The 72089-nt window shown below is 30.6% G+C and overlaps 2 protein-coding genes, 1 long non-coding RNA gene and 1 other non-coding gene across 4 annotated transcripts; 2 read left to right on the top strand and 2 right to left on the bottom strand.

Annotated features, from left to right (window-relative positions):
* Positions 1–26100: 26100 nt before the first annotated feature.
* LOC127144079 (uncharacterized) lies at positions 26101–27099 on the bottom strand. Its single transcript, XR_007815704.1, has 2 exons — positions 27033–27099; positions 26101–26769 (listed from the first exon to the last, which is right to left on the bottom strand). It is a non-coding gene; the product is annotated as an uncharacterized LOC127144079 (long non-coding RNA).
* Positions 27100–36826: 9727 nt separating this feature from the next.
* On the top strand, positions 36827–36898 carry TRNAQ-CUG (transfer RNA glutamine (anticodon CUG)). Its single transcript has one exon. It is a non-coding gene; the product is annotated as a tRNA-Gln (tRNA).
* A 2147-nt stretch (positions 36899–39045) lies between these two features.
* On the bottom strand, positions 39046–44338 carry LOC103499670 (probable LRR receptor-like serine/threonine-protein kinase At2g16250). The gene is made up of 4 exons (XM_008462712.3): positions 41646–44338; positions 40811–40939; positions 40494–40516; positions 39046–39945 (listed from the first exon to the last, which is right to left on the bottom strand). Exons 1-4 carry the CDS (start codon positions 43580–43582, stop codon positions 39338–39340), a joined length of 2697 nt encoding a protein of 898 aa, XP_008460934.1. The 5' UTR covers positions 43583–44338; the 3' UTR covers positions 39046–39337.
* An 18914-nt stretch (positions 44339–63252) lies between these two features.
* On the top strand, positions 63253–64499 carry LOC103499671 (small RNA binding protein 1). Its single transcript, XM_008462713.3, has 2 exons — positions 63253–63559; positions 63864–64499. The coding sequence occupies exons 1-2, from the start codon at positions 63446–63448 to the stop codon at positions 64263–64265; spliced, it is 516 nt and encodes a 171-aa protein (XP_008460935.1). The 5' UTR covers positions 63253–63445; the 3' UTR covers positions 64266–64499.
* Positions 64500–72089: the final 7590 nt, after the last annotated feature.

Raw genomic sequence — 72089 nt, 5'->3', positions numbered from 1 at the left:
CCACTGTTCTTTTCTTCCACATTTTTAAGAACAACAACATCAGACCTGTCATTCTCACTCATTTTATTATCAATACAAGGTTTAGTAGGATTTTCCATATCTTGATCTCGAGAAGGTTCAGAGTCTTTAACTGGAGCCGGCGGTTGACTAGTAGGGGACCTAACTTCCTTTCTGAGATTTTTTCGATAATACATTTTCCAGGAAACTTGGTTTATGGATAGAATATGAGATATGGATCGAAGTTAGACACAATACTAGGAGTAGGTTCGTTAAACTCTAAGGTACAGTGACAAAAGCAATTTTGTATGCGTAAAGAATCATGCAATGTAGGTAAGGTCGTTATTAAACACAAGTACGATAGAAAATTAAAATTGTTGAAAAAAAGTGCTTACTTAGATTCGCTTTGACAAAAAAAAATTATTTGTAGTTTACCCTTACTATTATCGTAGATAGATGCAAGTACGGGTGTTGAACCTAAGAGGGTGAGACTAAGTAAAATTTCTTGGATAAAAGCTTCAAAGAGACGAGATTTATAACAAAAAGAAAAGAAAATCACTAAAAACAATTTGGGGGAAATCAATAAGGACCAAGATATAAGAAAAACTTTAAATTGCAAGTTAATTCACAAGAAAAAGAAATTAAAGATTGAAACTCAATAAGAAAAGTGGGGAATTGGCTTAGGCTATTAATATATTCTTATCATTGAATCAAAGATGATTAAGAATTGAATCATGCTTAATTAAGAGGGGTTCTTGATTCAAGATTCTTCACAAGATGAACTTGCTTGATCTTGAAAGAATTTTGATCAAGACAAGAAAAGAGATGATTTCCATAGGGAATTAGTTTAATTCTTGCAATATTAACGCCCTTAACTTGTTCTTTAAAGAAAAGTAAAATTTCCTTCAAAATTTTGGCAAATCAAGAATTAATTGGGAATTAATTGTGCAAAAAAAAATGCAATTAATTTCAAAGAAAAATGCCAAGAACAAGGAAAAGTCATCAAACATCATTCAATTTCAAGAATTGGTGAGAAACAATCAAGAATCAAGTAAATTTTTGTGTAAAGAAAAGTAATCCAATACATTAAACCCTAAATAATCTTTAATAATATCTAAACGATCATGTTGTTGAAACCAAAGGATCCTGTAGTGTAACGTAAACGATTGTTTATGTAAGTATGGATGATCGGACCACAAACTTTTAAAGATGAAATGTTTTTCTTTTTTGCTAAAACTTGCTAAATTTTATTGTAGGTTGTTGCTTCAAGAATTATTTGGTGAAACTTACTATGAGGCTTCATGAAGTATTAATACTCGAAAAGACGTAATTATTAAGGGCCAAAACATAATTTAATGTTTTAGAGGCTTATAGTTAGTAATTTTATTTATCGGTGTAAATTGAGAGTAGTTTGTGGAGAGACGTGAATAGTCATACTGCTTGTATAATATTATTGTAAATTATGACTTATTGTTGAAGAATGAAATTATTATTGATTTGCATGTTTATTTTGTTGATGAATCCGTCTTTCTTTGAATGAATGTAAACCAAGAAATGAGAAACGAGAAGTGTAAAAAGTGTCAAGTATGAATGGAAAGCAAGAAAGCAAGAATGAATGTAAAGCAAGAAATGAGAAGTCGAAGAGAGGTTTCTATCTCTTTTTTTTTTAAAAAAAAACACGAATACTAAGAAGTTGTTCTTCTGCGAGTGAAAAATTAATTTATTAAAGTGATCTCAAAGCATGTTCTTAAGCTATTATTTATGTATGATTTCAACTAAATGTTTAATTGATATATTTATTCAAGCATGTTTAGTTACTGAAAAATGTTCAAGGCTTATTTAAGAAATGTTCAAGGAAGATGACTAGACAATGAAAGAAATTCAAAACTTGAGAAAAATATTGTTTGATAGCAAGAGATGTTGGAGAAATAAGAGAGAAAAAAGTGAAAATCAAGAGAAATTAACAAAAACCACGAAACTTTAAAGCCTAAGATGCATAAATCAAAGTGAATGTGTTAGAAACAATGGAATACGCAACGAGAATCACTTGGATGCAAATCATGGTAACACAAGGAGAAAAACCGCACCTAAAAACAAAGCCTTTATAATTGAATGCCAACAACACATGCAACGGTAAATATTTGAACATGATACAAAAAAGATGATTGATGGGTCAAAGAACTTCATTCCAATCATATACATTCAAGACATTCCAACAAGAGTTTTGAACTTTTAGCTTTCATAGCTAATAGATTCTTTAAATTTAAAAGTGTTGTAGATCACAACAGAGGCAATTAATGTTTTTCCTTCAATGTGCTTATTTAGGATCATATAAAATATTACAAACTTGTTCCTAAATTAAAGAGACGTTTAAAAGTTTAGAGACCATGTATAAAAACACACATACAAGAATTTACATTGTTAAATTTGATTTTTCTTTATCTTCTTCCTCTCTTTATCTAACTTCTCTTCTTCTTCTCTCTATTTTTTTCTTTCTTTTCTTCTTCTCTCTCTTTTTTTTTTTAACTTTTAACTTTTCGTCCTTTTTTTATTATTTTTTCTCTTTTTATAGAAACTAAGGTTGTCGTATTTCTTTTTGCTTCCAAACGCGTCTTCAAAAAGTAATGATTTCTTTCTTTCTCTTTTTATTATTCTTTTTTTTGCAAACGTTTGTAGAGGTGACTCCGCCGTCAGCGATCCAACTTCTATTGGGAGACGATCGGACATTTGCTTTCAGATCCGCCACTCTAGCAAGACAAACGGCTTGCGAAGGAGGAGCCGACATACGATGGTTGTTTGATGGAGGAAACGTGAAGATGCGTGGCGGAGGTGAGCGACGGCGACAACGGCGGAAGGGGGTGGTTAGGGTTTTTAGGGTTTTTAGGGTTTGTGAAAATAGGGTTTTGTGAGAGAATGATGAATAGTTCCACACATCAAAATGCCCTATTTAATAATAATTACTTCTTTTATTTTTCTTTTTCCTTTTTCTCTTCCCTAAAAATCTTCACTCCCTCTATTCATTTAAAACCCACCAAATCTTCTCTTTAAACTCAAATTTCCCTCTCCCTCCAAACCAATCACCTTTATCTTTCAAAAAATAAATATTCTTGCTTAATTATATTATCCACATAATATAATTATTTTAACTTCAAAATCATTTAATTATACAATCGAATATATAATTAATCAAATTTTCTCAAATACAAACAATTAAATAATATCTAATAAGTTCCAATTTCTACCAATAAAATATTTCAACTATTAAATAACACCCAAAAATCAAAAGTTAACTTAAGATAATTACAACTAAATTACCTTAAATTTGGGGCGTTACACGAACCTTCTCGACTACAACATACTAGAGATGAAAATCTTCTCGATTGCAACATATTTGAGATGGTGATCTTCTTGACTGCAACATATTTGAGATGATGATCTTCTCGACTACAACATATTTGAGATGAGGTAGAGTTTGCCGCATCTGCATCGATGAAGCCTTCAAGCTTGTGCTTGACGAAGCAACGATGAATTTTTTTTAGCTTGAGGAAGACAAAGCCTTCCAACTTGAATATGAGGAAGCATGGATGAAAGCTTCGAGCTTGAATATGAGGAAGCATTGATGAAGCATTCGACCTTGAATATGAGGAAGCATCAATAAAGCCTTTGAGCTTGAATATGCGGAAGCGTTGATGAAGCCTTCGAGCTTGAATATAAGGATGCATTGATGAAACCTTCGAACTTGGACATGGAAAAGTAACAATACAATCCTTAAAGTTAATGAAACATTGGTGAAGTCTCATGATTTGCATTTAAATGGGCCTTGTTTAAATCTTTGAACTTGAGTTTGCAGAAACATCAACAAAGCCTCATAATCAAATTTTGAGGAACTTTTAAACTTGAAGATGGAGTGCCGAACTTCAGGGATGTAATGCCCCTTATAAGGATATAAATTTTTGTAGCATCTTGATGTTAATGCAACACCTCTTTGATTTGTTATATTGCTCCCAGCAGTGCATCTTCAACTTTAAGTTGACATTATTTAATGAGAATGAACATCATCAATTGCCTGGTGTCATGATTTATGTGGTTATGACACTGCTTTTGTTTTGTGTGCTACTAAACTTAAGATTTATTTTAAGTTGGTTATGTACCCCTATAGAGATTAAGTCATAACGTAGTTCAACTTGAGTTTTTTTTATTGGATTAAAACTAAAGTTTCCTTTAAGCTGTATACGTACCCTTTATAATATAGGGGTCAAGTCAAAACGTAGTTCAATTGTTTTTTTTTTTTTTTGCCATTCACCTTTTAAGCTCTTCTGGGCTAGGAGCAGGCTTTTGCGATAAGGAGTTTTGCATATTTAGCAGCTCATATTTTATCAAGGATTCGTTCACCTCATTCGTTTGTAGAATTGGTGAATATAATAAGTCTTAGCTTCACTGTCAAGGAACCTTCTGTACTTATGCCAATAAATAGCTTCCTCTTCATGCATGATGGGACACGACTGTGAATCTTATCATCATTGTTTTCTTCATGAAATTGTTTTGCCTTCAAAGTTTTCATCTCTCTTTCATGTTGATCGCTTGCTATCTTTAAACGACCAAAAGAAGATGTTGAAGGTTGATCTTTCTTTGATATAGAGATACTTAGCCTTTTCAAAACAGCACTTTGAGTCGAAGTGGACTTTGGACATTGATTTGCTTTTTCTTTCGGGCCATACTCAATCGTTGAAAAACTGAAGATCAAGTAGTTGAAAGCTTGATACGATCAAAGACAGAAATCTTTTGCTTAATTTCATTTGAAATGTTGACTTCTTCACAAGATGCATAATTGTTGTCAACTTCTACTATGCAATAGCATGACATGCAGTGACTTCTAATACTTCCTCAGGATGATCATCAAGGAAGTTTCTTGGGAGGAATTCTGTCAAAGTTATTGACAGTCGAGGTCAGAGGAACTTCTTGTCTTTTCCTTTGATAAGCATAGGCTTCCACATCTTCTTGTTTCTTTTCCTTTTCTTTTTATGAGAGTTGCTTCATTTTCCATTTTTTTATGGAAGTGTTACTTCGTTTGAATGGAATTTGTTTGTCTCCATTTTTGACGAGTTATGACTATCCATCCTTTGTCATCGTCTATAATAAGCTTTTCTTTGTTTTGAGAGTCCGTCATCATGATCTTTTGTTGGAACCGAACAAGTATAGGTTCGAAAGTTCCAAACTAAATCAAGCTTTTTCTTTGATCATAAAGTTGTGTTAATGGCAGAACACTTGAAGTCATCTCGACTGCAACATAATTCATCTAAGTTATTTCAACAATGTCCAGCTCGATCTTTTTTCACAACCAACTTTAGCATCAACTCCTTCAATACGAAACACTTTTCGACTGGGTGAATAATGACCCAATGGTACTTACAGTAGTTAGGATCATCTACTTTTTCTGCTTGTTCTAATTGTTTACATTCTGGCACTTGAATAAGTTATTTTTTCTAGCAGCTGCTCTAACATGTCTGCAACATCAGCATCAGGAAATGGATAAACTTTTTCTTATCTTTCTCTAAGAGTTGGGCATCGCTTTTCATTGTCATCTTGCTTGCTTTCAACCTTTGTTTCTTTTCTTTTAGAGAAAGATTTGTATAGAGTCTCTTGAACAACCATAGACTCATTTATGACTCTATTTGTGATCTTTTTAATGTCATTGATTTCATTCTTGTTACTCCTAATTTTTGGAACCAAGAAATCTTTTGCTCCCCTGTTGGCAATACTCAGTTCCATATCATAGGCACGAGTTGCCAACTCTTCAAATGTGCGAGGTTTTATTCCTTGCAAAATATAAAGAAGCTCTCAATGCATGCCTTGGGTGCACATTTCCACAGCCGACAGTTTTGTGAGCTTGTCTTTACAATCCAGACTTAGAGCTCTCCATCAGTTTATGTAGTCGATGACTGGCTCTCCCATTCGTTGTTTGTTGTTTGTCAACTCCATCATGCTGACGACATACCTAGTGCTATAGAAGCAGTTGAGAAACTCTGTTTACAACTGTTCCCAGTTGTCAATGACTTTAGGCTCCAAATCGGTATACCACTCGAAAGCATTTCCTTTCAAGATTCGAACGAATTGCTTGACTAGTTGGTCTCCTCTTGATCCTATGTTCTCGCATGTCTCAACAAAAGTGAGCAATATGTTGCTTTGAATTGCCATTTCCATCAAATTTTTAGAACTTTGGAGGTTGGTACATAACAGGCATTTGTAGGTCATTTGTTCTCTTAGTGTATGGCTTGGAGTACATGAAAGAAGTTTGTAGTGGTCTTCCACACTGAGCTCTTATGGAGCTTGTGATCATTGTCGCGACGTGATCGCAACAAGGAGCGACCGACATCCCCTATCATTTAATCTTTAATATTTAAAAGGTTTGGAGTCGCCACCAATCATATTAAGGTGTGATTGGTCACCACAAAAAAAATTGGTCTACGTAAATTCAGATTTAAGGTTCGAGAGTCAATTGTGTGTAGGGAAGGTATTAGCACCCTATAACACCCATAAAAATGATTACCAAAATTTATCTTTTAAACTAAATTAACGAGGTTCACAAAACAAGGTTTTTTGTTTGATATTTTTTAAATGTCCCATGGTTATCAATTCATAACTAAAAAAACTAAGTCTGAATTGATGATTGTATGGGTGGCATGAGAGCCATTAGAAAAATAGAATTTAATTTTTATTTAGAAAGATTTTTTTATTTACCTCAAGAATATTAAAATATCAAACTTTGATATATTGATCTCCATCATAGGCCTTTAATGGAAAATTTCATGTATCTAAAGAATTAATGAATTCTAAAGAAAACACTACTCAGTCCCATTCTAAAATATAAAATTGTTAGATATACTTTGTTTAAAAATAATTTTATTAACTTTTAAACATTGAGAAATTTCATGTATTTATGGAATTTTAACCATAAAATCCATAAATGATCATTACTCTTTCCCATAAATAATACAGTATAAAATAGTTGGCAAATATGACAAATAATACAACCAACAATATATGTTGTCAAATAATATCTACATATTCAAAAATAAAATATTGGAAATAATATACTACATTAGAAATATATAATGTTTGAGAAATAATATTTGGAAAGTAAATAATATACAGTGCTGAAATAAGTACTCTGCCATTCAACCAATCTAATCAATCAATATCAAACTTACTTAATAAACAGTAAAAACAACCAAATTAAACCCTACATTTAACAAATTTTAATCAAATGGCTTACTTTAAATCAAATTTAAAGCGTAGGTAATTTGATGTAACAATTTTCAAATGACCTAAACCTAACAAAATTAAACATAATGACAAATTTGATGTAACACTATTCTATTGGTATTCAATTGGTTTAACCTAAAGAGCCATAATTTAAAGAAAAATAGATTTGATTGGTCTAAACTTAACAAAATTAAAACACCCTAAACCCAAAAAAAAAGTTAAACACAGTACAGCCTAGGCAAAATTTGATGCAACAATATCCAATTGGTTTAACCCTACAAAATTAGAATACAAAACAGAGGCTAATGAGAAATAGACTCAATTAGTTTAAACCTAACAAAACTAGAACACCCTAAACCTAAAAAAAATTAAACATAGTACAGCCTAGGCAAAATTTGATGCAACAATATCCAATTAGTTTAACTCAACAAAATTAGAATACAAAACAGAGGCTAATGAGAAATAGACTCAATTGATCTAAACCTAACAAAATTAAAATACCCTAACCTCAAAAAAAAAAAAAAATTAAACACAATCTAGATAAAATTTGATGAAGGAACAAAATCAATTTAACGAATTAAAAACAAATTAAATTTGAAGAATGGAAGAACAATCTAAAAAAAACTTACCTTGGCTGAATAGTTTTTTTTTTTTTTTTTTGCTTTTCCCCTTTTAACTTATCTCTCCTTCTAGTAATAAAGAAATCTCCCCCTTCTCTCTTTTTTTTCTTTTTATAGGGCATTGAGATGGCAGTTTGTTTTTTAAGATTCCAAGATCATGAGGATCGTGTTTGTGATAGTGGAAGAGTGAGAAGAATCGTGAAGAGGGAAAATCGTTGAGGGGGAGAATCGTGGAGAGAGGGGAAAAATCGTGGGACTGGAAGTGGTTGAAAGAAAATAGGGAAAAGATATGAAATTTAATTACTGTTTTCTTTTTCTTTTTTTTTTAAAAAAAAAATTAATTCAAATTCAAATAAACTTAATTTAATAAAAATGATAAAATAAAGTAAAAAAAATAAAGTAAATGTAAAAAAATAAATGGCCAAAATATGGCATCTACAATCATATCTTGCAGTTGTTGGACTGACATGAAGGCGACAGAGATTGACTGTTGCGTCTAGTTTTCTTGCAACACAACTTTTTCTTTATTTTCAGTTTTAACAACAGGAGTTTTGCTCGACTCAACAGTTTCACAAGTCTTTCATTTAATCTTTCAAGGCGGCGATTTCATGATCTCGTTTCTCGAAAACTTTCTTTAGGAAATTTATTTTCCTCGCCATCTTCGCCATGGCTGCCTCAAGTGTCACATCTACCATCATGGCAGACACTACTTCAAGGTGTGATTCTTTCTCTGATAGATCAGAAGTAGGAGTAGAGTTGTCAAACAAAGAATTCTAACTTTAATTTGGGACACATGCCAATTTTTAGTTAATCCTAAATGCAATTATTTTAATAAATGAGGTGACAATTTGTGATTGGTTCCAAAATTTCTTATTCAACAATCCTATTCAATATAAAATGTATAAAAACTACCATTAATTATGCACTTGCTTGCCAATATTTTCCTTCCATCAATAAATGTAAAAATCTAAGCTAAAATATAATACACAATAGGCATATTTCCACAGACAACCATTTAGAACTTCCACATTGTATCAAGACAACAGAAAAATCAATAATGCTTACACCAAATAACCACACATACAAATAAATGAAAAACTAAACTTCGAACAAAATTGTTGTCCTATGCTCAAAACTTGTAGTATATTAATAAACTAATATTTACATTCCACTTAGACAAATTAAATTCCTAGTATAATTCTAACTCTCGTGCAACTTACACATAATGGCTATTCTCAAACAGTGCATTAGAGTCTGTTTGGTAGACAATCTTAAAACACAGAATTTTGAAAACAAGGAATTAAATGAAAACAAAAGTTATATTTTTTGTTTCTATATATGTGTTTGGTAATAGAATTCAGAAATCAAATTCTGATTTAAACAACTCTAAACTAGATGCATTTGCCCACTAAATATTACTTGACAATAAACTAATAATAATTTTTTTGTGAATGTGGTTTTAGAATTTTTATTTGTAATATAATATAATGTGTAGAATAAATTGGAAGTTTTGTCCGTAGACTTTGGAAGAAGTTAAAAATTAGGTACACTACTACAAATTTGGCCTTTCTTGATGCACACAAGCTTTGATTTTCTGATGGTCATGGCAAAAGACCATCAAGAAAAATATTTTTCTTGATACAATGGTTATCTCGACGGTCCTGACCGTCAAGAAAAAAACCCTTATTTTGTAGACACATACTAAAAAACGGTAAAATACGTGAGTTTTTGGTTGGGGTTTCGTTGAAGGTCAAAAACCGTCAAGAAAATCATTGCTTGATGGACAATACATATTAAAAATAACATATTACTTGACGGGCATTACCTATCAAGTAATCGTGGAAAAACAATTTGAAAACTAAATTGAAAAATAATTACTTGGCACTTTTGAAATAATTTATAAATAAATTGGTATTTTATTTGATGGTTCATGCCCTTCAATAAAGGTTTTCCTTGGTGGGTTCGATTTTTTTAAAATGGTTTCCTTGATGCACATTGGCTATCTTGAAAAATTTATCTATGGGCAATGCCAATCAAGAAACAGTTGGAAGAATAATTTGAAATAGTTTGATGCTTTAGTATATTTGAATAACTCATTTGTTTTCTGTTTTTTTATTTTAAAAAATTGTAGTAAGTTTCTGTGCTTGGTGTTCTAAACAAAATGATTGCAATTTGATGTCTTTTGACTTGTAATTTTTTAAAAAATTTAGCAAATAGATACTAATTTCTACCTATGAGTTTATTTGTTTTGTTATTTACCGCCTAATGATTTCAAAATTAAAGTCATGGTTTAAGAGATAAAAAAAAAGTAAAATTTAATATTTTAATATTGAGTAAAGAAATGATTTAACACACTAAATTTCAAAAACATTATACTGAATCGAAGTCGTTATGAAAGAATGTCAAATTTGTAGTATTAGTTTAGGGTTTATAATTATAATTTAACTTTATGGTTTGATAAAACTTCATAAATAGTCCCTCTAGTAGAGACTATTTAAAAGAATTTAACAAACAATAGAAACTTCTATGAAATATTGTAAACAAATGATTGGTTTTGTTCCTAAATTAAAGAGACGTTTAAAAGTTTAGAGACCATGTAAAAAAACGCACGTACAAGAGTTTACACTATCAAATTTGATTACAACTACTATGGGAGGTATAGAAAAAAAAATATGAAACTTTTCTTAATCCCTTTGATTATGTTTTATATTATATAATGACATTTGAAAGTACATGCAATGGCATGCTCAAGCTAAACCATGCATTAATATTTCATTTTTAAATATCTTTTCTAGTTCCAAGGAAAGCACATATTATAAGTTCCAGTGTCTTTTGGGTGCATCAAACAAGGGCCATCTCGATAAATTTCCCACGTGCAATTAGTGCAACGATTTATGTCCCTGTGAAAGTTGTAGATGGTGAAGTTGTGCATCTCGCCTTGCACAAATTGAAAGTTGCAAGTAAATTGTGTTGTGCCCCAAATATTAGGTCTAAAGTGAAAGGAGTAACTACGTTCAGACTCTATGATATGGACTCCCAAGTCATCATCTGTTGATCTACAGTGAACCCCTAGCACTGGGCCAGCCAATTTATTAATAGTGGTCACGGTTGTTTTTGGCAAAAGTGAGATTAACTCTTCATCAGCATATAGCTTGATGAAAACTATTTGCAAAACCAAGAATACGAGTGCCAACGAGGCATTCATTTTGCTTTCGAATTGGGGGAGAAAGATAAGTAATGTCCAAAGGACTATGCTTTTTTTTTTTTTTTTGGATGCAATTGAATAATTTGAAAGATCACACAGACTTATATAGGGGAATAAAGGAATATAAATCTTTTTTCAAATGGTCAATGGTAATTTTATGATTGTTATGCAATGTTTAAGTTTAGAAGTGAGAACCGTGATTGTTTGATTCAATTGGTGAAAAAGCGCATTAAGTAACTACATGTTAGTATTGACATCCCACAATTAATAAAATAAAAAATAAGTTGTAAAACAATTTGCGGAATGATTGTTATGCTTAACCGAAGTTTAATTTTTACATCCCAATCAATAGTATTCCTTTTTCCTTTGTTTTGTCTTTTCTTTTTCTTCAAGTTATGTACTAATATAGATGGTTAGAAAACAATAAATTAGGGAAAGAGTATATAAGTTTAGGTTACACATCTACATTTATCTAAATTATAGGTTAATACTCTTTTTAAATCGTAGTTTTATATTCAAAATTCTCTTACCTTAGATTAGGTAAAAATTGTTGGTTGAGAGTAAATTCTCAATTAAATCAAATCCTAACCTAAAGGGAAGATTTTCAATAACTTCATTTTAACAAAAGTAATATTGGCCGACATCTAAAATTTTTCCAATTTATCTTACCCAAAATTTAAAGTTGAAACCAATTCAACACTTCATGGGAAAAGTCCACAAATTTATTCTTCCACAATTGGGCAATTAATCCTTCAAAGAAAACACCAATTAGATCAAAAATAAATTTATTTTATAACCAATAATATCACTTTAATGGGTAAAAGAAAAACCATAGTAAAACTACCAAGAACCTAACCACTCTCACAAAAAAGCAACCAACGACAGCTGTGTGAGATCCATGTCTAAGTAGAAAGGTCATTTTGGAAAATAAGAAGCTAAGTAAAGGATTTTGAATACATAGTTTTTTAGGATTGAGGCGTTTTAATGCTTGGCATTGAGTTAAGGTAACGCAAGGTGAAGAAGAAGGCAAGCAAGCCTAAGTTGGTGGTTTGAGGTTCGATGCGAGCTGAAGTCAGGCATTGAGAGTTACGAAAATTATTGAAAATTTCCTAATTGTACTTCGTGTAAGGGTTTAAGCTAAGTGTGGTCATGATAAATATTAAGCTTACATGTGTAGTACTATAAGTAGGAGCTGGCGAGTTATAATAATTTAAAGGTGACTAATCCAAAGTAGGCTTAGTATAAATAGGAAAAGAAGTCAGAAGATAATGTATAAACCACCAGGCGAGAAAAGGAAATCTGAAGCTAAACGATCTAAAGAAGGAATTTTTGTTGTGAGTGATTTTCCAAAGTGTTTAATAATTAACAAGCTTTAACTTCGAAATTTCTTGTGGATTTGTAATGTTGTTTTACACGTTAAAGTTTATGAAAGAAATGATTTCTAAAGAAGGCTTGTGTTATGTTTCAAGTAAAGCTTAATGCTAATTGAATGAATTTCATGCTTATGTGTAAATCATTGGTCTTATTCCTATCAATGAGCTAATGTGTGCGCATAAGGAGTAAAGGCAGCCATGTGGAAAAGGACTACATGGTGGAGTGAAGTTGGCCAATGTGTAAAAGGAGTGTATTGAGCTTAGCGGCCTGAGCAACGGGAAGTAAACCAAGAATTCTCCAAGGGATGATATTGATGAAAAGGACATCACAGTAATCTTTGTGTGGAAATTGTTCACGTTCTTGGTAGAAAGGAATATGAAAGGCTAATGAGTTTTTTTGTATGATGAAAATGATTTCAAATGTTGTATGCCAAAAAAGTTTTCGAAACTATCACTCACTAAGCTTTGACTTATGTTTTAAGTTTTCCCTTCTCTAGGATTTTAAGCGTTAAGAAATAAAAAAAAAATTATTTGTTACTAATATCCTACATTACCCATGTTATTATCGCCTAGTGATTAAGTATTAAGCTAATTGAATTGCAACTAGGTGATTAAGCTTCAGTTCAAGAATTTTTAAGTTTAGCATTAAGGCGTTTCACTAGAGAAGTCAGGGCTGCTCAAGTTGCGTCATATGTTGAATAGCAAGATAGGATGCATATGAGGTGGGGCTTGTCAGGATGGATAGAGGACAAATGATAAATCAACACTTGGAGGAGGCTTATGACATAAACGGCTTGGGTCCACGAATAGATGGCACGTGCACGACGAGAAAAAAAGGACAGACTTGGCTTAATAGAGTTTGAAGAAAACTACCCGATTCACTTCGAGGCATTCGATTCATCATTGGACATGAGGTACGCTTAATAGAGACGGGGTCAGACGGCGAGAAGACTGCTCGACTCAGGGGGTTGAGCAACACAAGCTGGGTTCCTGACAAGCAGTCGTCGGAGGTGGCAAAGCTCACTGAAGAAGGTTGGCGGCGCTAAGGTTAGTCGAAAAGAAGGTTTCTCTCTCTTTTTTCTTAAACTACACGCATACTGATAAGTTATTCTAGTATCTGTGAGTGAAAAATGAATTTATTGAAGAGAAATCAAAGCATGTCCTTAAGCTATTATTTATGTATGATTTAAATTAAATGTTTAAGCTATTTTACGAATGATTTCCAAGCATGTGGTTTCATTGATATATTTATACAAGCATGTTTGGTTACTGAGAAATGTTCAAGGCTTATTTAAGAAATGTTCAAGGAAGACGACTAGACAATGAAAGAAATTCGAAACTTGAGAAACTATAGTTTGGTAGTAAGAGATTTTGGAGAAATAAGAGAGAAAAAAGTGAAAACCAAGAGAAGTTATCGAAAACCACAAAACTTCAAAGCCTAAGATGAATAAATCAAAGCGAGTGTGTTAGGAACAATGAAATATGCAACCAGAATCACTTGGATGCAAATCATGGTAACATAGGGAGAAAAACCGCACCTAAAAACAAAGCCTTTATAAATGAACGCCAACAACACATGCAACGGTAAATATTTGAACATCGATACAAAAAAGATGACTGATGGGTCAAACAACTTCATCTCAATCATATGTACATTCAAGATATTCCAACAAGAAGTTTCAAACTTTAAGTTTTATAGTTCATAGATTCCTTAAATTTAAAAGTGTTGTAGATCTCAACAGAGGCAATTAATGTTTTTCCTTCAATATGCACATTTAGCATCATATAAAATATTGCTAACAAATGATTGGTTGTTCCTAAATTAAAGAGACATTTAAAAGTTTAGAAACCATGTATAAAAACACACATACAAAAGTTTACACACCGTTAAATTTGATTACAACTAGTATGGGAGGTATACAAAAAAACATGAGACTTTTCTTAATCCCTTGATTATGTTTTATTCTATATAATGACATTGGAAAGTATATGCAATGGCATGCTCTAGCTAAACCATGCATTAATATTTCATTTTTAAATATCTTTTCTAGTTCCAAGGAAAGCACATATTATAAGTTCCAGTGTCTTTTGGGTGCATCAAACAAGGGCCATCTCGATAAATTTCCCACATGCAATTAGTGCAACGATTTATGTCCCTGTGAAAGTTGTAGATGGTGAAGTTGTGTATCTCGCCTTGCACAAATTGAAAGTTGCAAGTAAATTGTGTTGTGCCCCAAATATTAGGTCTAAAGTGAAAGGAGTAACTATGTTCAGACTCTATGATATGGACTCCCAAGTCATCGTCCGTTGATCTACAGTGAACCCCTAGCACTGGGCCAGCCAATTTGTTAATAGTGGTCACTGTTGTTTTTGGCAAAAGTGAGATTAATTCTTCATCAGCATATAGCTTAATGAAAACTATTTGTAAGACCAAGAATACGAGTGCCAACGAGGAATTCATTTAGCTTTCGAATTGGGAGAGAAAGATAAGCAATATCCAAAGGACTATACTTTTCTTTTGTTGTTGGATACAATTGAATAATTTGAAAGATCACATAGACATATATAGGGCAATAAAGGAATATAAATCTTTTCTCAAATGGTTAATGGAAATTTTATGACCGTTATGCAATTTTTATTTTTAGCAGTAGGAACCACGATTGTTTGATTCAATTGGTGAAAAAGCACATTAAGTAACTACATGTTAGTATTGACATCCCACAATTAATAAAAGAAAACATAAGTTGTAAACCAATTTGCAGAATGATTGTTATGTTGAACCGCATAAGTTTAACTTTTACATCCCAACTCAATAGTATTCCTTTTCCGTTTGTTTTGTCTTTTCTTTTTCTTCAAGTTATGTACTAATAAAGATGGTTAGAAAACAATAAATTAGGGAAAGAGTATGTAAGTTTAGGTTACACATCTACCTTTATTTGAATTATAGGTTAATACTCTTTTTAAATTGTAGTATGCATATACAAAATTTTATATCTTTTTGTTGGTATTTTATTAATACCACATCAAATTTCTGATTAGGAGAATATTCAAGCTATCTATTTAGTAAGTCTGTGTTAGGTTTGGATAATTCAATAAGTCTTGCCTGTCGATATTTTCCTTCCATCAATAAATATGAAAATCTAAGCTAAGATATAATACATAAGAAATGAATTTCCACAAACAACCATTCAGAACTTCCACATTGTATTAAGAAAACAAAAAAATCATTAGTACTTACAAGAAATAACCACATATAAAAATAAACGAAAAAAGTAGACTTCCCACAAAATTGTTGTACTATGCTCAAAACTTGTAGTATATTAATAAACTAATATTTACATTCAATGTCATTGTTTTAGAATTATTATTTGTAATATCATTTAATGTTATAGAATACATTGGAAGTTTTGTCCCTATGGTTTGGAAGAAGTTAAAATTTGGATTTAGAGGACTCCTTAATCCATCGCTAATGCTGGAGTGGAAGTGGGAGCATATCACTATGGAGTTTCTATTTGGATTGTCTCATACATCTAATGGATATGATGGTTTATTGCTAATAGTAGACAGACTCACCAAGACAAAGCTATGTTGATCAAAGCGATGTTTACACTGTTGGGGTTGATGCCCTAAATCTCGTGGTCCTGTAGTTTGTAATTGTATATATAATACAAACTTTTTATTTATCTAATAAAATAAAGTGTTTTATTTTATTTGATATTTAGTTGCATTAACTCACAAAACCAATAAACTAACATCCAAGGTTATCTTCTGTAACCTAAACATGTATGTAGAGACATACAAGTGGATCATGTTTAAGTGATAACCTAAATGGTCTGTAGTAAATGGATAAGGCTGGATACCTTATCCTGGTGACACTACGAATACGGTCTGCTTTGTAGTTGTTACAATTGTTCTAAAGTGCTACAAATGATTTGATCCTAATCATTTTATGTCGAGACATTAGAGCGGGGGTATTCTATACAAAGAGTTTGTATAAGACCGGACCATGAAATGAATAGTCTCTCTTATTAACACCGTTACTAGTTGAGACTACATTTCACCAGGATGACTATAGGTGACTTGACCTGAATCTTGAGTGAGTTGTGAACTCCTGCCTATGTAGGCGATCCTTTGATTTGTATGGGTGAGAGTGGCCTATGTAGCCGACTCAATATGCCTACCATTTTGGGGATTCGTCTGATTGGGGAGCTGGGAACGCAGCTACACAAGAAGGAATTCACTCCTTCTCTATAGATAGAGTAAGTAGAGAATTTGCTCTCTTAAGGGTTGATTTCAGGGCTTGAACAATGTGGCGCCACACCCTCTCTTGGCCTGAGAGGAGTTCAGTTATAGTAGGACTATAATTATTGTTCATTAGAGGAATCAATGGTACTTAAGGAGTTAGATGTAACTACAGGGGCAAAACGGTAATTTTTGGCCTAGCTGTACTTACGAGCAATTTGTGAAGGGTCATTGCACTGTTGATTGGTTATATCTAATGGACACAAAAATATATCTACAGTTAGAAGAGTGCAACTATTAGTCTTTAGTGGAATGACTAATAGTTAATGAATAGAGATTAAATTTAATTAAAGAGTTTAATTAATTAATCTCATTTCATTAGAGCTTCAATCTGTAGGTCCATAAGGTCCCCTTGTTAGCTCAATAAGGATAAATGAGAATCAAATTTATTTTGGTTTAATTTGAATTGTTCAAATTGATTAAAGGAAATAAATTGTATATGATACAATTAATATAATGTATTTGATACATTATAATGTAAAGTTTTTTATGAGAGAAGTTAATATTTGAATATGATTCAAATAATAATAATAATATGAATGAGATTCATAAATAAACTATAGGTTAAAATTGAATTCGATTCATATTAGAACTATAGATTATATGAGAGATCTAAATCATTGGTTATATTATATATGATATAATATAAAGTTTATATTATATGAGATATAATATATTTGTAATTAAATTTATATTAATTTTATATTATATGAGATATAATATATATTAATTAAATTTATATTGATTTTATTTTATTTAATTAATATATATATATATATATATATATATATATTAATATATTTAAATAGAATAGAATAACTCCCTTGGGAGTTATTCTACGTGGGAAGGATGGGGAAGTTATTTGATAACTTCCCCCTCCATTGTTGAGATTTGTTTTAAAAGAAAATAAAAAGAAAGGTTTCTTTTTTAACAGCAGAACACAATCTTACGATCTCTCTATATCCCAACAAAACAAAATTCTCTCAAAAGCTTCTTCCCTCACCAAAATTACAGAAGCCCACAACTCTCTGTGATTCTTTACTTGGAGAATAACGAGGAAGATTTTGTGGTGCCACGAAGCTTGGAAGAAGAATTGGTTCTACAAAGGTCAGTTTATTTTCACCTTTTCCATGAAAAGCATGTTTATTATTTTTCTTTGAATTTATTGGTTTCATAAATTGAATTTCACTCGCACGGGCGTTCATAAGCTTTCGCTTTAGGAATTCCATTCCTTCAATATCTCAACTAGCTGAGATATGTGTCGATAAGATAGTAAGCCAGCATGTTGTGCCAGTGTCAATAGTTTCATATATGAATCTAATGTTTATTTCTAAGTTTTGGCCTAGTTTGCAAAAAGCAATTGGAACAAAGTTGAAGTTTAATATAGCTTTCCACCATGAGACAAATGACCAGTTAGAGAGAACCATCAAGACCTTAAAGAACATGTTAAGAGACAATGTTTTGCAGTTTAAGAGAAGTTGGCATATTCACTTATCATTTAAAGAGTTTGCCTATAACAACATTTAATAGTCTGGTAGGGGAATTGCTTCGTTTGAAGCTTTGTATGGTAGACCACGTAGACCTCCTGTGTGTTGGAACAAAGTTTGGCAACAGAAGTTGATCAGGCCTAAGTTAGTCCAAGAAACGACTAACAGTGTTAAGCTGATTAGGGAGAATTTGAAGTTAGCTCAAGATCAATAAAAAATCTATGTAAATAAGAGACGAATAGACCTGTATTCAAAGTCAATGATCAAGTGTTTCTGAAGCTATCTCCTTGGAAAGGTGTTCTGCATTTCGACCGTAAAGGTAAGTTGGACTACTGGTTATATTGGATCTTATCCAATTATAGAAAAAGTTGGGCCAGCAGCTTACAAACTCCAGTTACCAGTAAAACTTGATCAAGTACATGATGTTTTTCATGTATCTAGGGTAAGAAAATATATTCCAGATTCGTCACATGTACTACAAGCGCAACAGATTGAGTTGAAAGAAGACATGAGTTATGAAGAGAAATTAGTATGGAACCTTGATAGGAAAGAGTAAGTGTTGAGGAACAAGACAATCCCACTCGTGAAAGTTCTTTCGAGACATGACGTCGTAGAGGAGGTAACATGAGAGTCCAAAAACTAGATGAGGAGGAGTTACTTGATACTCTTTAACTATGGATTTCAAAATTTCAAGGACGAAATTTCATTAGGGATACTTCAAAATTTTGGTTGAAGGTGTTTTAATAATTTTGGAATTTATAAAAAGAAAAAAAAACAAAATGAAAAAAAGAGAAAGGAAAAGAAAGGAAAAGGAAAGTGGATATATAAACAAAAAAGATTAAAAAAAAAAAGAAGAAGAAGAAGAAGAGAAAGAGAAGAAAATTAAAAGAGCAATTGGTGCATTTTTTTTTTCTAAAAGGAGTCTCCACCGATCCATTTCTCCTCCATTTTTCCATTTCTTTGTTCATAAAAAATCAGAGTTGTATTGAGGGAAGGTTTGAAAAGAAAGGAAAAAGAGATTATTGAGTTTGGAAGTTGAAGAAGATAAGGAAATTTCAAGGTGAAGCTTATTTCTTGACAGATTTGAAACACACGGACCATCTTTAGTTTTTAAGTCCGTTTGAGCTACACAAGAGAAATTAAAAGGTGAGGTTTTCTTTTTAAAGTTAACTCAGTTTATAACAATTATCGTGAAGGAAACTTGAGCAACTTTTTCATGTGGATTCATGAAGTCTCTGGTTTTTCGAGTAGGCCGAAGCATACAGATTGCGTTAGAAGTATCTGGTATGGTTGGAAGGATTATTCATTTTTCTATAATCTTCACGAAGAACTTGTGTGAGCCAAAAGTGACTAAAAGTAGGTTTAATTTCAGAAGCAAAAGCAGCGGGTAGTAGAAATCGTGATTTTGGTATAGCTGTGTTTTATGCGAGTTCTGCACAAATCCAGTGGGTTTATCATTTTCACTTTTTCAAGTAAGTTGTAGATAGTTTCGAAATAAAGAGTTTGATATAATGTACATTAATGTTGGTCAAGTATTGAAGAAATTATGAGTGTTTTAAGTTTTCCTACTAAATCTAGAAAATTCTGGAAAAAGTGTTAAATGATATTTTATTTCTTAAGTCTACAATTCATGAGCAATATTATATCTACGTCATCTTAAGCTTATTATAGAAAAAGCAAGACTATTTAAGATTCTGATACTTGTTTTTGGTTTGTTTGACAAGTCAATAGGAAATAGACCCAATTTATAACTAAGGGAACTAGCTCAAGGTTGTAAGTAACAAAAAGAGTTTCAAACTTGATTTCAAACATGTTTTACTAGTTTACATTTAACCACGCTTTGAGTGAAAGTGTTTGAGATTTCTTGAAATATACGAATGTTTCCAAAGCACAAGTTTAGGATTTAGAAATGTTTGATAAAGTTTGATCATGTTGCTGAGTTTATTATTGAGATTTATAAAACATAAAACATGATTTGTTAGAGAGGATTTGAAATGAGAAATGTTTTAGCAAAAGGTGTTTAAACATGCCGAGTTTGAGAATATATTTCTTTTAAGCATTTGACTTATAAAGCATGAGTTTGAAGTTTAAATTTGTCAATGAGTTTCATATTAACACGTGAATATTGAGTTTCAAGAAGGTATTTAAACTATAATATTTTAAGCAAAGCATAATTTAGCAAGTATTGTTTAAATTTTCAAGTTTTACACGCACAAGCTGAGTAAGCTTGAGTTTTACGCAAGAAAAGGATAAGAAATCATTCTTAAATGTTATCATGAGATATTATGACTTTTCTATTGACTAGACGGTTGAGATATTGAGCCCGAGGTTTTATGGTACTGTGTGCACACCAATTAGGTTCCGTTGTTTGATATGGAAGGGTACTCCGTGACAAGAATGCTGTCAAGAGTAATGAGCGAGCCCAACCGCAACAAAGACAATGGGAGTGATGGCAAAGCCCACTTAAGTGTGCATATTAGGTGTGTAAACGGTAGTGGCCTACACAACATAGAGATGTGACACACTAGGTGTGCCTTGCACAACGTAGAGATGTCATGCACACAGAGCGTTAGCTACTGTGTGCATACTGGGCGTTTCCTGCACAACGTAGAGATGTCATGATAAATGGATGTTACAATGTTACTTTGTTTACAGTAGGACAGTCGTTGTTGTACCGAGTGATCTCTACCTCAACAAAGTTTGCTGGAAACTGCAACTCATCGAAACTATATATTCTTATTTATATCAAGTAGTCTCTATCACAAAGTGATTGATGAGTTGCAAGTTAGATAGCTAACTCATTATGACCACCATCATTCAGATTGAGTCTTTCCTCCACGACGGGATTAGATTAGTTACTAGTTTTAGTAGCGAATCATTTCAAAAAGACAAAATAAATAAAAGTTTATGTTTAAAGATCTATTTAAAAATGTGAATGTTTTATCAAAACTAGGAAATAAAGTTTAAACTAAAGATTACTTAATTTTTCTCATTTCATCACTCACAGGGCTTTTCTAGCTCACTCTTTCAATTTTTTTCATTTTACAAGTATGATCGTGGTCCCAGAGCTGAGCTTACCGTTGCCAAAGATCTAGTTTATCCATAAGTTTCAAGTGGTTGTCGTCTATGGAGGAGTCATGTGTAATATGTTTAGTAGTGTGGTATGAGATTGGCTGTAATATTTTGTCTGTAACTAGAATTGTATCATTTAATATAATGTATTAGTAAGTATTCCTCAAAAGGGCTTATGATTTTGCATTTGAATAATAGCTTTGAATCAAGTTTCAGTTCAGTCTGTCAGTATGTGTCGTAAGAGAGAGTCGACAAATGTTGGCTTCACATCTCATCTTGTAGCTAGAGATGGTTTGCTTAGGACGGGGTATGACACTAGTATTGTTTGACTTTTGGTCTTCGCATTCTTTTATATCTTTAGTCTTTGTACAATATGTGTGTCTAGAAGTAGAGCCTTTGGGTTATGTGTTGTTAATGCCTACTTCGTCTAGAAAGCATGTTGTATGTTGTCGAACGAAAAGATAAAAGCAAGTTGGATAAAGATAGCAGATCGTGTTTTAGATGTAACCCTATTAGTTCTAGGCATGCATTATTTTGAAGTAATTTTAGGCATGGATCGATTATCTGCTAACCATACGAGTATAGACTATTCTCGCAAGAAGGTACTATTTAATTCTCTTGCAGAGGCTAGTTTCAAGTACAAGGGGGTTGGGGCTATAGTTCTACCCAAAGTCATCTCGGCCATGAAGACCTAGGCCATCAATAATTGAAATAGTCAATTTTATACCATCAATGGTGTTGTAACTTGAAATTCACTATTTCATGGTTTTAGTCTTATATAAACCATTTACATAGGATGCCCCCACTCCCATGTCTTTACATGAACAATTCAAGATCACATCGTATATCCTAACTACAAAGCGGGTCACATTCATAATGTTTCCAGAATAAGTCACCCAACCTTATTCATACACTATAGACCTTTTGGACTATAAACTCGAACTTGATCCACATAAAGTTCAAGTCTACACTAGATAGCCTTGGGAGCTTAGTTTATTGGATTCAAGATTATAGTATTCTATTTTCACTAATAAGTATTCAATAACTACTTTATTGAATAGAATGTAATTTAAACTACAAACTACAAGTTTTACGACATAAATTCCAACAGTTAGGACTGTCGCTAAATCCACGTAGCTAAAAGTTTTAGCGACGCAACAATTACATGTCACAAAATATATACTTTTGATGACATTTTCGCATTACTAAAATCTTACTTTTAGTAACATATTCCACTCACCACTAAAAGTGATTTTTTAATTAGTGACAAATAATGTTGTTTGTATGGTTAATTTGGGACCATTACAAATATCTTTTGCAACGTATTGAACTATGCCACTAAAAATTCCTATAGATTTTTTTAGAAAACCAATGCTTTTGCAACATTATTGAAAACGTCAGTAAAAGTATTTTATTATATAAAAAATCGGTAAGTTGCTCGACTAGGGTACTTAAAGTATCTTGGCTATTGTTGTAGAAACCAAATAAGTCGAGGTTTCTTTTTCATCTGAACCAGTGGTGAGAGAATATCCCGATGTTTTCCCTGAAGAGCTTCCATATTTTCCACCTCTCAAAGAAATTGACTTTGCCATTGAGTTAGAGTTAGACACCGTTCCCATATTGAGAGCTCCATACATAATGGCCCCAATCAAGCCGAAACAGCTAAAGGTCTAGTTATAGGAATTACTGGACAAAGATTTCATCCGACCGAGTGTGACACCTTGGCGAGCATTAATATTGTTTGTTAAGAAGAAGGATTGATCGATACATCTGTGCATTGGCTACAGAGAGCTTCATAAGGTGACAGTCAAGAACAAGTATCCACTGCTAAAAATTGATGATTTTTTTGACCAACTGCATGGTGCCACTGTATTCTTCAATATTGATATATGATTAGACTACCACCAGTTGAGTATTAAATGCAGTTGCATTCCCAAGACTGCCTTCTGTTCCAAATATGAACATTATGAGTTCATCGTGATGTCTTTTAACTTGATAGATGCTCCTCCTGCATTTATAGATTTGATGAACAGCGTGTTTAAGGACTTTTTGGACACTTTTGTGATAGTTTCATTCGACGATATCTTTGTTTACTCTAAGATAAAGGTTGAGCATTAGGAGCATTTACATCAGGTTTTTGGAGACTTCTCGAGCCAATAAGTTGCACGCCAAGTTTTCCAAGTGTGAGTATTGGCTGAAGTAGGTGTCTTTTTTCGGCCATGTTGTGAGACCTCAGTTGCGTTCTGAACTACACATTAAGAATACATGCAACAAAAATGTATGCAATGAGATAGTGCGATGGGAGCTGGCGATTGGTAAGTTTTGCAAAGTACTCTCCATGTTGCGTTTAGGCTAGGCGATGTGAATGATCTATGCAATGAACTAGAAACGATGTGAGCATCCTTCATCTAGAAGTAGTTGACGTCATCCTTGTGTAAGAAAGTTGATGAACTGATTTCACTTTGCTGCTCAACTGAATTCGGAATAAGATATGACAAGTGACATGTGGCATTTTAATGTTGGATGATTTTCACCGTCATGTATAGGTAAACCTTCTGGCATGGATAATCCCATTGGAAAAACCTATAAATGAAAGGAATCTAGCAAGATTAAGAGTTTATTTTTACATGTTAATTAACTGAAGAGCTAACGAACCTCCAAATTGTTTCAAAGTACCCCGAGCTTGGATTTTTGGCAAGAAATTTGTAAGCAAGTGCAAGGGAGCTTTGTCTAAGAACTTGGGCAAGGAAGCTAACTGATTGTCGGTGGTTTCTTCTTAAAATTGTGCAAACTAAAAGGATTTCTACTATGTTTGAATCCTTATAACTATTTCTTTATTAAATTCTTAAATTTCATTATTTCCTTTATATCTTAAAATTCTTAAAATACATTTGGTTTACAAATGATTTAAAGTTGAAAACAAACTGGAATTTTGAGATAAAAGGATCTTTAGTACCATCAGGTATGACAACTTGAGTTTTACTTAAACCCAAGTAGCGATCAGGCTGATGAACAACCCTCTCACTACGTCGAGGCTCTCTTAACTCTTGAGAAGGATGTGTTTGACCAAATTTCTTAGTTTTATCAACTACTTTAGTGGATGAACTAGGTTTATCTGTAGCACTCTTGAAAATCTCATTTAATACTAATTTACTGCGAGGTTGATGATCTCTGATGTGTTCTTCCTCTAAGAATATGGCATTTGTTGATACAAATACTTTATTTTCTTAAGGATTCGTAAAACAGACCACCTCTAGATTCCTTTGGATATCCTACAAATAGGCATAATTTTGAACGATGTTCTCTTTGATTATGTTTTATTTTATATAATGACATCTGAAAGTATATGCAATGGCATGCTCTAGCTAAACCATGCATTAATATTTCATTTTTAAATATTTTTCTAGTTCCAAGGAAAGCACATATTATAAGTTCCATTGTCTTTTAGGTGCATGAAACAAGGGTCATCTCAATAAATTTCCCACATGCAATTAGTGCAACGGTTTATGTTCCTGTGAAAGTTATAGATGGTGAAGTTGTGTATCTCACCTTGCACCAATTGAAAGCTGCAAGTAAATTGTGTTGTGCTCCAGTCTAAAGTGAAAGGAGTAACTACGTTCAGACTCTATGATATGAACTCCTAAGTCATCGTCCGTTGATCTACAGTGAACCCCGCACTGGGCCAGCCAATTTATTAATAGTGGTCACTGTAGTTTCTGGCAAAAGTGAGATTAATTCTTCATCAGCATAGAGCTTAATGAAAAGTATTTGTAAAACCAAGAAAACAAGTGCCAACAAGGAATTCATTTTGCTTTTGAATTGGGAGAGAAAGATAAGTAATGTCCAACGAACTATGTTTTTTTTTTTTTATACTATTGAATAATTTGAAAGATCACATACACATATATAGGGCAATAAAATAATATAAATCTTTTTTAAAATGGTTAATGGTAACTACATGTTAGTATTGATATCCCACAGTTAATAAAAGAAAAACTAAGTTGTAAAACAATTTGCAAAATGATTGTTATGTTTAACGAAATAAGTTTAATTACATCCCAACTCAATAGTATTCTCTTTCCATTTGTTTTGTCTTTTCATTTTCTTCGAGTTATGTACTAATAAAGATCGTTAGAAGAAAATAAATTAGGGAAGAGTGTAAGTGTAGGTTACACTTCAGCATTTATTTAAATTATAGGCTCATACTCTTTTTGAATTGTAGTTTATATATACAAAATAACATATCTTGTTGTTGGTATTTAATAATGCCACATCAAATTTATAATCAGGAGATTATTCAACCTATATATTTAGTATGTATGTGCTTGGATTGGATTGTATGTAGGTTGTATTAATATGAATCTTAAAATAATAAATGTATCAAGTTAAATCCTAAGCTTCGCCAAGTGTATCAATTTAAACCTCAATTAAATTAATAATTGTATCAATTTGAACATTGCATTTCCATTAGTTTATCATTTACCTCTTCTTCAAAAACTTTGTCACGCCCCGCTCCAAATGTCACTCCATGTGACCAGAAAGGGTGTGCTACCTGACACCCATCACGTACCACCATGAGATGACCCGTTGAATGCCTAGTGAGCAGAACAACTTCTTAATCTTGTCTCATCGCAAAGCTTTTTACTCTAAACTTTTACAAACCTTCACAACTTATCGCAGCGGGAAATTTAACTTTTAGGCTTAGCTCCGTCACCTAGTCTTCAACACTTAGTTCAACATTAACTTTTAACTACTAGGAAATAGACACAATGATAACAATATTGTACCGGAATAAACATAACATCTTCTCATTATTAACTTAACTCTTTACACCAAGTACAACTAGAATTTAAACTTTTGCAATTACAACAAGACTTAAATGATAACTTTAGGATCTTCATCCTTGGCTCAGTTCTTCCACTCATCATCTTCGGCCACACAAAATTGTGTTGTTGCACTCGACATCTGAAGATTACACCAAAAGTACTATCTAGCGAATAGAGATTTTTATCAACATATTTAATAGAACACAATCTTTCCATAACACATTACAGAGATTCTTTTCATAACACCACACGGTCATAAATAAGTATGTGTTTCAACAGAAATATAAGTTCAAATTAGAAAATCATTTCATTGCGTTAGGCGACTTATACATTCAAATCTCATTGGCAAATATTCATAGGAACTATTTCCTTGCAAAATCATTTCATCATAAAATCACATCGCGTAGGAAAGTACTTCGTATAAAAAAATTTATCTTTTATACCATTCTCAGCTCAAGTGTCAACACACTCTTATTGCTGAGTTGCGGCTCTGCGGAGAAATCTCAACATATACAACAATTTCCATCAATCCCATTACGCATAATGCGTCTTTCAATGTCTGAACACACAACAAGCAAAGGGCATCTTATACCAGAGCACACAGCAAGTATGAGGCATCCTATCCTAGAACACAGAACAAGAATAAGGCATCACACACCAAATCACAAAGTAAGTGTGAGGCATTTCATCACATAGGGTACTAAAATCATTTTGCAACAACCATTCAAGTTCATTTCTAAATTCGAATCATTTGTAAATCAAATTCACTTTAAGAATTTGAGAAACATAATGGAAATCATTGAACTCAAAAATTTCAAAGAGGTATATAAAAGAATTCATAATGGAGATTCATTTATTTCACAAATAGTTTAAAGAAAACCACTCACGATCGGATAGTCTCCTCTTTAAGCTCTTAGCCAATTCTTTGTCGAATTCAAAACTCGTGTGGCTCCCAAGATTCTTTGCAACTTCTTCACTCTTTTAGGTAAATATAAGGCAGAAAGTAAGCGGTTAAACTTGTCAAACTTCCCCTTTTTATACGCTTCTCCAATGAAGTTTTCTAAGCCAGAATGATTACCTTTGACTGGCGGTAAGGATCATTCAATATCAAAACACCACGTGGTTACTGATGTCTATTTAGAAATAGATAGATATATAAATCTATCATTGTCTATCTAGATAGACAAAGAAAATGTTATCAATTTATTTACATCTTCATATTTGAAAATTTTCTCATTCAAAGTCCTCCAGTCACTCGACTCCAAACACTCTCATGTGACTATTTTTGGGCCTTCAATTCCAAGTTTTCATGGAAATCCAACATCTAAATGTGAAAGATTCGGGATTATCTCAAAAGCCCAATAAACTAACGCTAGTAGAAATCCTTGAAGGTATACAGCATCCTTGTTGGTATATGATGCTTTCTTGAAGAATTGATAGGTTAAAAGGTAAGACAATCTTTCCCATGGATAGATATTGAAGGCCTAGTCATCATCCAAAATGTCTAGATGTTGAAGATTGATATGGTTTTGTTGTTGTTTGAGGATCAACAAAGCTTATAAGATTTACAAATCCACTAATTTCACTTTTAACAATTTTTCCTCATTGCCTAATCCTTTGAATGTCCTCTCTATATCCCTCCTAGTTTTATACTCATCGTGAGCAAAAAATGCATTTTTCAAGCTAGACACTTTTTTTCTTCCAAATTTATGGCCTTTTAATCCATTTACCAAACAGAATTCCTTTAGCCTAAATTCTGCTCTATGTCCATTGAAGTTGAAGATTAGTACATTGGACTTCTTTATATGGCATTGCTTCCTTACTAAATAGTTCAAGAATTGGTTTGGTATTTTGGTCATTCTAATGTTAAAGAAATGTGCAGAAGAGCTCTTTAAAACCCGAGAAAGAATAGTTTGATCCAATTTTGTTTTGATCAAATTTATAGTATCTAGACTGTAGTATACGGTGATTTTTAGTGTTTTTATTTTGGATAATTAAGTCATGGTTTAGGTGATGTTTCTTAACTTGTTGAAAAGATATAATTAACAGTACGTTAGAAACTAAAAGCTACTAGCAACATGTGACTGATAACACAATATATTATAAGCCAAAAGCAATATAATAGACAATATTATAATAGCATTAGCAAGATAGAACTTATAACAACATATTAAAAGCCATGTGATAAACCACTATCATTGTTTATCTCAAATAGATAACTATAGTCCTCTATCTTTGTCTATCTCAAATAGACATAAATAGAGGACTATCATTGTCTACCTAAAATAGATACTGACAGTATTCTATCTCTGTCTATCCATATAGACATTGATAGAGATATATATCTGTCTATCTCTTCTTCATCTTAGAAAAAATAGTGAAAAACATCAGAACTAAACAAGAAAAACAAGCAAACCAACAAACAATAAAAAAAAAAACACTTTCAAGTTAGACAAAGATAATGTTCTATCACTATCTATTCTAGATGGAATGTTATCATTGTCTATCTAATAGCTATCACTATATATCCCATATTCCATTGTGTATGCTTTTACTTTCTCTTAACAGCTTACTTTCCCTCTCTCTTCATGCTTTGTTGTTTTTTCTTTTAAAGATTCAACTTTCATTTTGTTCTTTCTGTTTCCTTTGCTTACCATCTATGTAAAAAAGAATAGATTTTAGTAAGTAAGATGGCATGGATTAGTTGATGAAATGAAAAGAAAATAGAAGGATTCATACCTTTGTTGTAGGTCAGCAATACAAGCAACGTAGGTTAAAATAGTGGAAGAAGAAGAATAGGCAGAGGCAACCAACAATGGAAGAAGAAGACGAAAAAGTAAACGGAAATGGAAGAAAAAGAAGAGGAATCGAAATGAGATAAATGAGATTAAGACAGATAGATGGAGATTTACTTTTGTGTTTGATGGAAATGGATGTCATTGAAGTGCTCTAATAAAGAAGAATATAATTTGCGTGCAAGTGCTATGATGAGTGTAATCATGGGATAAGTTTCACAAAATGGTGTACGGGTGTATTTTTTGTATTTTACATTCTGGGCTTGGGCTTGTTGGGTGGGCTTTTTACTTTTTCAAAAGGGCTCATTACATGTGTAGCAAAGGAAGGCTAAAATATTAAGAAAATAGCAAAATATAACAAAATTGACCTTCAATCCATGTAAAATGTTAAAAAAAATCCATTAAAGACACCAAAATATGCTCTGAGGCACGAAATTTTCAGTTTTTTAAATTTGTCAGTGATAGACTTCTATTACCAAAGACTTAACTACTACCATTGATAGACGGCTTTAATTAAAGTCTATCATTATACTCTTTTTTTAAAACTAATTGCAAATATAACAAAATTTTCCTCTAATACCTTAGTCCATCGAAAATGTATAAAAAGCTCATTAAAGGCACATTCCACTTCTTGAAGTCTATCGGTGATAGACCTGATAGCAGCCTATCATTGATATAGACTCATTTTATAGAAATCTATCATTGATATTTTTGTATCACAAATAGAATTTTATCAAAGAAATATATCAGTTTATCAATGAAAGCAAACTATTATTGGTATAGACTCTATCACCGATATTTTTGTATCATTGATTTATTAGTGATAGCACACTATCAATGATATATTTTTACAAGAGATAAAAATTTACCAACGATAAAGGCATATCATTGAAAATATATATGAGTGTGGTTCATGAAATTTTTTTAGTTTTTGTAAATGATAAAAATTGATTAATAATGGCTTCAACCTATAAGTGATACACTTTTTGTTGAAACTTATGTCCTAAAACTCATGGTTTGTAGTTTGAAATCATATTTTATTCAATAAAGTTGTTATTGAGGAATTATTAGTGAAATTGAATACTATAATCTTGAATCCAATAAACTAAGATCACGAGGCTAACTTGAGTAAACTTGAACTTTATGTAGAGACATAAATGTGGATCAAGTTCGATTATAGCCTAAACGGCCTATAGTATATGACTAAGGTTTGGTGCCTTGTTCTAGAGACACTATGGATGCAGGTTGCTTCGTAGTTAGTACAAATGATGTGATCCTGAACCATCCATATGGAGACATAAAAGTAGGGGCTTCCTATGTAAAGAGTTTATATAAGATTGGAACCGTAAATAGTCACTTTTACATCATAACACCTTTAACGGTATAAAACTTATTATTTCGATTATTAATGATCTAGGTAACTTAATCTTAATCATCAGCTAACAATGAACTCTTGTTCATACGAATTATCCTTAGATCTACATAAGTGAGAGCAGCTAAACAGCACTAGCCCAATAAGCCTCACATTTCAGGGATAAGACTAGATGGGTAATTGGAAACATATGGTGCAAGACGGAATTTACTTCTACCCATTATATCGATAGTAGATAGGTTGTTCCCTTAAGAACTGAATCCAAGTCTTGAACAAGGGGCCCTACCCTCTCATTGATTCGAAAGGGATTCGTTTTATAGGTCGGACCTTAAACCAGTTGTTCAATAGTGGATTAGTGGGACTTAAGAGCAAGATGTAATCTCGGGGGTAAAATGGTAATTTAACTAAACTAAGGATACGAATAACCTATTAGTGGAATGACCTGTTATTTAACACATATTGATTAGCTCAATCTAAAAAGGTTTAGCCAGTTAATCTTGGATCGTTGGAGCCATGATCTATAAGCTTATTAGGTTTCCCTGCTAGCTCATATGAAATTAACTTAGTTCGAATTAGGTAAGGGAGAGAAATCAACAAGTACATGTGAGAAATCGACAATTTTGCATAATTCCACTAACATGTTAGTAGGCCATGGTGATGTCACCAAGCCCACTAAGAGTTAAAAGAATGTGAGGTGTTAAGCTTTGATGAGTTTATACGTGCGATAGTTGCATGTATTTTGTATATTTAAAGGGTGGATTTTCTGATAACTTATAAAAATACAAGTTATTGTAGCCTTTTATATAAAATAATAAAGCCTTAACGCATAAGATTTGAAGAAAACGCAAAGAAAAGTAGAAGAATTGACTAAGTTACGCATCACAAACTACAAAAGAACTTTATCCATGTTTATGGCCTTTTATTTGTGTAGCCACCTTATTTTGTCCGACATTATTTAAAATAAATTTAATTGTTACATTAATTTTTTCCATAATTTGATTTATTTTTAATTTTGTGATTAACTACCTTTTTCTAAAAAAATGTTATTTAACTACTTTTTAAGTTTTGTAGGTAGTTTGGTTAAAGTAACTAAATCATTTAGTTAGGGTAACTAAGGTAGGTGGATAAATACCAAAGATGGTAACTTTTTTTAATTTGATTTTGGTTATCAAAGGCTCCATGCCATTTTGATATGAATGTTAAAGTTGGTATTATATTCAAATACAAAAAATCCCACCATTTTTTTAATTTTTAGCCATTAGAAGAAATGATTTTAGCTATAAATAATCTCTTCTTCTTCATACACACAACACAACATAAAGAAAAGGCCACACAAAAAACCCTAGAAATTTTTACAACCTTCATATCCTCTCTTCTTCATCTAAATCTCTAACTTCCATACCCCCTACTTCTTTTAACCTTCATACCTTCTTAAAAAATATATATACATCATCCATTTTATTTTCTCTTCTAGCAACCCCTAAATCTTCATCTTTCTCCCTACAATGCCAAGAATCCAACGCACAAAAAACTTTAACTTAATTAGAGGTGTATGGTAGGTTTTTGGTCCCAATGATCCACACCAACAACAAGTGAGTTTAGTATATTGAGATTTCAACTTTTCTTTCTTTTCTCTCTTCTTCTTTTTCTTGTTATTTTGTTTATTTTCCTTCAAAGTTATTTATTTTTCATTATTTTCACTATTTGAATTATTAGATTTATCTTTCTTCAATCTTCCATAAAAAATGCAAAAAAAAAAAAAAAAAAAGAAAAAAAGAAAAAGAAAGACTAAATGATTTAAATATTTGCTTATTATTATTGTTCTTATTATTGTTCTTATTTCTCTACTTTTATTTCTCTTATAATTATTTATTTGTTATCTTGTGAGCTTCTCTTTTATAGTTTTTTTTATTTATTACATATTTTTTCATACCTTGTTGTTATCTATTTTTTGTTTTTTATTATGTGTTTCCTTTATTAATTTATTCTTCAGCTTTATTTTCTATATATTGTTTCTTTACATTTCTTTTATATATAATTAGCATTTTAATTTTTTTAATTTTTTCTTTTTATATCATTGGTTATTTCTTCTTTAATATTTTTCTCATCTTGATTATTACTTCTTTAATATCTTCTTGTCTTTTATATGTTATTTAATATTTTGTCTTTCCCTCTTTTGTGGTCAATTTAATATGCTATTGCTAATAATTGTTTAAATTTGTTAACATTTTAAATTATTTTTCTTTAAAAATATCCGACGATGGAATCTAGAAAATTTGGGAGTCCAATTTCTTAGAATTCTTGAGTTGAGGAAATCGATTCTTTGAAAGTTCAAGATCGATCTCGAATATATTTTTATTAAAATCTCAATATGTTATTTTGTGTTTGCATAAGTTATTATGACGCTTCTTTACTTGTTTATTTATACCTTCTAAGCCTCATTTTGTTTCCTATTTAAAATTTCCAAGTCTTTGTAATTAAAATTCTCAATGTTTTAAAATCTTTCTAAATTAAAATTATCCAAGTTTAATTTTAAAATCATGTACAAAACTCTTTTTCTAAATCATTTAGAATTTTTTTTTAAGTTATAATTTTTTTATATTTTTTAAATGTTTAAAATTTAATCTATGATTTCATAAGGTTTCCTAATCAATCTTTCCTAATAACTTATACCGTTTTCCCTAAACGAAATCCTACGAGGGAATCTAGAAAATTTGAGAGTCCGATTTTCTAGAATTCTTGAGATGAGGGATCACATCTTTAGGAATCCAAGATTTGATTCCAAGAAAAAATGATTTTAATTAATGTTTTAAAAAAATCTCTTTATTAGAAGCCTATTACTATGATGGATTTTGAGAAATTGTACTAATTTCTCACTTTCTTGAGGTAAGAAGATTTTCTTTAACATAGTCTAATTGATGGAACATTTTCCACTTATTTTATGAGACCATTGCTTCAAATATTGAAGCAATGAGGGGTAAAATTAGACATTAGTTTTTAAAGAAATTAAAGAATATTTTCAATTCAAGATTTGGACTTTGGCCACTTTTTTATAAATGGGTGTTGCGGGGTGCTAACACCTTCCCCATACACAAATTAGTCCTGAACTCAACTCTAATTTTCGCAGACCATTTTTTATGATTTTATTTTTAAATTATTTACTTTATTTCGGTGTTCAATCACACCGTAAAAAGGATTGGTGGTGACTCCTATTTTATTTTAAAAACTAACCCATTTTGAGGACGTCGGCTGCTCCGCATCGTCTCGGGCACGTGGCGACAATTTTTCTTATCACAAGATTAGGCAAAAAGAATAAGTATAGTCAGGCAATAGCACGTCGAGACGAGCGCAACTAGCAAGACAACGCTCATAACAAGTTAGGCGATCTAAAGCACTAGCAGACAAAAATGATTGGCACAAATGTCAATAAAAGACAAAAGGACATCTGCAGCGCTGATACAACTTTATCAGAGAAATTAATAGAGCGTAGAATGTCATGCCACATCACCTCTCGCCTATAAATGGAGGCATCGTCTTTATTAACAGGTGTGTGAAATTGGATCCCAGAGAGCAAGCTCATACTTCCATTCCTTCTTAAGTTTTAGGTGAGAGTCTAGAGCAAAAGAGAGAGAGAGATTCCCGTGACCATTTTTCCTCATCACAATAGGAAAAAAAAATCAAAGCCAAGGAGAAAGAGACACTATACTCTGAGGCTTGGTTCATTTCTTTGTATTCCACTTTATATTTCATCTGTATTAAGGTGTAATATTGACTCTATGGTCGAAAGGCCTAAAGTTTTAATTATAATATTAATACATTTCTTCAACCATTCCCACATATCTCTTTGGCTTACCATATTCATCTCATTTAATTAGTTATTAAACAATGTAATGTGTTATTAATATTAGAGAATCTTGATGTATATGTTATAAGTTCTATTTAGCTAAATGTGGTCTTCAATGACTTGTTCTATTCGAGAGAAAAGACAAAAGCATTGATGGTTATGACTTGATACTCGTGAGAACCCGTGTTTAACTAGCCAGACAGCAAGGAGATCATAGAAATATAATCTAATCATTGAATTCATCCTTAGCATAAGTTGTAGAAATGCCAAATGTGTGCGGTCATAGCACCGAAAGGATGTTCTCCTTAAAATAGGATAAATTGCTTATCGGGCATATAGATTGATTATTAGGTACAAATCATAGCTTAACTTTGAGTATTTGAAATAGATAATGCTTAATTCTAAAGTTAAATATGGTGGAGGCTCCAAGAGGACGTTTGCCTTAATTCTGAAGTTAATAGATGTTTTGTATCGCCTCGAAGTGTTAATACACAATATGTTGCATTTAATTAGTTAAATATTCTTTCACTCCGTGCTTGATATAATATGAGTTCACATTTCATTACATTTCATCGCAACTTCTCTCTTGTCCCGCCAATTGCACCTTAGTGTAGATAACTAGGAAAAATATATTGTGCATATTTATATTGTTTAGATTATACCACAAAGGGTTAGTTGTATGTTTAACTCAATTAGAACACCAATTCCCTGAGTTCGACCCTGGACTTACCAGGAAACCTCTCTTTGCTTGAGGAAAACTTGTACTGCATGCATAATATTATGAAATCAGAAACGCATAGGTAGGACATATCTTTTATTGCATCGTCCCATACTAACCACCTACTAAGTTGCTCAAGTAGAGCTTAGCATGACATATATAATGAAAATCATAAACCAAGCATTTTCATTTTGTTAAAAACTTTTGGAAATTTTAGTTTATTTTCTTTAAAAATAAAAATAAACTCACCAAAATTCTCCCAACCCTAATCAAATTTTCATCCATATCTCTCACTCAAATCCTTCAATAGTGATTCTAAATTTAGAGAATAGCGGATCAACACTAGTGGTGGACCATTTTGAGATCGTATGGAGATTTCAAACGAACGAGAGCTTCTAAAGTATGAATTTCATTAACCCTAATTTCATTTTATTTCGGATAGTAATATATGTTAATTTCTAATAGGATTAGATGCAATTAGGGTAAAATTGTTCCTTATTTTCGTGTGCATGTCTATTATGTCCATCACTTTTATCATCGATAAACTTCTATTGATGATGAAAATGTGCATATCCATGTAAAGATATTACCATAATTCACAATTTTTGTTTAGTTTTGAATAATTTGTAAAAATTGAACATTAATGCTTCTATGAATGATAAATTTTTATAATTGATAAACTTCTTCAATGATAGAGCCATGTCATAAAAAGTATATTTAAAGTGATTGTCTTTTTTTTTCTATTGTTCATTAGAGTATCGATGATAGACTTAAAGAAAGTTGAATTTATTTTCATGAAAAGTAAAAAAAAATCAATGTCTTTGTTGTTTTTCTATGTTGTTGATAAGTGTGTATCAATGTTAGAAGAAAATTAAATATATTTTCATGAAAAACGTGTATAGTTCTTTCTTTTTTTTTTTTTTTTTTTGGTTAATTTTATTAGAGTCCATCGAATAGATTTGTATCACTAATAGATTTGAAGAAAGTTGAATTTATTTTCATGAAAAGTAAGAAAATATATAGTTTTCGATGCTGCTTTTTTGATGTAGTTGATTAGTGTCTATCAACGAAGACTTAAAGAAAACTAAATATATTTTCAGGAAAAAGTGCGAAAATATATAGTTTCATTTTTTTTTTCAAGTCTAATGATGATATTTCTATCACCGATAGACTTCAAGAAAATTAAATTTATTTTAACGAAAAGTAAGAAATACATAGTTTCAATGTTGTTTTTTTAGGTTGTTGATTAGTATTAACTATCGATAATAGGTTTCTATCCGTGATGAAATAGAAGAAAGTTGAATATATTTTCATGAAAAGTGAGAAAATGTATAGTTTCTTTTTTCCTTTTCTTTTTTTTTTTTTTTTATAGTCTATCAATCATGAGTTTTGATTAGTGATATACTTGAAAATTGAATTTTTGCTTCATGAAAAATAAGAAAATATATAGTTTCAATTATGTTTTTATTGTGTATTTGATAGTGATAGATTTTTGTTTCTTTCATCGATAGACTTGAAGAAAATTGAATTTATTTTCATAAAAAGCAAAAAATATATATAATTTCCTTTTTTTTTTTTTTTTTTGGTCAGAGTTCATCTATAATAAATTTCTATCATTGATAGACTTTAAGAAAGTTGAATTTTCATATGGAAAGTAAGAATAATATGTATATCATTGTTGTTACGTTAATATACTCGTTAATAAGTGTTATGTTAATGTACTTGTTAATAAGTGTCTATCGACACTATGTTTCTACCACGGAGAGTCTGGATCAAATGGCTGGTGGGAGGATGAATGGGTAGGCAACACACAAATTCAGTTGGTGTAGATTATTTGGAGGTACCCATCTGAAGGGGTGGCGACTTCCGGCGGTGAGATGGGACAGGTGGGGAATTGATGGCTTTTAGGCACGCAAAGAATTTATATGTTAGGGAATTTTATCACCAGTAGCGGTCCCATGGTCTAGTGGTTAGGACATTGGACTCTGAATCCAGTAACCCGAGTTCAAATCTCGGTGGGACCTTCATTTTTCTTATTAATAATTTTAAAGCTTTATCTTATTAATAATTTTAAAAGCTTTATGTAGGTTTTGTATACCTTTAAACGCTTCTTGTACTAATTTATCTTTTTATTATTTTTAAATTAGAAAAGCAATTTAGAAAAGGATCATTTTCAAATAAATTAATATATGTAAAAATTATATTAAAATTTTAGATTCTATCGATAAAAGAAACTAATAAACTATCTATCGATGACATTAATAAAACGATGTTAATATCTATTATCGATAGAATCTGACATTTTACTTTGTTTTGTAAATATTTTGTCAAATTTCCCTTTTGAAAAATTTGATCTCCAAATTTCTTCTTTTGTTTTTTACTTCTAATCGGTGGTTGAGAAAATAAAGCCAAATTTGAAAACTAAAAAAATATTAATTAGAACAATTTATATAAATGTAACAAAACTCAATAATATTTTTGGTCATGTAACCAAAAACTAAAGTCCATGAAACCATCATTGTTTTTGCATAAATTTTAGTTTTGTCCTTTATTAGTTTTGAATATTACGGGACCATTCTTCACTTCGCTTTTTTTTTCATTCTTATTTATTTTTCTCTTCTTCATATTATTAATTTTTTTCGTATTATTACTTCCCTTTTTCATATTTCCACTTCTTTTTATTCGTGATTTCTTCCTTCCACCTTAGGATTTCTTCCTTCTTCTTCATCTCTTATATTCTTTTTTCTTCTTGGTACAATATCTAAACAATATTGGTACAGCATCTTAACAATCGTGCACTGATATCTAAACAATTAGTTGTCTATCCCAAATAGACAGAGATATCACTATCACTACTAGATTATTTAGATTTGGTTTTATATTGTTCAGGTTGATTGCAAGATCATTTAGATTTGGCACAATAATCCATGATTATTTAAATTTGATACAAAATTATTTTTCACGTCCGATTTAATCGTGGGTATTTTGTTATTTGACGTTATGAGCTTTTAAGTTTTTTCCGTTTTCAAAATTTCGCGCTTTGTTATATTTTCAAAAAAAACCCTTATAAATTACTTACTTTTTATTTTAGAATTTAGTTTAAAATTCAACTATTACATTTAAGATAAATGAGTGTTTTAAAAAATATAACAAAGTAGCAAAATATTTATATAGAACAATTCCAAAAACGGAAAAAGTCTACGGGCCCATCGTGAAAAATACCAAATATGTCCAGTCAACAACGCGCACATAATATATTTTGTACATGATCGTTTAAATTTGGCTATTGTTTGGTACACGATCGTTTAGATTTAGCTAAACGATTTTTTTTAATTCTTTTGTATACAATTGTTTAGATTTGTCTACATAATGATTTATTTTTTTACACAAACGTTTATTTTTTATCGTTTCCATTTGGCTATTCCAAAAATTTTTTAAGATTCTTTATATACGATCTTTTAAATTTTGCTATTTTTTGTATACGCTTGTTTAGATTTGGTTACTCAAATTTAAATTATATACGATCTTTTAAATTTTGCTATTTTTTGTACACGGTTGTTTAGATTTGGTTACTCAAATTTAAACGACCTAAAAAAGAGGAAAATAAGATTCTTTATATACAATCTTTTGCTATTTTTTTTGTTCACGATCGTTTAGATTTAATTATCCAAATTTAAATGACGTAAAAAAATGAAAAGAAGAAAGATATGGAAAGAAATCGTAGCGGAAAAAAATGGAGGATGATGAAAGAAATCAAGAGAAAAAGAAATACGGGAGAATAAATCTGCAATATTTAAAAAATAACTAACTTAATGGCCTGGCCTTTGTTACAGAGTCCATAAATAGTTTGTTATTTTGTTACATTTATGAAAATTACAATAAGAAAAATGTAAATGAAAAGGAAATAGAAACCAAAAATGGAATGATTACTGTAAGCCTAAAGTATGAATTATAAAATCTTATTGTTAGCATTTATGTCATTAGTATTTTTATGGTATAAGGAAGTATGTTGAACCCTAATCTGCAGGGTAAACCAAAATATTCATAACAAAAAAATTTTGTGCTACATAGAGAATAATTCCTTTTTCCCTTATTGGCAAGAAAACAATTATCACAATTTACATTCCCAAAAAAGGCTTAACCTAAAATCAAATAAAAAGAGGGGGAGAAAAAGAAGACAAAGAAAAAAGGTATAAAATAATAATGAGAACAAACAAGAACAAGATAAGCCTATAAAAAGCTTGAAGGCCATGCCTTCTACTACAAAACATAAAATTCACCAACAAAAACTCGTACATTTCTCAAAGAATTGACAATTTTCCATGGCGGAAAGACCTCGGGGCATTAGCTGCCCTCTCCAACTACAAAACCTGAAAGAACGGGTCGAGCAGTTGTCAGGCTCTCATAATTCAGATGCCTGCTGTGTTTGTTATTGACAAAGAATCAAGATCAATGAATCTTCTTTACTGGTAATGATACTCTGCTCTCTCGCCTTGCTCGTCCGGTGGCTCGGGGAATATCTCCTTCGAGTGCCTTCTCCGAGAGGCTTCACCGCTGTTGTTCTGCCCACTACCTTGTGAACCTGAAGTTCCTGATTGCTTGAAGCTACCTCCCACTGTCCTTGACATTGCGGCAGCTGGTACAACCGTTAGATCCGATAGGCTCTGTCGCCAGCTCCCAAACAAAGCTGCATTCCAGCTTCGAGAAGAAGTTGCTCGTAGCCTCGCCGAACCTGAACTTTCTTCTCTCACTACCTTTAAAGGATTCTCCAAAGCCTTTAGGATGTATCTCATCTGAGGTCGTCTTGAAGGCTTCGGGTTTAGGCATGACTTCGCAACAACAGCCATAGCCCAAACTTCCTCGAGAAAATCTTCGTCGACAATCAGGTTTGGATCGATGATTTTACTCACCAATTCTTTGTCATGGATGCTAATGTATGGGAATGTTTGATCATAAAATTCCTTCAATTGGGTATCTGGGGTGGCACTGATGCCAACCTTGCCAGTCACTAGCTCTAATAACACCTTCCCAAAGCAGTAAACATCATAGGAACATATTGATGTTTGAGACCCTACAAATTTCCATTCAAGAAAGGGATCTTAGATTCAAGACAGTTTCAATTATGGGGATTATTTTAAGACTACATCAAACACGGTCTATATAGATGGATAGATAGATAAATTTGTTAGATCCACCGGGACAACTCAACCTCGATAGAAACTCGATCCATTTCTGAACTTGTTTGTTTTTGAAAGAAGAATGCATCAAATCTCTCTATCCACACAAGATTTGCCCAAGTAAATCGAACTTATATGTTCAGTACCCCAAAAAAAATTATCTCAAGTCTTGAGAGGAAAACAAAATGTAAATTTGGACCAAATGGAAACTAAATCCAAAATCTATGGACCAAAAAGGTTTACTTTTCCTATTTTAAAGGTAAACAGTGAATTCTTAGGAATCCAATAGTGTTAAAACAACCACATCCTTACAACCGATGAAGCATAAATAATAGAGATTTCTTTGTTTAAGAAAAATAGTTCTAAAGTCAAGCATGGCAAAAATCAAATAAATAGATCTTTAGTTCTTGAGAGGAGAACAAAAATGTAAATTTGAACATACCAGAAGAACCTTGCTCTGATGACCTGCACATTTTAAAGAGAAAAAATTATAACATACTTGAATTAACAAATAATTTTTAAGCTAGAATGAGAAAATGGATTTAAAATACTCCATATTTTAATCATAGGAAGTCAGAAATTGAAATGAGGGGAAAGATAATGTTTTCATTTATTAGATCATATCGATATCTTGGAGTTACAGCAACAAGTGATCAATTTTGCTGACAAGATTGGAAGTTTGGAACAGCAATCCTAAACTTAAGAAAATCCTTCATTTGGGTTGTACTGTTGAGAAAAGTCAAGAAAATATTCACTTACTGTGGCAACCGAAGCAACCTGGAAATTCGATTCTGGTGGCTGTCCCCATCTTGGGCACAAACTTCACTCAAGCTCCCGAGTCGGACTTCAAATTTATCATCAAGAAGTATACTGCTAGCTTGAACATCTCTTCAGTGACCGAAAGAAAAAAAAGATATTACTAAAGATGGCAGTTGTCATTAATGCATTTTCTTGTGACGTCAATAACGCTAAGTTAAAATAATGATTATAAAATGAAACAGGAGAAATTTCCCTGGGTTAAGAAAGGTCAAAGAGCTTTGAGATTTGACTCATTTTAACATCTCACTTCAAGTTCACGCAAAAAGTTCCTCTATAATGACGCCTTGTTAATGGAGAACCAAGGGCTGGGGATCCTTCCTTGTAATTCTTATGTTTTCTAGTGGCTTTCTTTAAGTACAACGGTTGCAAGGAGGGGAAACAAACCTTCGACATCAAGGGAGGAAGGCATTTCAATTACCATTGAGCTTAGCTTACTTTGACGTTTGGCTGGTTTCTAGTGGTTTTTAATTGCATTACTAACACATGCGCAAGTTTTCATCAAAAAATAGCAATGACAAGAATGAAACTTATAAGATAACAGAGCAGAACATTTTGTTTACTGATAAAATTGGTCTGAGTGACTCGACTCACTATTAGAACATAAACAAGATAGTGACAATATCATTACGGAAAAGACACGACTAGACCTTACCCATATACTGATCTCATCCGTGAAAGTCACAAAACAACAATAAGTGAACTTAAGCTACTAAAATATAATACACGTCAGTAAAACTCAAAAGAAAAAAAGGCAGTAAGTAAAGTCACTAAGTACCTGTGTACGAGCGGAGGAGAACATTCATGATGCATATAAGCAAGACCCTCTGCAGCTCCTAATGCAATTTTAAGCCTTGTTATCCAATCCAAAGACTGTATGTTTTCATCATCAACATTAGTTTTCCTGACCAAGGAACTCGCCAAGTCTCCATTAGGCATATATTTATAAACCAAGTACTTCTCATGCTCATTATCTAGACAGTGTCCTAAAAAGGGAACCAATCTTGTATGTGACACCTTGCTAAACAAATCCAACTCCACTAGGTAAGTTTCCTTTTTAACCGTCCGCAAGTCAATCTTTTTTATAACAACATTGGCCCCATTGTCCAAGACGCCACGAAATAGATCCCCAGAGTGGCCAAGTTTGATTAAGTTCTCGTCACTTAAGCCACCAGTAGCCTGAAGAAGCTGTTTGTCTGTAAAATTTTCACCTAAACTTGCAAAGTTAATCGATAGGCCTGAAGGCGGTTCACTACTGCCAGTGGGTATCGGTCCCACACTCACCCCTCTTTGATTTCCCGATGCTCTCTTGCCGCCAATATATAGAAACAGTAACACTACCAGCAACACCAGAAGGACAATAAATCCAACCCCTCCTAATACGCTGCCCAATATGATTACCCTTTTATTATTCTTGCTAGATTTTTCTGCTGAAGGAGGTTGTACGGAGTTTGGTTTGCCAAAATTATCGAAACTAAGGCCTTTTTCGGTATAAAATGAGGAGCAATCGGCCAATGTCCTCTGACTGGATATATTTTGAAGACAATTACTTTCAAGTGATGCATCCCTTGGCACAAAGTTTGGAACTCTGCCTTCAAAATAGTTTCCAGATAGATCAACAGCACTGAATATTCCTATAACAGGCATGAGGCTACCATAAAACATGTTTCGAGATATATTCAATGCTCCACCAGTTGAATTCGAAGCCAAACTTGAATTAGGCAGCATGCCAGTGAAATTATTTCCAGAGATATCGAGAAGACGCAGTCCAGGAATCAAGAACAATGCATCGGGGACTGCACCAGTAAAGCCATTGTCATTGAGAGCCAATACCTGCAACTGCCTAAGAGAAGGAAACAAATCTTCCGGCAATGACCCACCAAGTAAATTGTTCCCAATTACCATTCTCTGCAGGCTGCTCATGCTCCTCAAATCTGTAGGTAGCAGCCCCGAAAATTTGTTGAAACTGAGATCAAGGTCTACCAATCTACCCAAGTCCCCAAGTGAAGCAGGCAATGAAGCAGTAATATTATTGCTGGAAAGGTTCAAATTCTGAAGCTGCCTAATGGACCCAATGAGGGGAGGAATTGACCCATCTAAACGATTTGAAGAGAGGTCAAGGAAAGAAAGGTTCGCAAGAGATGAAAAAGACAAAGGAATAGATCCAGTGAGTTCATTATGTGAAAGATCAAGCACAGAAAGTTGAACAAGTTGACCAATACTTGTAGGAATCGTCCCGTTAAGTTTGTTATTGGACAGATATAAAGTAGTTAGATTTGTCAAATTCCCAAAACTCAATGGAATAGAACCAAGGATAGAACAAGAACGAAGATCAAGAACTTGCAGAGACTTGAGAGTTGAACCAACCCAGTCAGGAATTACTCCCGGAAGCAAGAAATTAGAAGCATTAAAAGACTGAAGAAGAGTCAAATTAGCCAAAGCATCAACAACAAATTGTGGGTGTTTACTACCAAGCCGAGTCCTTCGAAATCCAGAAACATTGATCCCAACAACTCGACCATTTTGACATTCTATACCTTTCCAAACAGAGCAAGGGTCAGCTTTGATGGGCCAGTCCTTGCTCCTCAAACCCAAAGACGATCTGAGGTTGAGAAGAGCTACACGCTCAGCTCTCGAACTCAGCTGTTGAAATGTAGGCTCAAAACACAGCAACACCAACAAAAGCAAGAACGTGATACATAAAACGTTTCGCATATCCTCCTATCACAGCTCATGAACCCCAAAAAAGCTGTAGATCCAAAAAAATTTCCTTCAATCTTCCCCTTTATCTCAAAATCCCTTTCACCAAATCCTCAAACGTTTAACTATAATCAAATTGCTCAAAGTTACACAGACCCATTACAGAAAACTGCATTCCCCCTTTCTTCCCTACCTTCAAAACTCACACTCATGTTAAACAGAGAAAAAAAAACCCTTACCTCTTTTTTCCTCTTCAGCTCTCCCCCTCGATCAAAGAAACCCCTCCTTTTCAGTTCCTGAAAATGGGTTGTTTGACAAATTGAAAAGACAGAGGGAGACAGCAAAAGGGGTTAAAAAAAACTGAAAAAAAATGAAAGAGGAAGAAGGGAAACTTCAAAAATTGACAAACAACACAGTTTTGTTTTCTCCTCTTTTTTTAATAGAGATCTTCGGTCAATAGAAACTGCGCTGTCTCTCTCTCTCTCTCTCTCTCTCTCTCTTTCTCTCTCTCTCTTAATTACAATTCTTGTGAAACAATAAAGAGATGGAAAAGTAAAAGGGTAGAAAGACAGTGAAATGGGGCGGCGGCTGAAGACGGCGGGTCCGGTAACGGCAGGGTGGAAGAGAATGTGGGTATGAGAGAACCCACTTTTGGGGATGTGGGGTTTGTTTGACCTTCGGCTATGGCGCCTACCACTACCGATTAGCCCCAAAAATCATACACCCGCTTGCCTTTCTTGCTTGCTTTTGATTAACCTTTTTTCTTTTCTTTAAGGGAAAAAATTGTGCTTTTTTGTTTTTTTAATTGAAGAAAGAAAGAATTTTATGTTAATGGAGTTTTTTGAACCTTTATCTCACTGTTTCCCATGTTTGTTGATGATACATCTCTCTCACTATGACCAGGAAGCGACAGAGTGAAGTGACGATGGCACTGTAATAACAGAGCTTTTTTAGGATTCTAACATCTTAAACGTCACAATTCAAACCAAAACAACAAAAATCGAAAAAATTAATATAATTGTTGCTATACTTGTTTTTTTTCATAGATAATAGATAATAATAGATTTTTTTTCTATACTTATAAATATAATCCCATCTTTTGTTTTATTTTGTTGAAATTTTTTACTTTAAAAGTTTTTAATTTTAATTTTTTATAAATTAATAATTATTCTTTTTTTCGTTAAAAATAATACTGATACAACAAATATATATTATCTATATAAGTGTTAAAATTAATACGAGTACAACAAATTTAGTGATAAGTGTTAAATTTTAGCCTCTCGATCTAAAGAAAACAGGTATATGTCAAATTAACGTCAGGTTATGTTTTACTTATTAAAATTATTAAACCTTCCAAAAATATAATATACTTCAACCGTTAATTTTGGATCTAACGAGTATTTATTATATTTGTTCTTTTTAATTAAATTTTGTACGTTACATAAGATCTTGGCCTTTTTCATTTTATGGAAACTCGACGTCCTATGTTCTAAAGTTCGAGACTATTTCTACAGTTCATTATATAGTTTTCTTTCCAAATTTTATAAATTTATTACGTGGAGAGTTCCTTTTTGTCACTTTCCTGAGCGTTTAAATCAACGTTGCGAAGTATAAATAAGCTTTCAATTATTTGTCCAGATAATAAATTTATTTGTTTTAATCTAAACTTCTAAATATTCAATTAAACAATTAAATTAAAACCATTAAGATGTTAGAATATTTTTCTTATAAGAAGGATTGAATTCTTATCTACATATAAGTATCACTTAATCCACGAAGACATATGTATAGTTCAATTAATAAGTTAGATATTCGAATCTTTATTTTTACATGTCGAAAAAATTAATAAAAATTAAAAGAAAAATAATATTTCATTTTCAAAAAAATGTTTGTTGGGAGGGAAAATATTTGGATTTCATATACAAATGAAAACTCTCATTGGTCAAAAGTCAAAACTTTATCATGTTAGTATTTGGATCACATTTTGTATTTTTCTAATCATATCTAATCTGACATTGATGTATATTTTTTTATCCTCATTATCAATTTAATTAATATTTTTTTCAAAAAAAAAATCAATGGTGTATCAATTAATATTTTATAGAAAATAATGAAATAACTTTTAAATTAATAATTTTAACCATTTAGTAAATGTATGTCTTCTTTTAGATTGATGATTCAATTTATGAATTTTATTGAATTCTTTTTTAGAAATCGTCAATACATCATGGTCCGTTAACTTTTCAAATGTAAAATTAAAAAATGAAGGAGTTAGATCGATATATTTACGATTCTCACAAAATAATCCTAGGTGAGAGTTTGAAAATTCTAAGTTTTAATTGATAAAATTATAAGACTCAAATTATATTTATATAATAAATGATATTAATCGACATTTTTATAAATATTTAAAAAAAAATTATTCAATTTAATATTTAAGGCATATATTGATATATTTTTTTAAAAAAATTGTAAGAATATCATTTCATTAAAATCTCAAAGCCGAAGTTAATAATAAATGGAACAAATTATTTATAAAAAAAAAATATTTATAAAAATGGCAAGTAGTTATTAAAATTAAAAATAAAATGTATGGTATGTCAATGGATACCATATTGCATAAATTAAAAAATAAAAAATTAGTCAAATTTTTAAGATAATTTAGTTGAAAAGTAAAATTGAGACCAAAGTCAATTTTTTTGGAGTGGAATTGATAATGTACAGCAATTCATTATCAATTTTTCCCACTAACTATGTGATATCTAAAAGTATATAATAAAATAAAAAATCTGGAAAAATTAAAATTAAATTCGTCATTTTTCTATTTTTTTATATAAAATTAGATTAAAAGTAATATGAATTAATTGAAAAAGTCCTTCTTTACAAATAAAAATTCGAGTCTAAAAAAATATTTTTGAATCTTTTATATTTTAAGTTGTTGACTCAAATTAATAATTATCAAAGTAATTTAATTATATTTATGGTGATAACTTAATTGATAAAGTGGATTGATTTAACAGGTTCTCGATCAAAATAAATAAAAAGTAACGTTTCTCTCTTAAGTTGAAACTTTTCAATGTTGACAATACATTTATTTCATCCCTTAATAATTATTATTTACTTTATTAAAAATAAAATTTTATATCCAACCCTTTAATGAATTTTTAATTTTCAAGTGAAAATAACTTACAGAATTTTTATTAAATAACAGAAGAAAAAAAATGAATCTATTAATTTTTGTTCAAATTTATCCTATACTTTCTATTATTAATTTTATAGTAATATATAGCTCTTGGTATCTCTTCATTTACAAGCTTAACAAAAGTCTTTCATAAAACTTCTTTTTTCATCGTGTTTTATTTATTTCCTCGTTTTTTTTAATATTGTTTTGTTTATCTAAAAATAAATCAAAAACAATATATATAAGTCAAGTTTTAGTCTTAGTGATACTCAATTGACATAGTGTTTTACTATCTTTCAGTTCTTTTGATATGCATCGAACATTTGTGTGGATTGTACATAAATTAGTATAGTCCGGGATATATTGAGGCATTTTTTATTTAGAAAAACATAACAAAAAGTCGTTGAAGATATAAAATTAAAAATTAAATGGTATTTAAAAAAAAAAGAGTAAAACATGGAATTATTTTTATTGTAGTTTGGGTGTCACATGTCATGACACATTCTCTAGGCTATGGGCTTGCCTTTTTCTTTCCTTTTTTTTTTAATTTAATTTATTTTCCCTATCCTTTCCTCTATATTAAATAATTCTTTATTACAAAGTCATACAATAGTTAAAAAAAAAAAAAAAAGAAAAAAAAAGTTTAAATTTTGTTTATTTTATTTATTTGAAAAGTTCAATTATAGAATTTGGTTGGATTCCCCTTAGTTGTTGAATGTAAAGGGTGTTAATTATATAGTTTTATTTTCTTATCTAGTTCTAAATAGTATTTAATTAGCGTATTTTATTTAAACAAGCGATGACTTCTTTTTTATTTTTTACATTCCCTCTAAAATAAATTTAAATAATATTATTGAAAGTTTTTATTATTACATATATAAAAGATTGATAGATTCAAAATACGATAATATTGTTTTTCTTTTAAATTTATCATGTATAGCTATAACAGCGTGATAAGACTTTAAAGTTCATTCTCTTATACATATACACATTAATTATTGAACATGTAGATCATACATAATTTTTAAAAACACTTGTTTAAAAAAGCTATATCTTTCTTAGTCGAAGTATTACAATCATATATTTATATCAAAAATGAAAATTTTATGAAAACATAAAATATTTCATCAATAAAAAAAAACTACATCATATATTAAAAAATAAAATATCTCGAAAAAAGTAATTCGATGCAGTTTAGATTGCATATATATCATACAACATTCTTTTATTTGTATTTCTATCGTACACCTACATATATACTTTTTCTAAAAAAATGCACATAATAATTAATACATACCATAATGGTTTGCATATCAATTAATGGTTAATTATATCCATCATATATATATGTGTGTATATATATATATCATCCTAAAATGGTAATTAAACATACAAGGCAACGAGTTAAATCCATTTTCCAATGTAAAACAACTTTCCTACAAATGATCATTAACAAAGAATGATATAAGCCTTGCCATGGAAATAAAATAATTAAAATTAGATTACTTCCATAGATAGAATAAGATTAATCCTTAAACTTTCATATTTTTATTTATTTAGTTGAATTTTTAAAATTATCTTATAAATCGTGTTAGACAGGTCTCTGTTTTTTTAAAATGTTAACGAATTTTTAAATTATTAACTATTTTTTTAGTATCTAAACTTTAAAAAATGTTCGATTGATACTTAAAATTTTTCATTTTTTTTTATTTAATATATCTTTAATTTTTTTCAATTTTGTATCAAATATTATGTCATTGACTTATTCCAACATAAATTTTATATTCCTAAACATAAAATTATCATTTTACAATTTCGTTAGACATAAAACTCAATTTTTATCTAATAGAATAATTCATTAATTAATTTTTTAAGAGGTTGAATAGGTTATATTTATAAGAAGCACGTTAGATGACACCAAAAGCTTCGGACCTCTATTTTATTAGACACAAACGTAAATTTCAAATATTCAATTGACACAAACTTGAAATTTCAATGATCTATATTATACACATTTAAAAGATCTAGGAATTAAATAACCACAAATTTAAAAGTCCGGGGACTAAACATCATTTAACCATAAAAAAATTGGGTATTTGCAAAAATAGCAAAAAAAATTATAACAATAGGATTTATGTCACTACATTTTTTTTAATTGTAAAAATAGCAAATTTAAAAGTGGATTAACCTCTGATAACCCTCTAATAGTCTCTGACATCTGATATTATTAATTATTTGTCATATTTGTCATATTCACAATATGCAAAAAAAAAAAAAAATTATAGGTTGTTTTTTCTGAATTTTTTTATCATATGATGCACTTTTCCAAAAGAAAATCGGAATCAATGCACATTTTCTCAACTCGAAAAGGAAATTCTTTTACGAAAAAAATTAAATTCAAATATATGTGAGAATGATCATTTGAATTTAACATAACTTTTAGTAAAAAAATACTACACCTAAAATTATTGTTCTTAAATTTCCAGGATTAGAACCTTAAAGAATGGTCTACATCCAAATAAGGTTGTGATCTAAATAAATAGTTTATCGTCAAACAAAATACTGTTTTATAATTAACATTTAGAAAATGCTATGTTTGTTTTTTAAAATTATATCATTTATTAATATAGTATTTAATTGTTCTTGGCAATGATAATAGTAATTAAAAAAAAAACAAAAAAGAAAAAAGATAAAGCTTTTATTAGTTCTCCAAATGAGAAAACCCAATTCTCTATTTTATGGAGGGAGAGAGGCATTTGTTTTTAATAAATAAAAAGAATTCTTTAAAAAATAAAATAAAGGTGGCTAAGCCACATGGCTTGACTCAATATGTTTAAAGATGGTGATGTGGTTTTGTCAATTTCATGTTTTGAATTAATCATGGATTTAGCCTTTTCTTTTCTCTCTTTTTCAAAGTTTGAGTTTAATCCCCTCCATTAATCTAAAAAAACTCTAGGAAATTTATTAAGTTCTCAATTTAATCTTAATCTGTTAAAGATAAAAAGTTTAAAAAGTATCTCAAATAAATTTATACTTTTATTTTAAATAATCATATAATATTTTAAATTAATTCCTCACCAAAATTGTTTTTTTAAATATCATATAATTATTTTTTAGCATCAAGTAAAAAAATATTTCGAGAATCTCATATCAAATAAATACATTTTTATAAACTTAAGAACTAAGAAGGATATATTTTTAAAACTTAGGATTCAAACACATATATTCAAAAAGAAAACTTTGAGACAGAAAAAATATATTCTTTTCCCTTTTTCTTCCATCGTAAAGTTACATATGAATATTTTTGTATTTTGTTTCTTAAAGAAAAAAACGGAAGAAGCAAGGAGTTGAAATTGTCATATTTATTAGGTTAAAATACTATTTTGGTTCGTTTACTTTGGAGTTTGTTCAATTTTAGTCTATGTATTTTTAAATATTCAATATTTGTCTCTATACTTTCAATAAATTTTAAATTTAGTCCATATTATAGTTTTTCATTACTTTTTATTATTTATTAGTGTTTTCACCGTAAATTATAAAAATATATTTACATATTTATGTTTATTTGCATGAAAATTATTAGGGTTATTTAATCAATTTCAATAAAAATTAATATCAAGAGACTAAATTTAAAATTATTAAAAATACAAAAACTAAAATTGAACAAATTTTAAAGTACAGAAATCAAAATATTATTTTAACTTTATTGTTGTTATTATTTTCAATAATATCATGATCGTTATTCATTATTTATTATTTATTTTGAAGCCAAATTGTGATGTGTATTGCTTGCATTACAATTTGAAAATGGTACTTAAAATTGGGTAGTTGATATGATAGCAAAGTTTGGAAAACTCGTGGAGAAAATTTATCGAGATACATCTATCATGTTTAAGTCAACAAAGTTTAATACAACAATGTTAAGAAGAAAAAAGTGAATATCAAACGTATTTTATAAAATGAATGCATGTTAATTACTATTGAGTTAAGTTCGCTCTAACACTAATTAAAAAAAATCATGTATTAAAGACCACATGCAAACTTAAAATCAATCTTTTAACTGTACAAACCGTTGAATTTTGACAAAATATTATAATTGCAGTTATCTCACATTGGAAAAGTTCAAGAAAGTGATGGACTTCAAGTTATTATAAAAGAAAGTCTATGTTGATTTCAAAGTAGTTTTAGCTAGAAACACTTTAAGATTGAGTGGTTAAATTTTGTTTTGTATCATTTATTTTTAGTGGAAAAAGGGTGTGAGTTAGGGGTGTACATGAAGGCACAAAAAATTGACTTGACCAACTTGATTAAGGTCGATTGGTTGGGGTTGTTAGGTCTTGATCGATCGATTTTTGGCTTTCCTATAAAAAAAATTTGAAAATTGGACGGCCGACCAATACATAGTTTTTCAATATTTTCAAATAAATAAGTTTAGAAGTTAACTACATTAACCCGAACTCAATTCCACTGGCTCAGTGATTGATTGGTTTATTATCATTTTTCTACGTGTAACCTAATTTAATGATTGATTTATATTTTAAAAATGTTTTAAACCATGTCAACTTAAGAGAACACTTCATGAAATCATTTTTAATTTTCATCCACTTTGATCTTGATTGTACTTAAAAGAAATTACGAAATTGACAAGATCGACCAACGATCAAATTTCACATAATTTTTGGTCGATTTTACCCCAAAACTGATTATGATCGACCGACCGACCGACCGAAGCAATCAAACCTTTTGATCAATAAATATCCTTAAACCAATTAAACTTTCCTAAAGTTAAAGTTGTCTCTTTCTTATTTTTATTTATTTTTGTACTTAAACCAACTCCCCCATTTAAAGTAATAATTTAAAGTTGGAGGCAATCACTCTCAACCAATTGGGTGCATTTAGAAATAGGAATTCCATGCCTTCCTTTTCATTGTCTTTTCCATTTATTCTCTCTCTCTCTCTCTAAATAATTTGCACCTTAAAAAAATGAATCTGAAAAAGAAAAAAGAGTTGAGTCACTTTGTATCAGTAGGTTCAACTGTTCCCCTATTTGCCTCTTTAATTTTCTTTTTATTATTATAATCTTAATTCATATCTCTAAATTTGTAGATTTTAAATAACAAAATTATTGAATATATTTAAAAATATATTAAAATTATTGTATATATCAACATCTATCAATGATATTTTGTTATGTTTGAAAACAATCATCATACAAATTGTAACATTTTATTAAGTTTAGAGTCTAATTTAATGAGATTGAAAGTTTGGAAATAAACTTTGAGAAACAATTATAAATTTTTCGTTTGGTTTCATTTTCCAAATATGAGTTTGAGGTTGGAAACTTTGAAAATAAGTTTATGTTTTGATTGAGTGAACAACTATGGTACGGTTTATATGATTGATAAGTTTTCTACCTATGAAAATCATGATCATGTGATAAATTTTATAATCATACCAATAGTATTAATCTCAATTTTGTTTGCTGAATTTAGTATAGGAAAAAAATGAAATCTACGTTCACTAGTTGATGAAAGAGATGAAATGATGCTTCACGACGTGAACAAACTTCATATAGTTGTACTATGAGGCCAAATACATTTTGATGTCTAAATCAGAGTAGATATTTGTGTTAAGTCAATGTAGAGGTTTTTATGAGTTTAGCAAAAATTAAGTCTACATAAGAACTCACACCTCTATGTACATGAGAGTAGATAAATGGTTTTTTATTTTTTTTCTTCGGTCTGTCTCAATTCTCGAAAGGCTTGAAATTTGAAGGAATTCGAATTGATTTGTACCTTTTAGCTAGATTAAGGTCATATGATAACTTGGCTTGACTCATGAGTCAGTTCATCAAGCTCGACCTAAAACCCAATCGATCCACTTAGCAAACAGGCTTTGGCCTAAGGGTCTAGACCCATTCAGGCTTAGCTCATCCAACATAGGATCATCCAAGAGTATTTACCTTTGTCTAATTTCATCTCTATTCTCAACATTGTTCGTTGCTCATTTGTTGATTGAAATTATTTAACCCATAACATTCTGATTTTTACTCTATGATCATAATATACATATACAAGTTTTGAGATATTAAGGCCTAAATCATGTTGCCTTGAGTATACACAAGTTGAGTTGGGAGGGTTGAAAGGATCTTTTGGACCAAACTTAGTCAAATCTTTTGAGTTGAATCATGTTGGAATGACATAATCAATGATTAGGAGTTTAAAATATTACTCAAATGGCTCAAATTTACATCATCATAAAGAACTAACTTTAAGCAACATCAAATAATTCAACCTAAAGAAGCAAAACTTATATCATTTAATAAATAACCATTTGTTTCTAAAGAAAATTATTGTCAACCATTATCGAATAGAGGTGAAAAAATTAGGTGATATAGTTAAAAGGGAAGGCAATGTTAAAATAGTCAAGAGAATATCAAACTTATCGATGTATATCATTGATAGATTCTAAAAGCTTACTGTACTTGTAAATATTTTGGTTCATTTTACCATTTGAAAACAATTATATATTTAGATCGCCATCTCAATTAATTTTTTTTAAAAATAAACAAATAATTTTTTTAAAGAATAAATGAAAAAAAAAACTTTGTGTAAGAATACATCTACTTTTATTTATTTATTTTAAAAAAAAATAAGGAGAGAAGAGAGAAAAAAAAAGGTATACTTTTAGTAAAAAAAGAAAGTTCAAAATAGAATAATGTATATTTCATTTTTCAAACCTTTTCTTTTCCTAAGCAAAGGTTTTTTTTTTCAAAAGAAAAAAGAAAAGTATTTCTTCTTTAAACATTCTTTGGGGAAACATTTTTTTCCCACAAAATTAATTTTCAAGTAATAGTTTAATCAATTAAGTTTCTGAAAGTAAGGATGAAAATCATTAAAAGTAATTGTATAAATAAGTAACATAAATTTATGGTAGAGTTATTTGTCCTACATATGTGTCTTAAATTTTATTATTTATGCATAATTTTTTTATCTTTTTAATAATGCAACAAAACAGTAAAATATTTACTTGATAAAAAATTTAAAAAATGGAAAAAAATACACAGAACCACAATGAGAAATACTAAAAAGACATCCTGCGTGCATTATATATTTGATAAACGACCGTTTAGATTTGACTACTCTTTTCTAGATTTGATCATTTAGATTTGTCTAAACGTTTTTTTTTTCAAGATTCTACACGATCTTTTATATTTTTGCTATTCTTTGGTACACGATCGTTTATATTTAATCGTTTAAATTTGGGTAGCCAAATCTAAACAGTTTTTTTCAAGATTTTTTTTGGTAGGATCGTTTAGATTTGACGTTTAAATTTGGATAGACAAATCTAAACGATTTTTTTAAAAGATTTTTTGGTACACAATCATTTAGATTTGATGTTTTTTCACGATCTTGAACAACTAAATAACAGTTTGAAAAAAAATAAAAAAAAATAGATCTTTTATATTTGATACAGAACTTGAATCAAATAACAGTTTGAAAAAAAATTACAAAAGAAGAGAAAAAGATGATGGAAAGAAAAAAATCGCATAAAGGAAGAAAAAAAGACAATAAAAACGTAGAGCAAATATGGAATATTTAAAAAATATTGTCAATTTCATGAACTTTTTTATTTTATTACACGGGTTGTAAATATTTTGACGATTTGTTGTATTTATGAAAATTAACCTTTAATTTTTTTTTACCAATAGAAGAAAAAAATGTATTTTATATTATTGGTATATGCATATTAACTTTGAAATTGTTTGTCATACTATTTCACACATAAAACATACATTTTTTACTAATGCAAAGATCTTGCATCGGTGTGTTTTTAAGCCTACTAACTCATGTAGTGACTCAAGCCAAATCGATCGATGGCTAAACAAGGTAAATCCATAAATCTATGGCCGGTGAAGAGAAATTCATCATCGAAGAGATGACTCTCTCAAAAAAATTCAAAATATGATCAAAACTTTCTATTACAACCCTAAATTGACTATTTATAATCTTACGATAGAATATAATTAATTAATTCACTCTAAAATTACTCATTAAACTAAATTAAGAACTTCAATAAATATTAAACTAAAATAGACTAATTATCCTTTAATAATCTTCATCACCAACAAATAGAAAGTGTCTAAATTCACATGAAAAAAGATATGGTCGGGTCTATCATTTGATGATTACTTACCTCACTTTTTGGGTGCTTATGTAATGGAAGCGGTGTCAGTGATGTTTCTAGAGCTCAAGGTTGCAGAGTGTCAAAGCTAACTCTACTTGATCTTTTTTTTTATTATTACTATACATTCATTGGTTTAGCTAGTCGACCCAAACTGCAATACACTAATACTTTTCTTCTAGGATTACACTCCTATATGTCATTTTTTTTATATTCTTTGAGTTCTGTCATGAACTTTAAATCCTATCTTAAGCAACCTCAACTAATATAATATTCATCTTAGAAAACAAAATAAACAATAAAAAGAAGAAGGAAGACCAAAAGAAAAAGAAATTGAAAAAAGAAAAACCATCCTTTGAGCACAAATTTGAATTTAAAATATCAATTAGAAATAACATTTTTTAAAGAAAAATTTTGTTCATAAAAAGAAAAAAGAAAAAGAGAAGAAAATGGTTAAATGGGATAGTGGAAAGAAATTGCTAAGCTAATGATGTGATGGCACTCATCAAATTGGAAGCTCTCTTTCTTTGTCTACCTCTCTCCTTTTCTGTGTTCTCTCATTTTTTCCAAATTATTTTATTGCAAAGTCAACTAAAAATAACAAAATAAATAAATAGATAAATATCATAAGTTACATAACACAAAGAAAATTCAAAATCAAAAGCTACTATAAATCATAAATCATTAATATGATAGATGTGACATTAAGTTGGATGTCGGCCTTGTTAATTTTATAAAGTTCCTACGAAAAAACCAACAAAAATATTGTAACTAAGATCTACCGTGAAAAGTAAATGTAAAAATTATTGATGATGTCTATCGGTATTTATTATTTATAAATTTTAAATTTTATTATATTCTATAAATATTTTTATTCATTTTATTATATTTAAAAATATTTTTTTAAGAATATAAGCCAAGAAAATCCCTATTTTTTTTCTTAACAATCTTTTTAAGAATATTTTTCTTTTTAAAATAAGAAAAATAAATAGCCAAATAGGGTTTTCTTATTATTTGTCTGTTTGATCGATTTTCTTTAATTAGATATGAAATAACATTTTAATTTGGAAAATTATTTAAATGAATAGATTTTTGAAAATATTTATAAATGAAATCACTAATTAGTACGATCTATTTATAAATTTAATTAGTACGATCTATTTATAAATTTTACTATATTTTGTAAATATGTTGGTTCTTATTATTAATATATTTGAAAATAACATTTTAAATTTTTACCTATTTGTTTTATCTTGATTTTAGTTTTTATAATTTCGTAGACCAAATTTAATTTTTATACTCTTAATGGGTCAAATTAAATTTGACCTTCCAAAATTATTATTGATCGAAAATAAATAAAGTACAATAATAATTTTGGTGAAAGAAGACATAATATGAATATATTTTCACAAATTCATAAGAAAAATGCTATTACATATATATCTCTTTTATATTTAAAAAAATTAACAACCAACTGATTACAGAAATTAAATTTGAGAGTCAGTGTTTGTATTGGTTTTTTAATTGTTTAATTTTTAAAATAATTCATTTTAAGATAAATCGAGGTGTTTGACATTCATTTGAAATAAATTTTAGAAAAATGAGATTATGAAATAAATCATTCTAGAGAAAACACATGCAACCAAATTTTAGAATAAATTTTTATTTTATGTTTAATGAGAAATTCCTTCCAAATATCTATTTTTTCTTCCTTTATTTTTTCTAGTCCTTTTTACTATCTATTTTTTACTCCCTCGTTCTTTTTGTTTTTTTTTTCTATTTTTAAATACTTTGAATATTTTTTTTTCAATATATATGAACACACATTTAAATATAGAGATTAACAAATGTTTCTCTTTCAGTCAAATCTATTTCGACTTAACATCTGTGAAAGAAATCATGAGGACGTCAATGAAGAACCTGATCGTTCGGTTCGTGAAATAAAGATTAATGAAGAACGTGATCGAATTGCACACATCTTTTTGTCTAATTGATATTATAGTCTCGTAAAAAAAATTATTTATCTTATTTATATTTTGTTGATGGAAATCAATTTTTTTTATGATTATATATTTACATTTCAAGATATTTGTGTTTTTAAAATTGAATTTTTCAAAAAAAAATGCAAAAAATGAAATTAATGTTTAGTTTCAAGTAGCTAAAAAGTTAATAATTTCAAGATAACATACAATTAATTTTAAAATATATTTATGAAAAAAAGATTTAAAATATGTGTATTTTTTTTATGAAATTTGTTCATAAATATAAACCAAAGAAAACATAATTTTGTATATAAACATTTATAAATAGGTCAAACCAAACATGTGAGTATTTAGATTTTAAACTCATTTTGTAAACAATATTTTTTTAAAAAATGTATTTAAAAAAAAACGTTTTTTTATAGGCAATCCAAACGGACCGTACGTAATATATTTAATTTTGATAATTAAAAGTATAGAAACAGAAATAAAATATATATAACAAAAATAGAAGGACCAAATTGATCTTTTAACTTTTATACATATATAATACGAAACTATATAATCATAATAAATATGGATGTGAGTTTCTAAATGTTTGAAAAGTAATAATTTATATGAGTCTATAACCATTTTGAAAGGTACATTTAGAATTTTTCAAAATTAAAGTCATATCAAAATTGAATTGTTGTGAAATGAAGACGAAAATTAAACTTGAACAGAAAATAAATTAGGAATAAATATAACGACTCGTTAATAAATATGGATAAAGAAAGAAATACAAATTATCGTAAATAAAAAAATATACAAAAAATATTTACAAAATATAGTAAAATTTTAGATTATATCGATAATAGATACTGAAACGGTTCTATCAATTTATATCAATGTTATGAATAGACGAACTCAATGGTGATTATGATGCGATGTAATTCGTCATCTAATTTTTTATCCTGTTGAAGTTGGAGAGAGAATAAAGTTTAAACTATTTGTTTTTTTTTTTTTTTCATATAAAAGAAGAATCTTGAACTAAAATAAAAGAGGAAAATTGAATTAATATTACAACTAAGTAAGTAATAAAATAAACAGAAATGTTCCAAAAAGAAAAAGAGTAGTTGTGTTTAGCTAAAAGTACTTGATGATGCACCTATCAATTGCTCATTTTAAAAATGCTTTTTAACTCTACCAATTTCTAATGGTATTTAAACATATAAACATAGTTAATTAAAAATACAATAACTTTGATTAAACTTTAGCTTACAAAAGTTTAACATTATTCTCTACATGACAATTGTCATTTTCTTCTTGCCATTGGAATAAGTACGTGACTTAAGAAAATTAAATGTCTAGTGCATATGTCTTTTTATAGTTTTATATTTTAAAAATGATTTAATTACAAAATCTTCTTCTTCTTCTTCCTTTTTAACTACTATCATGTTCTTGTCCACACATATAATTTGATCCTCACCACAGACACACATATATTACAATATATTTGGAGATCCAATTTCATACTTCGAAGTTGATAATACGTACTTGAGTTCATATTGTATATTTATTATTCACCTTCAACTTAAAGCTAGTATAACTCTATATCCCTTTGGCAAAGAAAAACAAAACAACTTTTTTATAGATTGGTTTATTGACATCCAAAACATGAGAAGAAAGGAAGTTGAAGAAATCATATGATTTGACCAAAGTTATGCTTATGCTTAACTTGGACATTGGCGATTATTATTATTATTATTATTATTTAGATAGTGAAGAATAAAGCATATATTAGTAGTATGAATGTAACTCAACCAATTAAGACACGTGCCTTCCTCTCGTAAAAATGAAAGAAATGGAAATGGGAATAGTATGCTAACAAAAAAAAAAAAAAAAAAGAGTGAGTTGCAACCACCAATTTTTTATTGGGCCAGATCAGTAAGCCAGCTTGATATTGGGCCAGAATGAAAAGGCATGAAACTTTTGGCCCAACAATTATTAAAAAAAGTATAATATAATATAGGCTAAATTAAAAAATGTATATATATCTCAACTTTTATGTTTGTATAAAAATGTCTTTTAAATTTTATAAAGAGTTTTAAAATATACTTACGGTTAGTTTTGGATTGAAACTGTTAAAGTTTTGTTTTAAAAGTACTCGTAGAAAAATTTCAAAAATACCATTAAACTTAAAAAAATTAAGAAATATTCTCATTAATTCGAATTTGACACCAATTCTCTCACCAACTTTAAAATCAAAACTTTAAGTTAAAACCGTAGTTTTAAATTTGTTTTATTATTAACACATAAGGATAGATCATGAAATCTCAATAGCTATTGTTCTAGTTAATATCCAGTTTTAATTATCAAATAAAAAAAAATGTACTTTACTAACATACAATACAATGCAGTAATTTTTTTTTATAGGCATATTAATGTGAGATTTTTTATTTGACTAGTTATTGATTTAGTATGTTTTAAGGAGAATTTGTTTAAAAGATTTTTTTTTTGTAGAATTTTATATTTTAACTAAGGTTTAGAAAATATCAGTGTCTTAATTATACATGAATTATAATTTTGATGGATATTTCTGAAATAACAAATTCAAAAAACAATTTTAATTAGTAAATAAATGTTTTATTATTTTCAAATAAGTAAGCATGTGTATTGTTTGTAGAATATTTATATTAGTGTCAGTTTCATGTTTGTTCGTGTGATTCATAGATTTTTCTAAGATATAATGGAAATATCGATTCACTCATTCTAACGATATTGAACTCATATAAATTTGAAAAAATCGGTAGGAATATCATATATTGATGCAAATTTTAAACTATAGTTTTAACTTAAAATTTTGGTTTTTATTTAGGGCCAAGAAATTTGATGTAAAAATTGGATGAATGGAAATATTTTTAAATTTTTTTATGAATTAAGGGTATTTATGAAATTTTTCAATAGTTTAAGGGTATTTTTGTAATAAAACTTTAATGGTTTTCATTCAAAATTAAGGAAAAAGGTATTTTTGAAAACTTTTCGGAAATCTAAGAGCATACAGTTAAGGAGTATTTTTTAACCAACATCAAAATTGAGGAACTTTTTTTATAATTTTGCCATAAAAGCATATGAATGTTTGCATAGTCAATAAATTATAAAATTGTTCAAATTTTAGTTAGTTTAGTTTTAATAAATTAATTTACTCTTAGCTTATTATTGATAACACTTTTATTAAAAAAATATAAAAATATTCTATCTATTTAGTCCAAACAAATTATTAGTATTATTTAACTTATATTTAAAAAATTACTTTAAAGAAACTTGTTTTACAGTTTATTTGAAATACAGAGACTAAACTTAATTAGATACTTGGAAGTAAAACCTAAAATATAGAAATAAAAATGATATTTCAATATATTTCATATTTAATTACTAAGAAAGATATAAGTATTTAAAAAATAATCATATAATCAAGGAGTATTTTCAAAAATTATATTTACTTTTTCAGCTCTTCCATTAAAAGAAGAGAGATAATTTTTTGAAAAACAATCTAACTAATAAGTTTAAAATAATCCTAAAGTGTATTTAAAAAATATTACTATAATTAAACAGTGAGCCAAAATATGGAAATCGAGAAAATATAATATTAAAATATTAAAATAATAATATAATGAATAAATTAAGAAAATTATAAAAACTCAATTATTGAATTTCTCCGTTTTCTCCAATTTTTTTGGATTTTTCTTCAATGTGAGTGTACTTTACAACTCCATCAAATGCTGCAATTTGGCAAGCATGAGATGAGGTGGGTTATATGACCATTAAGAGTCCATGTTTACTTGACACATGATATGAGTGTTGAATGATAAATGGGTTGAAATGTGGCTATGACCACTAAGCAGACTAATAGATAATAAACATCTATATATTATGTTAGTAATTATAATAAATAGCATATTTTGAATGACTTATAATTTTTTTTCTTTCAAAAGTACATTTTTGTTTAAACTCTTTCGATAAATACTTCTTAAAATACAAACACGAATGTGTTTGACAACTCTATTTTAAAATTGTTTTTATTAAAAAAAAAGTTTTAAGTTTGACCAATGGAGATTGAAGGTTGGTTGGCGGTGTCGCCGAACGTTCACTAGTGGAGTCACCGAAAATGGTAATCGAAGATTGGCTGATGACGGTTGGTGTGTGAAAGTTTGTCGACAAACTAAACAACCTTTGAAACAAACACACACTTAGGGTTGAAGAATAGCAATGAGGGTTGTTTGAAATCCGAATACTAATCCCCAACTAAAATTAAACCTTACCCCAAACAAGGAGTGGGCTATTATGGCCTAATATAGCCCACTCCACTTCGTGCATAAAAAACGTACTCAAGGACTAAAATGGTTTGTTTAAAAAGAACTAAGGGATTGATTGAACCTGTACCTAAAAACTCATGGACTAAAAATGTAAATTTTCCCTTGAATTTATTATAAGGGTAAAATTGTGAATTTACATCATTTGAAAATCAAGGGTAAAAGAAAACTAATATTTTTAAAAGGGTAAAATCGTAAGTTAGTTATGATACAATAGATGTGAACGCCAACTAACGCTGAGTTCTTGAACGTAGTTGCATTGTTAGACAAGATTTCCTTGCATGTTGAGGAGTTTTGGAGGCTTGATAAGTATGGGCCTTCTCCTTTTAGGATAGAAATTCGAATAAGTCATGTAACTTGGTTCCCGCCTGTTGATGGCTACTGAAAGCTCAATCCGTATAGCTTTTGGAGTGATCATGATTAGATCGTGACCTCAGTTGGGTGATTTGTAACTCTTTGAATGTGTTTGCAATGTAATATAATCCAAAACCTATGTGAGCCTAATTTGCATACAAAACTCCACATTTTTTTTTTAGTTTTAATCAAACTCTATTTCTCACTATCCACACCTCAATATCTCATTTTCGATTCATCTTTGATTATTCACACTTTCCAATACTTATCTGATTTTCAATAATTTGAATTATATTCTAACTCTCCAAACAACCACAAATGTTATTTTCTATATTCGTCAATATTTATGCTGGAGTTACAAATTTTGACCATTATTTTAGTTTTTATTTGAATAACTGTAGTCTAGTTTGTCATTATCTTGAAATGTTTGATGATAATTTTTATTTTATTTTATCTTATATTTTCGTTTTACATGATTTTATTACTATAGTTTTCACATTTCTTAAATAAGTATACATATGTATTAGCGTTTTGGTTTTGGTTGGTTGTCTTAAAAAAAACTAAGCCTATAAGAATATTATTTATTTATTCCTAATTGAAATTTAGGCTTCTAAGCTCTACTTATTCCATCCATAAATTTTGTAATTCGATATCAACTTTTTACTATTATAAATATTTTTAAATGAAGCCGAAAGTTTTTCGAAAACTTATTAAATAAATTTTACTTTTTAACTAAGGTAAAAATCATAATCGAGAAAATTAGAAGGAAACAATTATAAAATTAAAAAGCAAGATTGATATGAACTAAGTTTTGAAATCCAAAATCAATACGAACGACGACAAACGAGATAGTTATATATTGATCGTTGATATATACCTTAATCAAACACATCGTTGGTTCACTCACATCCACTGATCATAAGGTTTTCATGTAACGGTTTTGGTTGATTGTGTAATCAATTTAGTCAATGACATCATTAGTGTCCGTTAAGTTTGAAAGGAAATTAAAATCTAAAATTACGCTTAAAGAAAGGAAACCTAAAATTACGCCGCGATTAAAAATATCTAAATTATAAATAAAATAAATAAATAACATTCATCTCTAAATTTAGTAATATTTGTGAATTCTTACTAAAAAATAATTAGTGCTAAAATACCGTTTTGGTGTTTTTTTTTTCTCTCTCTCTCGAAATTAAATTATTTTCTAAATTTTAATAGAACTTAATTTTAAGATTTATCATTTGAATTTGGATATTTAAAAATACATAGATTAAAATTCAATAAAGATGGCAAAAACAATACTTTACATTTTTAATTTTATCAAAATGAATCGAATAACATTTTAAAAAAAACACTATAATTTGGAGGTTAAATAAAAAATTTGATCCCTAATTTAGAGAAAGCTAAAATTACATAATCGCATAGAGAAAATTCTATCTTTTGATTTAAAATTGAAGATTTAAGATTTAAATTAAAAATAAAAACATGAATGGGTTGAGAAAGTAAATATGGAAATGGATGGGGAGTGGTTGGTGAAAGGAAAAGATATTTTTAAAAGTGGAAAAATATCTTAAACCAAAGAAGGGGCAGGCATAGACTTAAGCTAATGGAAGGATAAGATTTAAAAGGTGTATCCAAACAAGGTGCCAATCACACCGCCTTTTAAGTTAACCCTGATTTACAAAACAACCGCGTTTGTTCAATTTCCAGCAAACCCTAAAACTAACCCTAGTTAAATCTCCCCTTCTATATAAGAAACCCTAAACTTCTCCCCCATTTCATTCATTCTACTCTTCTTCTTAGGGTTCCTCTTTTCCTTCTCATTTCCATGGCTTCCTCCTCTGTTGAGTACCGTTGCTTTGTGGGTGGCCTTGCTTGGGCCACTGATAGTAATGCCTTAGAGAAGGCTTTCTCTCCATTTGGTGATATCGTTGAAGCCAAGGTCCGTTTGACGTCGAGATCTGGATTTGTTCCGAATCGGCTTTCTACATCCTTAATCTGATCTCTCAATCTGTGACTGTTTTGTGTTACTTTACTACTACTACTACTACTACTACTCTTGATATCTGTTACTTTTATTACTCTCCTTTAATCGGTACGTTTACCTTCATCCTGTTTACAGAGACGAAGAACGATCGGTTCCTTTTTTTTTTTTTTTTTTCCTTTTTGTTGATTTTTAGTTGTGTCTGTGTCAAATCGGTGTTGGTTCTGTGACTGATCTTATGTTTCCTTGTTTTTTTCATCAGATCGTTAGCGATCGTGAAACCGGAAGGTCGAGAGGATTTGGATTCGTGACGTTTTCTGAGGAGGATGCCATGAGAAGTGCTATTGAAGCAATGAATGGTCATATTCTTGACGGACGTAATATTACCGTTAACGAGGCGCAGCAAAGAGGTGGAGGAGGTGGTGGTGGTGGTGGTTACCGTGGCGGAGGCGGAGGTGGATACGGTGGACGTCGTGACGGAGGAGGAGGTGGAGGATTTAGCCGTGGTGGTGGTGGTTACGGAGGAGGTGGTGGTGGATACGGAGGAGGTGGTGGATACGGTGGTGGACGTGACCGTGGTTACGGAGGTGGTGGTGGTTATGGCGGTGGACGTGACAACAGGGGAGGTGGTGGCGGTGGATCTGAAGGTGGATGGAGAAATTAGACGGGGGATTATGATTTTTTTTTTTTAGCTTTTGGCTTCGAAATATTAGTGTGATGATGATAAGAAAAATCTTAGCAGGATCTTTTCTTTCGTTTTCATTTTGTGGCTTTGTTCCTGTTCCGTTTGGGTGCTCTCTTTTTTGACCGATTACCGATGGGTTTCGTGTTCCGATCAATGTTACCGATGATGAAAAAAATTACATAAGAAAATGAAGTACAGATCTTCGTTCTCGCACATCTTTTTTTTTTTTTTTTTCATTCCTCAATTATCCATTATTGAATTATACGCCAAGGTCAAATTATTCTTCCTCCAAAAATAGAATATCAAAAGCAATTCACCTTTTTCTTCATGTTGATGGTATTAAAAATTTTCCTTGTTTTGTAGAAAAATGGTTGGTTGGTTGAATGTTGTTTCGTTCTGATCCCTTTGTGACAGCTGGGAAAAAAATATCTTGGTTGATATTTTCATTTGTCAGAAATAATTTATGTATTAATTTGGGCTTTTTGTGGGGGGCCCACGACGGGGTCGGCCAAGTTGTGGAATCTGAATGATAATTGTTTTCGGAATATTCGTTATTTTAGTAATGTGATATGTCGTTTTGTTGTGATAGTGGAAATACTGTGGGCCTGTGGTTTGGTGACTTCTCACATGGGCCTGACTATTGGGCCGCGTTTGTTGTTTAAAATGTTGTTTATCTTTAGATTTGTCAGATTTTGTAATTATTTTGTTGCTTTGGTGGAATGATTTGTAATGTTGCGTTATTTGTAAGCTTTAATATTTTAATAAATTGTTGCCTTTTAAGAGATGCTTATAATTGTGAAATTATTTTCGTTTGTTTTTTTTAAATATTTGTTAATCTTTTTTACTTTATACACTTTGTTGGGCAAAAATAAGGGGATTGGGAATTGGAAAAAAGTGCTCGAAATAAGGGTTTCTTTTTTTTTTGTTAAATTTTTGTACGAGGGTTTTCTTTATTGAAATGTAATTTTAGTTGTTTTTATGTTATTTTCGTTTTCTAATTGTTTGGATTTTTTATTAAGAATAATCTTTAGTCATTTTAAAATATTTTACTTACCTCAATATTTGAAAATAGAAATTTGGTATCAATTTTTATGGTTGATTTCATTACTTATCTGCCGAAACTTGGGAGGGGTGTTTTTGGGTTTATATCTAGTGACCTCAACAAATACCATTTAATTTTAATTACACGAGTGAGTTTAATTTTGTTTGGATGATTTTTCACTTGGGTCAATTTTTTTTTATTACGATATTCGTCAACATGTAAAACTGTATCAAGATCTCATTTTTATTTTCATCTTTTTCCTATCATGGTATAATTTATCTTTTTCCTATCATGGTATATTTTATCAAGATCTCATTTTTATTTTCATATATTTGAATTTTTTTAACATTTTTATCATTAGTCGTGATTTTGATTGCTAAACTTTACTGATACATATTATTAGTTTGAAACACTAGTTGATACACTTAATCAATTAAATACACTTAATACACTAAGAATAGTACACTTTATATATTGTTGATACTTTTATTATTGTTTGCAGATATACTTGATAGATTTAATATACTTAATCATTTGCTAAACTTTATTGATACATATTATTAGTTTGAAACATTTAATATGTTGTTGATACACTTGCTCAATTGTTGATACACGCAATCAATTAAACAAACTTGACACACTTTATATATCGTTAACACACTTGTTATTGTTTGTTGATACATTTGATAGATTGAATACACTTAATCACTTGCTAAACTTTATTGATACATATTATTAGTTTGAAACACTTGATATGTTGTTGATACATTTGCTAAACTGTTAATACAATTAATTGATATGTTGTTGATACACTTGCTAAACTGTTAATACAATTAATTAAATACACCTGATGCACTAAGCATGATACATTATGTATTGTTGATACAGTCGTTATGATATGTTTACAATCTTAAGAACATGTTTGAACATCATTACTGTCTATAGTCAACAAATTAAAACTGGAAGTTCAATACATGACTCAACCTGAATTTCAGTATGAATAAAGTTCACAAAAGAATCAAATGATGATTTCACTTCATCAATCAAAATAAAATTTGTTTTGTAATCCACATAGAATGTTGCTCATCCCATTGACCACTCTGAAAAACAACTATAACTGCAATGAACTGCAACAATTTTGAAAAAATAAAAAAACACGTAATAACTGTATTAGTCAACTAATACACATAATATTAGTACATCATACCACTGATATAAAAAACCGATACAAATAAAAAAAACATAACGTAACTAAATAAAACCTAACAGATCTGCAAAGCCCCCTTCGATAAAAGATATGAGGATCGAACAAATAAAAGAACAAATAAAAGATATGAGGAAGAACAAATCGTAGCCTTAATTTCAATAAATAATAAATATGAGCGATTCATAGAAAAAAGAAAAAAAATAATGATCAAACTCCCTCACCAATTTTGAACTCCAAAATACGTACATAAGTATAGGAAAGAATATTAGGGATTTAAAAAAGGGAAAGAAATACATACATAATTCTTGTTTTTCCTTGAGAAAAAATGAAGAGAATATAAGAAGAAGACAAGGAGAAGACAATAAAAAAAGAAGCAGACGAAGAGGGAGAAATCTAAAAGAATGAAACAGAAGAGAGAATAGAAGGACCGATGGAAAAGAGGGAGAAGAAGACGAGGAGAAGAGGAGAAACCGTGAAAAAGAACGATGGAGAAGATCAGGAGAAGAAGACGAAGAATGAAGGAGAACGATAAAAGAAAGAAACTGAAGAGGAAGAGAAAAAAGTGGAGATTAAGAGAATGACAACTTTGGAATCATGAAAAAATTAAAATAAAAAATATCAGCCAAAATTAAAAAGTCAATATATTTGTAAAATTGAAAAGGTTAGTGCTAATATTACTAAATTAGATTTTTATTGTGCCACCCAATACAATTTCCTTTCTTAGTATCTGTAAATGCATTTGGCATTAGGTTTGGTACACTTTGTAAAGGAATTATCTTTTGAACTTCTAGTTTGCATTGCTTTGTACGAGAATCTAAATGAGACAATAACAATACATTCCAAGCAATTTCATTTTCCAACTTTTTAATTCCTCTCCCTAATGTTGGAAAAGTTGTCTCATTAAAATGACAATCAACAAATCGTGTAGTAAATACATCTCCCGTAAGGGTTTCAAGATATCTAATAATTGATGGGGATTCAAATCTAATAATTCCCAACCTTCTTTGAGGTCTCATTTTAGTACGTTGTGGTGAGAAAATTGAAACATATACTGCACAACAAAAAATTCACAAATGAGAAATATTTGGCTCCTGACCATATGCTAATTGTATCGAAGAGTACTAATGATAATATGTCAGTCTTATGCGTATAAGTGATGCTGCATGCAGAATAGCATGACCCTATATAGATAATTGTAGTTTTGCTCTCATAAGTAATGAACTAGCAATCAATTGTAAACGCTTGATAAATGATTATGTCAAACCATTTTGTGTATGAACATGAGCTACAAGATGTTTAATATTTATTCCAATTGACATGCAATAATTATTAAATGCTTGAGATGTAAATTCATCAGCCATTATCAAGTCGAATGTTTTTTATTGTATAATCAGGAAGCTGTGCTCTTAATAAACACGCATGTAATCATCTACTTGATGCGTCAATTAAAACCATGAAGTATCTAAATAGTCTACTTAGTGGATTGATGGGTTCACATATGTTACCATGAATCCGTTCAAAAAATGTAGGTGATTCAACTTCCACTTTAGCTGTTGATGGCCTAATAATCCCCTGGGAGCAAGGAATACATAATAATTCATTAGATTGAAGAATCTATTGGTTCTAGTGAATGTCCATGAAAATTTTCAATGATTATACTCATCATTATTGACCCAAGATGACCCAATCGATCATGTCAAACACTAAACATATGTAAAATCATGAACTTCGGGTTCATGATTGCATATGTTTCAATTACTCGTATATAAGTATAATATAATCCAGAAGAAAAGGCAGACAGTTTCCAATATACGCTTCTCATGTAAAGCAATAAATGTAATATAAAGATATTCTATATTATTTTTATTGTTAGTTTCAACATGATAATTATTTTGACGTATATCTTTGAAACTCAATAATCAATAAGTTATCTTGGAAACACAATAACTTACTAAAAAACAAAGCATTACTAATTGTGAATTTTGTTCTTCTATGTAACGCCCAACATTTTCGGTTTCCTTTGTTATTTTGGACCACTAATAATATTAATCCTAAGTGTGTTTATTATTGGTATTAAACTAAAGTTTTTATGGTTTAATTATGAAGTTAGGGGGGTGAAATAAATTATTGGCTTAACAAATAAATGGCCTTGGAAAGGGTCAAAAGTGGTTATTGGAGGAGAGAGGAAAGAGGGTTTTAAAGATTCTTTTATTATTTTTATTATTTTTATTTCTTTTAAAAAGAGGCCTTGGGACTCGTGCGTAAAGAGGAAGAGGAAAATTTTCAAAGAAAGAAAAAGGGAGAAAAAAAAAAAAAAAAAAAAAAATTTTTTCCTTTTGAAACCCTAGCCGCCGCACGCCGCCGCCGCCGCCGCCGCCGCCGCCGCCGCCGCGAACCCGAGCCGCCAAGCATCCTTCTCTGTTCAGCAGCGCAGCCGAGCCGCAATCGCGACCGAGCCGTCGCCGAGTTTCCAGCCGCGCCGGGAGATCGTCCAAGCCGATCTGCGCAGCCGAGCGCCCGTCGGACGCCGAAGCCGAGTCGAAGCCGCCTCCGTGCGTCCGCAGCCAACCCGTCAGCCAGCCGAGGCGCGCCGCTCCGATCCGACGCAAGCGCAGCCGAAACGCCAGTCGTAGCCGTCGCCGAGCGAAGCCGCGGTAGCCGGACCACCAGCAGCCGCCGCGCCACCCGAGATCCGGAAGCCGAAGCCTCGCGCGCAAAGGTCCGACCGAAGACCCGCCCCGCGACCCGAACCGACGCGCGCCACCCTCCGGAAACCCGACCCGCGCCCGCGTGCACCCGTGCGTGAGCCGCGCCCGCGTGTGAAGCCGCGCCCGCGTGTGAAGCCGCGCCGCGCGCTTTTGTGTAGCCGAGCCGCGTCTCCCTGTTGCAAGCCGAGCCGCGTCTCCCCCTGTTGCAAGCCGAGCCGCACGCGAAATCCCTGTACCGAGCCGAGCCGCGTCTGCCCAAGCCGAGCCGGTCCTGTCTTCTTCCAGCCGAGCCGCCAGGACTAAATTGGCTCCATCCACCTATATTTTGGTAAGCTAATTAATTATTGTGGTTTTTCCGGTAAGACTCCATGCTCGGACGTTAGTTAAATTAATTTGGATCTAAATTATATTATTTTCCTCAAGGGACGTCTTGGACCAAGAAATTACTGCAGCGCGGGATTTCCTTCAGTAGGGGCTCGAGCACTGCAACCTCCTTCTAGGGTAAGTTAAATTCAATTGAGTCTCGAACCGTTGGTCGTTGGCGACCTGTTTACGAATTTTGACTTATTAAACAGTTAGGACTTCGTCGCTTGGAAAGCGTACTGCCTCGCGGTTAGGACTCGACAAGTAGATCTCCAGGTAAGAGATTCTACTACTAGTTTCATGTTTGAAGTATGAGACTGTGTATGCCCTATGTTGCATATTGAGAGTTTGACAGTATGATGCCTGAAATAAATGTTAGTATGATGCAAATGACGATATAGTTGTGCTATAGCCTGTTATGCGTGGCAAGATTTATTATGGTTACGACGAATGTCGGGGCGGAGAGTGTAGAAATGATTTATGTGACATGTTATATGCTGATGCCATGTGTATGTATACTGCAAATTAGGGTACCTGTTAGCTTGATTCTGTTAGAGTCGTACCTGCATGGGTGTCCTTCGGGATCACCACCTATTGAGGACTGTGTGGTCCGACGGGACGCCAGTCTAGCATGATATAGACATGACTCGAGTGACTCGACGGGGTCCTCGCATCCCGACTGTCCTAGGTGTCCCCGGGCACCGAAGACCAGAGTTACGTTCCTACGGGAGCGCATGATTGCACGTGTTCGGGAACGTGCCAGAGATTGGGTACCAGTTATCAGGACTCTAACAGGAAGTTAACAGGCACCTAGTGGGACTAGTAGTGGGTCCCTTACTGAGTATTTTTATACTCATTCTCTCCATTTTATGTTTTCAGGTAGAGGACGGGGCAAGGGCAAGGGCAAGCTGGCGAGCGACCCGAAGTGAGACCGAGGAGGGCCATAGGGACTACCGCTTCCGCTTATTTCTTATTTCAGATTTTAGCATTTGAGTTTGAGTACTTTTTTATTTTTTCACTATCTTTTATGTAGATAGGGCCCGAGTAGGATTTCAGAACGTTTTTACATTTTTGCATGACTACCTTGTTTATGTTTTTATAAATGAATTTCTTGAACCGTATGCTTTTAATAAAATTTTTAGACTTAAACCACTTGTTCTATATTTAGTAATGACTTCGATTCAGCATAAGGAGTTGGGTCGTTACATTCTAGGCAAAATAAAGTTTGCTTTACCAAAACCTTCAAACATAAGTCTTCATTATTCATCTTTGAATGAGCCAAAATATGAGAAATATCCATAACTCTTCATTAAAAAAAACGATTACAATAAGTCACTTGGTAAAAAAAAAAAAAAAAACGAACATTGAAATGTAAATAAACTGGTAAATGATAAATAGAGAAAACCCTAAAACATAATGCAAATATTAGTTTTGGACATTATCATAATTAAATGAAGTATTTGCTACTCCTTCATTAACATAATTTGACTCAAAGAAGTTCGCCATATCCAAATGGGTCATGTTGGAAGGGTTAAATACATCATCTTGATAGAAAAAGTTTACTTCCACATTCTTCCCATTTTCCTTCAATGAAGCTTAATAGAGGTCGACTAAGTGCTTGGATGTATGAAAAACATGAGTCCAATGACCATTCATACCACTATTTTTATTTTTCTTATTTTGTGGAGTTCTTCTATGATCATCATTATGATCATCATTTGTGGTTTTCTTGAAATCTGAATGATTATTACCACGTAAAATATAATTACTTTTTTCTCTACCACACGACCTGGACCACGACTATGACCACGACCTCGAACATTATTATTTGAAAATACAGCATTCGCTTCAAGGAATGGTGTTGCTTCAGTTGGTTGAGATTTTTGGGTTTTCATTAATAACTCATTATTTTGTTCAGCCACAAGAAAACATGATATGAGTTCAGAATACTTTTTAAAACATCTTTGTCGATATTGCTGCTGTAGGAGCATATTTGAGACATGAAATGTTGAAAAGGTTTTCTCTAACGTATCTTCATCAATAACTTTTTCTCTGTATAAAAACAATTTTGAACAAAATTTAAATAATGCAGAATTATAATCACTTACTGATTTAAAATCTTGCAACTTTAAGTGCATCCAATCAGAGCTTTAGGAAGAAACACGCGTTTTTTATGATCATATCTTTCTTTTAAACTTTGCCATAGTTCATAGGGATTTTTTATCATAAGATATTCAATCTTTAGTCCCTCATGAAGATGATGTCGAAGGAAAATCATGGCTTTCACATTTTTTTGATTTGAAGTCGAGTTTTTTCTTTAATCGTTTCTCCAAGATTCAAGGCATCAAAAAGAATTTCAGCATCAAACACCTATGATAAATAATTATCATCATTGGTATCAAGTGCTAGAATTCTAATTTGGTAACTATAACAAAGAACAAAGAAACTAAGTTATATTAGAAATTTAATAAACATGTCAGATA

The sequence above is a fragment of the Cucumis melo genome, chromosome 11, assembly GCF_025177605.1.
Source record: "Cucumis melo cultivar AY chromosome 11, USDA_Cmelo_AY_1.0, whole genome shotgun sequence".
NCBI classification, from domain to species: Eukaryota; Viridiplantae; Streptophyta; class Magnoliopsida; order Cucurbitales; family Cucurbitaceae; genus Cucumis; species Cucumis melo.
The sequence above is the reverse complement of the archived record's forward strand: the minus strand, read 5'-3'. Positions and strand labels throughout refer to the sequence as shown.

Coding starts and splice junctions, on each gene's coding strand:
- LOC103499670 (XM_008462712.3), bottom strand. CDS start 43,582: ATGCGAAACGTTTTATGTATCACGTTCTTGCTTTTGTTGGTGTTGCTG. Junction 40,940..41,645: donor TCTCCTCCGCTCGTACACAG/GTACTTAGTGAC, acceptor CGGTCACTGAAG/AGATGTTCAAGCTAGCAGTA. Junction 39,946..40,493: donor ATCAGAGCAAGGTTCTTCTG/GTATGTTCAAAT, acceptor GGAAATTTGTAG/GGTCTCAAACATCAATATGT.
- LOC103499671 (XM_008462713.3), top strand. CDS start 63,446: ATGGCTTCCTCCTCTGTTGAGTACCGTTGCTTTGTGGGTGGCCTTGCT. Junction 63,560..63,863: donor GTGATATCGTTGAAGCCAAG/GTCCGTTTGACG, acceptor TTTTTTCATCAG/ATCGTTAGCGATCGTGAAAC.